This window comes from Lissotriton vulgaris, chromosome 3_1 (genome assembly GCF_964263255.1).
Source record: "Lissotriton vulgaris chromosome 3_1, aLisVul1.2, whole genome shotgun sequence".
Classification (NCBI taxonomy): Eukaryota; Metazoa; Chordata; class Amphibia; order Caudata; family Salamandridae; genus Lissotriton; species Lissotriton vulgaris.
This window is the reverse complement of record NC_141689.1, coordinates 1,437,867,133-1,437,939,221: the sequence shown is the minus strand read 5'-3', so window position 1 is coordinate 1,437,939,221 and position 72,089 is coordinate 1,437,867,133.

Sequence of the window (72,089 nt, the reverse complement as noted above, 5' to 3'; positions counted from 1 at the left end):
TATAGGTGTACTATATCAAAGGGTCACTGCACTTAAAACCTATAAGTCACCTCTATAACAGGCCTTTACGCTTTACAATCCTGAAGGCAGGGTGCTTGGTTCTAAGTGAGAGGGTGCCCCTGCATAAGCAGGACACCCTTGCAGCCTACGCAGTCCATTTTCCCGGGTTGTCAGTGTAGCAGCCATAGACTCCTATAGAGGGGAATTATGTGACCGCATGATGACCAACTCTAAAATGGCTGAAACAAACCCTATCGTGTTTGGTGTGAAACATGTTGGAATCATACCACCACACTGGTAACTGGTGTGGGAGGTATGATTTCACCCCTCAGAAGCGTACTTTGCGGGGCTCCTGGTGGTCCCACTACCAGTCTTCTAGTCCCAGACAGCACGGAATGGTTGGTACCGACCAGAGACACATTTCTGCCCTCCTGCTGCTGAGCCAAGCTCAAGCAGGGGAATGCAGTGAGATGTGATTACCTCCCAGACAGGATTTAGTGTTTTGGGGCTGGGCGGGTGTGCTTGCCAGTGACTGAAAGTCTGCATGAGGGGGACAGTTTGTGTCCGTGTGTATAGTCCAGTTCTAACCAACCCTGGGAGCCATAGGCTGGCGCTCTGGTACGAAACTGGACAAAGGACATGAGAGTAACCTTCCACCTGTCCAGACCCTCCCCTGGGAGGGACCCCTGAATCCTTCCAACCCTCTCCTGTGGGTATCATCTGTGCCTGTGCACCATACAGGATCCATGCAGGACCTGTGGAGCATCCAAGACACCTGAAGATTATCTCCCTTGGAGTGAAGGAGTCACTCACCTGCATTCGCAGGCACTGCAACACTGCTTACCAGTCTTCTGTTCCCAAGCTCCTACGGGCTCTAAAGGGTCCAGCAACACAGGAGGTAGTTTCCTACGTCCTTGGAGGCCCGAGCTGCCCCCTCATCAAGTTTAAGGTCAGAATCCCTCGTGGGGGGTTGCAATACCTGAACCCCTGTGCACCGTGTACTTTTGCAACTGCAAGTGCTTGTTGGCAATTCTGCAACAAATGCAATTGGCTCCCTGTAGCCCCAACCTCTGGCTAATTCTGCTGCAAAGATCTTCAACCACCTCACACTGAGTGCTCTGTGACATGCTGTTTTGCAAAGGTGTTCGAGGTCCTTTTGCAACTCCTCTGCCTCCGGCCTGTGGCTCTAATTTAGGGTCATCTTTGTTTTCCTTGGGCTCCCCTGATTGCTTGGGGCCTTCCCTGACTCATTGTGTGTGGTGAGTCTCCTGAACCCTGCTGGTCCAAATGCACACTTCCTTGACCTTCTGTGTGGGTTGACGTTGCCAAGGCTTGTGATGCTTCTGCCGGACACCGACCCCTCAGCACTCAATATCCTTCGTGGGACAGCTTGTATCCAGCTCCTTGTCATCCTCAATGTCATATAAAAGGTAATGTGGGAGGTAGCCTTCTTTTGGAAAAGGGATGGGTATAGATATTTGCACAGAAAACAAACTTCCCTTTTCCTCTTGTTATAGATGGAAAAGATAGATATCTTCAGACCCAATTGTCTAACCAACATATATTATTTTGTAAACAAACTTTTACAAGGTCTAATCTTGCCAGGTTACCAAATTCACATAACAATTTGAGAACAGTGCCCCATATTTAAAAACAAAACAAGTTCAAAGGAATGTTCTATTTGCCTATTTTATTTATCAGCAAATTATTTTTTATCAAAAATTTAACACAATTCATTAAAAACAATTGATCGTCAATTTTCTTTAAAACTTACACTATGCATAATAAAATGTGATTTTTGCAATAAAAAAAAATTCATCCTCGACGTCGCCTGGTACCATCAGCTGCAGAGTCAAAGACCCTGTCAACTATCCTGAGGCACCGACATTGGTGGACATTCGTCTTCCGAGCCCCTGGTCACTCTCCAGTGACCCAGACTCTGTCTCCTCTGCTTTCAGGTACTCTTAAACAAGAATCCACATTTTTGATTGATTGATAACAAAGTTTATTTAGACAATAGTCTATAAACCATACATAGAACAATGGATCACACATAGTGATAAAATATTTAAAACCACAATTCATTTTACACATTTACAACACTTGTAAAACCATAAAACATAAAATTGGGATATTCTGTAATTTTAAACTCTCCCGCTCTCCTTTGTTGCCTCCACTACATATTCTCTTGTTGCTTTCAGAAATTTCCCCAACGCAATTGTAATATCCAAAAATGACATTTCTGTAAGGAGGTCAATGGCGTCAGCACGAGAGGTCACCTCATATTTTAAAAAAATCGGATGTAAAAAAGCTTTCTGAATTGCTAAAATCCATGTACAATCAAACAGTATATGTAAAATATCATTTCTTACTCCTAGACCACATTTACAAGTACCGTCCGGTTGGATCAGGGCCACTCTTATTTTTCTTTCAATCTTCCATGGATGCATTGGGTTAGATGGCGGGTTCCGACACCACTTCAGACCCATACACCCGGCTTCCGTGGGATAGGTGACTCAGGAACTTCAGTATCCACGAGTGGGGTGGCTCTCCAACTTCCGTCTTCCACAGAGTTTCTTCGTAGTCAACTGGGAAGGGTACTTAAACTCTAAATTTCATAACTGCAAAGTTCACATACACTTTTACGGAGGACGCAGTCGTGTTCTCACACTACAAACGCACTCCTTGGGGTCCCTATCTACTCATCTTGGGTGGTTCCTTCGGGTCTCAGCAATTCTACGTCTTCTCGATACTGTCTTGACTCGAGTCTTTGTTCTTATAGCACTTACTTAGTATATGGGTTTTTCCGCCCCAAACCACCCCCGGTGCCCACTGTGTTTTAGTGCTATTTACTTTTATTTATTTGCTGAAGTATTGTGTGCTTTGTGTCTATCTTCGTGTAGGAGATACTGCAACATACTAGATAGTGTTACATAATAAATACATATTTTTGTAACTACTTTGTTGTTTTCTTTTCATTTGATCTATACTATTTATTTATTTTATTTGTGGGTTTGTAACGCGCCGGAATCACACCCGAAGGTGTATCTCCGCGCAGTGCTGTGGGAGGAAACAGGTCTAAGCAAGCGCTAATACTGAAATAAGGTTGTCTTAAGACTTTTCCTGAAGGCTAGATGGCTAGAGCACTGTCTAAGGGAGAGGGGGAGGTTGTTCCACAGACGCGGACCCATAACAGAAAGAGCACGTCCTCCCTGTCTGGTCTTGTTATGTCGGGGAATCTGTAGTAACAGCTGGTTACTGGACCGTAAATTACGAGGGGGGTGATGATGAACAAATTTTTCGGCCAGATAGAGCGGCCCTAAGTTATGGAGACTCTTGTGCACCACACAGCAGGTCTTAAATTCCACCCGTCTCCGGATAAGATTCTATTCTGGTAAAACAAGCTGCTTTACACTCCTTGAATATATATATATATATATTTAGAACAACAAGGGTACCCCAAACAAGTCAGCATAGGACCTCGGGGAGTATACTTTAAGAAACAACAGTGGTCCCATGCACAATGAATTCACGAGAACAATGAATACAGACACAATCGATTCTGTATTAATATGACTTGTCCAGCCGGACAGAGGTCTCAATGTTTTTACTCAACAAGGTTTAAACAAGGAATTTTCTTCGACAATTTCACGTGGTGGGGCAAAAGCCTGTACCCTACTTAAGCACATACAGTTTAGTACATTCGAAGATAGCACCCATAGAGGTTCCCCTCACTTGTTGGTAGTACTGGTTGTCAAACAAAAATACATTTTGTGTCAGACAAATTTCGAGTAATTGTATAATGAAGAGTGTGGGTACCGTATGTGGGCAGGCCCTGCTGTTGAGTATACCCTCCATGACTATGAGTGAGTCTCTCTGGGGAATGTTAGTATAAAGAGACTCTACGTCCAAAGTACATAGAGTCTCTTTATTGGGGTCAAAGGGATGGTTCTCAATCAGGTTAATCATATACATACTGTCTTGAATAAAGCAGCAGGTACTGGGTACGAAGTCTTCTAGAAAAAAGTTGACATAATGACCCAGTGGCTCCAACACCGAGCTGCAACCGGATACAATGGGCCTTCCGGGCGCGGTATCTAGTCTCTTATGAATCTTGGGGAGGGTATAGATTACCGGCGTTCTAGGATTGATTACATTAAGGAAGTTGAGCTCATGTTTGCTCAAGAATCCGATGTCATGTGCCTCATGGGTAATTTGTTTAATCAATCTTTGAAGTTCTTTGCTGTGGTTGGTTGGTAGTTTACAATAGTGGTCCGTGTTAGAAAGCTGGCATAAAAGCTCAGTTTTATAGTCATCAATACTTTGCAGAACAATCCCACCGCCCTTGTCTGCTGGTTTAATGACAAGGCGGTTATTGTCGCGTAATGATGAGATAGCCATTTTCTCATCTAATGAGATATTGTAAGGGATGAACAGATGTGATTTAGCCAGATCTGCAGTTTCTTTGAGAATCACTTTCTCAAATGTGATTATCTCTTTGGGGATCATGTTAGATGAAGGAGAAAAAGTAGATGGGTATCTAAAGGGTGTGACAGCTACTCTCGGTTGGGGGGGGTTTTGATAAAAAAATGCTCGAAGTCTGATCTTTCTAAAGAAACCCAATAGTTCAGATTGGAGGTCAAGAAAGTTGGGGTAGGTGGTAGGGACGAACAATAATCCCTTACTGAGAATGGAAATCTCTTGACTAGAGAGGGTGTGGTCAGATAAGTTGAACAGAGTAATAGTCATGTTTGCACTATCAAGGTCAGTTACCACTGGTAGAACTTGTGCCTGGTCTGTCTCTCGCCTGGAGGGTTGTACCACCTTGGTTGTTGTTTTACTCGCCCCTCTTGGATGGTTCTGATCCGCCTCTCTCTAAAAAATGGGGATTGTGATTGCGTGTAGAGGTGCTGGCTCCCTCCCCAGAATCTGAGTTATCGGATGATTCACCTGAAGAATCAGTAAATCCTACAATGGTGTTTCTTCTATTGAACCGCCCCCAAGGCCTGGAGTTTGGTGGGTTATGGTTGAAATTTTGGTTAGTATAGAAGTCTTTTAGGAGATAGGGATATGCACGCTCTGGGGTGAAGGATTTGATGTCTTTTTTCACTTTAATGGATTTCCTACTTTGTTCAATGCGGTGGAATTCAAGTACTGTTTTTTCACTTTTTATTAGGAGTTTCTTTGCCTCAGGAACAGTATTGTCCTCATTAATTTGTTTCTCTATGTCCTTGATAATTTCCCCTAGTTTTTTTAATTTCTCAGTAGCTGTTTCAATACCTAAGACTAGCCAATGACGGGAACAAGTAGTTCCTATGTGACTAAACCCGGTGATGTACTTCGGGTTATCTGTAAACACTCCTGGGATATTCCTCACTTGCAAACCCAGGGGTATTGTATTATATCTCAAGGATTCAGTAAGCATCAATATCATTAATTCTAATCGGACAAATTTCTTTCTTTGTTTTTCTAAATCTTCTGAGAGATTGGAGCAAGCTGCCGTAGTATTGTCTTCTTGGTCCGTGAATAGTGAAGGACCTTCACAAATCTTTTTAATATACTCAACTGAGTATAATGGGGCTTGGTTTGACATATCAAGGTAACTATGTTCGTAGGAGGAAAGGAGGGGTTAGTGCAGATATGTACACAAAATGAACAGTGAGAAAGTGGGGAAGGAAGCACCCCACTTGTGAAAGTGGAATGCAGAAAGATTTGCCCTTGCAATCGTGCGATTGCGCAAATTATATTTAGAACAACAAGGATGCCCCAAGCAAGTCAGCACAGGACCTCGGGGAGCATACTTTAAGAAACAACAGTGGTCCCATGAACAATGAATTCACGAGAACATTGAATACAGACACAATCGATTCTGTATTAATATGACTTGTCCAACCGGACAGAGGTCTCAATGTTTTTACTCAACAAGGATTAAACAAGGAATTTCCTTTGACAATTTCACGTGGTGGGGCACAAGCCTGTTAAGCACATACAGTTTAGTACATTCGAAGAAGCAGTGAACAAGCACAGGGCTTTTTAGGCAAAAGCTTCAAGGTTCTAAAATAAGTTAGAACAAAGAATTTGGAATGCACCTTTACATCAACATAATACATGGTATAAACAGTGTATAAGGCACATAAAAGGTCGACGGTGTTTCGATCCCACTTTTAAGTCATGGGGATCATCATCAGGACATGAATTATGCCTAATTCAATCAAGCCTCTATTGCCTAGAAGATATTGAAGGAGAGAGAAAGTATTGGAAAGTATATAAAAACTAATTGTGAAGTTTGACTGACATTGTGGTGATAGGTGAAAAGGTGATGAAGAATTTAAAATTTAAAATCGGCATGCCATTTCTTAAAGGTGGAGCATGAAACGGAATGGTGGTATGATAAGGGTTGCAATCATAGTGGTCGTGTGGCATTGCCCAATCTAATTAATAGTGAATTATACGTAGTGGCAGCCAAGGAGCCCACCGTACATTCCGAAAGTTGACTCGAAGATAAGGCTATGGCGACGGCTTATGTGACTAGATGAAATGGATGAGTCATCGGCGAAGTGTACAGAGCGGCAATTACCAAGAATAGAGGATTTATCATTGCTGGTGGACTAAGTGAATCAATACAGTCCCCCGTGAGCGGGAAGCTGCAATAGTGGTGACCAAGTAACGTAGGGAAGGCCTTGTAGGGGAGTGCAGGCGGGCTACGTGAGAATTCGAATCACATCGTCGCAGAATTAAAATAAGTCATGCCGAAGGGGGGTGCAGAGGTGAGCGACAGGGGGTATGTGACATACGAATGCGTGGTCCAGGTGAATGATAAAACCAAGGTGGAAAACCGGCGCAGTGAGGGTCATGGTAGAGGAGGGGTTATGCATTTTAGTATTATCTTCCCTTAATTGAAGAAAGTGTTGCTGAGCTTCTTGTCGATGTACCATTAAAGTTTTCACAATTAGATCTAAGGATGAATCAGCTGTAGAAGCCGAGGGAGAGAAAAGGGATATAGCAGGTGTAGCCTCAGCAATAGGGGTAGCTGGGGAAACAAATGTATCTTTATCAGCCAATGTAATATGACCAGTAGGCGGTGTGATATCAGGCCCATCTATAGTTGTAGTTGCAGTAGAAGAAGCCTCCAGTAGATCTGTTGACGTCGCATTCCTTGAAGAGATCTTGCGAGTTCTTTGTATTATCTCCCTCTATGGGGCTAGTTCCCGACAAGCGCAAAGCCATGTTCTTGACACCCCCTTTAGCTTGCATCCACTTACGTAAGGGACTCTGGTCCCTAATAAGCTTCCCTCTGTTAGTTGTTGGGATCAATGTAGTAGATACAGCTGAAAGATTCGTAATTTTCCCTTTTTTTACCTTACTTTTTGCCTTCCCCCTTCCCTTTTTAATGCCCGAAATTTTGCTGGTGTTTACTTGCGTAGAATTGTGCTCTAAGTCTTCATCTACACCCTCTCTCTCCTCTCCCTCAAGTAGTTTCTCATATTCGTCATTAGAATTGTTTCCTTGTGTCTCTTCTAGTAATTCGACATTGCCGCTATCAGCTCCGCTTGCCACTAATGCAACATCCAATACCTGTACGTGTAAGATTTGAGGAGGCGGTGGGACAGTTGCAGTTTCTGAAGTTATCTCCAAATCGAGTTCCTCAGATTGTACTTTATTCACTTCTCCGCCATCAGCCCCTAACAGCACATTCAAACCCTCTCCACTGACTGCGGCAATCTCAAGTGTTTTAATAGTATCAGCCTCCCCCCTTGATACGTTGTTGCTATCTCCCTGTGTGGCCATATTGTTAGCAGCTTTAACAGTTTTATTACCCAACAAGTCCTTGTCTTTATCCTTAGTTTTTCTTTTTGTCGGGGTATTTTTATCTCTTGGGACCATAGGGGGAGGAGGGCGAGTAACTTGTTGCTTACCGCCTGGTTTCTCAGGAGAGTACGCTGTCAAACGTGGAATCTTTGCTACAGCTTCTTGTGTGACCGATTTAGTTGACAGCGCACCCCCCTCTTCAGTTACTTCCTCCAAGGGGGCGCCTCTCGCCGTTCTGTTAACCCGCGGCGCGTTCTTAGGAGCCATCCGCACCGCGTTCCGTCACTTCTTCCACGTCCTTGCGTCTCTGCAGCTCGGCGGCGGCTCGGTGGGGGATCTCTCGTAACTCAGACCCGGCCAATCAAGCCAGGCAGAACTAGTAGCTCCACACCGCACCGCAACACCGTAATCATCTCCGAGGGTCACGGCTCGCAGTTTCTATGTTTTGCAGATTCTCAAGCACCTTTCCTTTCTCAGCAAAGTATCATTGAGTTACAGATTCAATGAAACCAGGTCGACGGAACCGCCAGTATCTCGGAGTTCCGGGAGATCTTGCTGGAGCGTCCTCACTGCGGCATCCTCAATCCACCATTCGCCGATGACTCATTTGTTTCATTAGTCACATAAGCCGTCGCCATAGCCTTATCTTCGAGTCAACTTTCAGAATGTACGGTGGGCTCCTTGGCTGCCGCTACGTATAATTTGCTATTAATAAGATTGGGCACTGCCACACGACCACTATGATTGCAACCCTTATCATACCACCATTCCGTTTCATGCTCCACCTTTAAGAAATGGCATGCCGATTTTAAATTTTAAATTCTTCACCACCTTTTCACCTATCACCACAATGTCAGTCAAACTTCACAATTCGTTTTCATATACTTTCCAATACTTTCTCTCTCCTTTAATATCTTCTAGGCAATGAATGCTTGATTGAATTAGGCATAATTCATGTCCTGATGATGATCCCCATGACCTAAAAGTGGGGTCGAAACGCCGTCGACCATTTATGTGCCTTATACACTGTTTATACCATGTATTATGTTGATGTAAAGGTGCATTCCAAATTCTTTGTTCTAACTGTTATTTTAGTATCTTGAAGCTTTTGTCTAAAAAGCCCTGTTCTTGTTCACTGCTTCTTCGAATGTACTAAACTGTATGTGCTTAAGAAGGGTACAGGCTTGTGCCTCACCACGAGAAATTGTCGAAGGAAATTCCTTGTTTAATCCTTGTTGAGTAAAAACATTGAGACCTCTGTCCGGCTGGACAAGTCATATTAATACAGAATCGATTGTGTCTGTATTCATTGTTCTGGTGAATTCATTGTGCATGGGACCACTGTTGTTTCTTACACTCCTTGAAGACTTAGCCTGAAGGCTGTTCTCCACAGCTACCACTTGGAAAACTTTCTAAGGTTGTCCGAGACCTCTTAAATCACCATAAGAGGTGTCTGGACTGGTGCAAAGTGCCTACTTTAATTAGTGGATATCATATACCAGGACAGCTTCTCACACGTTTGCTTACAGTTTGGAATACAGCTGCCAGTGAACTTTGTTTCACAGTGGCGCCATTTTCACCTGAATATCTCTCTTTTTTAATTGCACAGTGACAGCCATTGACTGACTGCTGTGCATTACAGTGCATAAGTAAATTAATAAATTTACAAGCCATGCATAATTTTCCCATTGTGATTTACTCGCAATGTCAGAATATGTGTCACTAAGTTACATTTAATTTCAAATCTCTTTCGGTGTAGCCACAACATCTTAAATTTTTATTAGGTCCTTATTTTATGAGAATGATTTCACTAAGAGGAGTCGTCCAGGCTATCTATGAAAAAAAAACGTTGGCCCGGGGGCCATCCAGCTTGCACATAAGCTCACCACATAACCACAATGTTAATTTCTGTTATTCTTCCACAACCAGCATTATTATAGAGACGTGTCAAACAAAGGTGCAGCAGAACAGGCTAGGCTTAATGTTCACAACAAACCATGCATAATATGCTTATGTTATGCAGTTTATAAAAAATGGGGAACACCACCCACTCACAAATACGCACGATTATGCCATTTTGTCTGTGGTTTTTACTCAGTAGCATGTCTGAGGTCACCAGCACAAGCCAAGTGTTCCTAGGTGTCAACTGTGACACTCCAAGAAGTTTGACATTGGGGCGGAGGAGTAAAAGAAGTTTAGGTGTATTGTGGTGTTGTCCAGAGGGGGTGTTTTGTCCTTTTGGGTGGTTGTGTGGACTGTTAAGTGAAGTAGAGTGGGTGTTGAGTGGAGGGCCTTAATATAATCTGAAGTGTGGGCATGGTACCATGGTAGACACAGTGTCAAGTATGCATTTCATTCCCCTGACTATTTCACAGAGCACTTTAATTTACATCCTTTTTCTGGCACCCTTTCTGAGTGCATGTTTGATAGATTGCTGAATATTGTTTGCCTGTTTTGGGAAGTGTTGGATAGGGGATTGAGTTTCAAATGCATAATCAAATATGGATGGCAAGCATTGCTGCCCATGAGCATGGGATGTTGTGGAGAATATGAGAAATAGGTGCAGTTGTGCATGTGGTAACACGTAGCTATGCCTGAGTAGGGAGAAATGTTGTGCACACACTACTGTAGAATATTCAGTACAGACTAGAAGAGTAACATGTACTTCCTTAGCTCTGTTTGAAAGGAGACAACAGATCTCACTGTACCTACATTGTCGGTCTATTGAGGAAGATTTGACGGTTCAAGGTGTAAAAGGCTGATAGTATTTGAGGAAGGATGAGGATCCCGGTGCTATTGTCATAAATAATCATTTTGTGTTGTCCCAAATGTAATAATTTGAAAGAGATTGTCGTCAGGTTGATATCTGCAAGACACATAGCCCTATATTGATATTAATCCTCATTCCTTTCCTTATTATGAGCCGGAATCTTACCTGGGATGGGTCAGGTACTGGGATCTTCTGGGATCCCAAGTGATGTGTCGGTTAGTTAACCATGTAACATTAAAGGATTTGACCCAGGAGCAAGATATTGGAGATTGCCCTGTAGTTGGTAATGCTAGTTGGGTATCAGGAGGTATTTTTCAGGATGGGCTTAGGCTGTGCTCCTTTGAAGTGAAGTGGGACTATGCATTCTAGAGGTGCTGGTTGAAGAGAGAGATGAAAAGTTAGAAGGCACAGTTATAAAGCATTTGAATTCTGAGTATGGACAGGGATCTTAGTAGTACCCAGCTAGTCTGCTTGACTAATGTGATTTTTTAATGATTGACTCCAATATGGGAGTTTGTCCCAGGCGAGGAAATTCACTATTTGCTCTCTATGGATCACATACGGACAAACAATTCACACAAAAACCAAAACATTTGTACTAATCTAATTGACAAAAACTACTGCAGCTTGGCTACTGAAACGAGAGAAAGAGCACAGCAACCAAAAGTATGTTTTCATGTTAGCATTAATCATTTAACTGGTGCTCACATGAATATGTTTGCCGTCTGCCATTGTGTCCGGCGGTGGGTGCCCTTGGGTGTGTTCAGGCCGGTGGTGTGCCACGTGCTCTGGCGGGGCCTAGGGTAGGGTAGCGCAGGGTGTCCCAGGTGGTGCTCTGCGCTCATACCAGTCTTGCCTTTAGACTCTCAATGTGGTGGTTCCCCCTCCTTCTCCTTACTTGAATATTTTTTTTTCTCTCTTCCTTCCTTCCTCTAGCAATGCTTGCTGGGGACAGGCTCAGCTGTGAAAAGTTCTTATTTCGCGCGGGGGCAGGAGCGCGGAACAGGACACAGGGAGACCACGCCAGTCTACTGGTCGGAAGTGACGACCACGAGCGGCCGTCCCCTTTTCATTTAACCCCACATGCCACGCCTGGCCTGCAAATGAGGTGGAGATATAAACATTTGGCCACTAGACCGCACACTGCTACAGATCTGTATAGTGCAAATCCCATTCCTGTTGCATAAATTGTGTTGAAGCGTCTTTCTAGACGCTGAAGACTGCCAATAGCAATTTGTAGAAAGATTTTAAGTAATTGGTTGAGCAAATACTAATAGGAAGGTCATGCTCAGTGTCATGAAATATGATGTATAGAGAGAAGAGGTCCATGTTATCGCTGTCCCTGGAGCTAGTAAGTTCTTGTATTTGGACTTGGGAGGGTATAGTCAAAGGGCAGGTGATTCGAATGAGGCAAGGGAATGGCCACCCTTTAGTAATTAGATAGGTGAGTGTAGTTCTGGTGGGTGAACAGAAATTAAAATGCCATGATGCATGTCCAACCAAGTAAGTAGGCAACCCGTTGTTTCAGCTGTGAGCTTTTTAAGTAGTCTATTAAGGAGTGTGTTGACAGTATATCTAGTCTGTCAGAGCAGATAGAGAAGTCACAATGTAGAGTTATGTGTGATTATGTAACCTATTTAATCTGTTGCCATTTTTGTAGATTCAGGGCTGTTTAGGGCGATTGGAGTAGCAGACGAAATGAATATGTGATGACACTTAAAATGGAGCTTTGGAGAAGCTTTGGAGCAGGCATAATTTTCGATTTGAGGTGAAATTTACATTGTTTTTGACAGAGATGTGTTCATATGATCTCTTTTTCCGCTCTAGTTTATTCTGTTTTGAAAAATGATTTGATATTGATTACATATAGTTTCATGGATGACGGGAACACAATCAGTTGAGAGCTAGGCTTCTATTTGGAAGAGAAGGGTGAAGATGTTCTGCGAGAGAGAGAGAGGCGTTAAGAAGCATGCAGAATGGTCAATTTCTTCTTTCCTCTTGTGGAGGAGAATATAAGTGGGTGGCTTGTGCTAGTGGGCGAGTCTGTGTCCAAGAGGCTATGCTGGAAAGCTGTTGTGAGTATACTTGCTGATTAATATCAGTTGTCAGGGGGGGCGAGGCTTGGCGCGCGATGCTAATGGCAGCACTCGTGTGAGGCTCCGCTGAAGCTTCCGGAGGTGTAACGTTTACAGCTCGTCTTTTCCTGATGGACGGCTTTTCACCAGCGGCGGGACACTTCTGGATGTCAGCGCAAATGCTGAATCTCCGCTGAGATGCCCTGAGACAGAGAACTCTGCCGTAGTCAACAGCTGTGTTTCAGGTACCGGCGCGGCCGCCATTTTGTGACACCGCGCACTTCCAGCTCTCTCTGCTGCCACATGGGGTTTTCATTGTGACTGCCGCCACCTACCTCCTGGAACCTCCACATTTATTCATTTTTTGGCGGCCTGCAACTCTGACCCTCGCTTCAGTCTCGGCGTGAGAGGCTGCTACATCCCTGCTTCTTTCCGACCACCATTTTGCAAGGCTTCTGGTGTTCTCTCCCATTGTTTGCCGACATGACAGAGGAGTGCCTGAGTTAAGAGGCAGCTGCCTTCTCTTCGTAAGTCATTGTTGAGCATTGGCCACAAGTTATCTTCTAGCTGGGTGAATCCTACTTTGTTCCACAGTGAGACGACACGCTTTTGCCATGCCACTTAACCTGCCTCAGCCTCGCTGGATATAGAGGCGAGGGGAGCCACCACGATTTGCCCTTTGGCTCATCGCTTCAGAAATGAGGTGAAATATTGCCGCTCTATCGTTATTTTTCATCGCTACTTAATGCCTTCATCAATATTCTCCTGCTCTGTTCTGATGGTGGCGCGTGAATTTGTGCACCAATAACTACCGCTTCTTGTCCACCTGCCATTACCCATCGCTGTCTCTGATGCTGCGGATGTCGTGATGAGTGATGAATGTGACTCTACGCATGGTGGTCAGCTTTTACTTGGCGTCTTTATAGATTACGACACTGCCGTCTTCAGGAGTGCCTTTTTGAACTATTTATTTCATGGTAAACTGCACATATTTCTGCCTAGAAGCCATTACTCCTCTCCATTATGTGGTTTTCTGTGTTTCATTGTGCACGTTTACTTCTGGACATGCATCCAGTGCTGGAGTCCTTACCCTCTGCGTAATAACATAATTAGCACCTGTTGGTCTTGGACTCTTTCCTGTTAGTCGCTCATTTCCACCCTGTGCTTGACATTTTCAACAAGTGATTCTTCTCACCGACCTTATTGCCTTCCTCATCTCTTCAGAGGTTCTTTTTGCAGCTCTTGCATCCCTCCTTGTGTTGGAATCCATCCCGTTGTGCAGGCAGCGCGCGTTGCGTAGGTTGTTCCAGTCTCACCTGTTTCTAATTGGACGACTTAAATCTATGTCGTGCATACCTTCCAAAACTACAACAAAGGTGGCCTTTGTGAAAAACTCCAAAGTATTTTCAGCTTTTTCTAAATTAGAGGATTCTCTCACCTCGTCTGGCTCTGATACTGCCATGGAACCTCCTCAGTCAACATTGGGGAAAACTAACTCCAAGAGACTAAAAAAGGATCCTCCTTCGCCACTCAAGTCGTCCACACCTGTCTCAATAGAACTCTTGCTGGAAGAGATAAGATCTTTTTGCCCTTTTGTGGAGGAAATCGGGACCTTACGTCCCTTTCTGGAGAAAACCAATGTCAAGTTTCAGGCTCTTACGGACAACTGGTCACAAATTGAAACAAGAGTTTCTTCAGTCGAACAGTCCGTTGCCTCATTTCAGGAACTCACACCACGGTTTCCCATCTAACCTCACAGGTGGGTGCCCTCCAGAAGCAGGTGGAGGAGTTGGAAAATAGGAACAGGCGGAACAACCTCCGCATTTACGGCTTGGTGGAAGGTCTTGAGGGTTCGGACTCAATCACTTTCTTTAAGTCCTTCCTTCCTAAATTACTTCATCTGCCAGAAGGTACGACTCTTAACATTCAGCGTGCTCATCGACTGGGTCGCCTACCTACATCTGCTTCCATGTCACAATGACCAAGAGGTGTCATTCTTTATTTTCTGGAGTACACTGACCTTCTGAAGGTTCTCGCGGCCGCCAAGGCTTCTCCAAAATTAACATGGTCTGGCTCCTCTTCGCTCAGGACTACGCAAAGGCGACTGCCAATCGTCGGAAGGCTTTCCTAGGCATGAGAGATGTCCTTCGTTCCATGGGTGCTAGATATGGCTTGTACCATCCCTGCCTGTTTAAAGTCACCTACAATAACAAGACGACTACCTATGAAGATCCAGTGCGCCTGCAGAGCTTCATTAATGCACACAAGACTACCGCCATGGACTCTTCTGGGCCTTCCTCTTCTCATCCTGGCTGAGATGACGTCCTGCTTGTTCTTGTTCTTATGATGTCCATGGTTCAATCATGTTTTGCCTTTCTATTTCGTTTTGTTCTCTTGACTGTTACTCCCCTACAGTTGCATTGTTGTTGACTGCTCCCTGTTCTCCTTTGACTTATGTTTGTAATTTGTTCTCATGTTTCCCCTCTTTGTTTCCACAGGAACTCTTCCTCGTCTGATGATGTCTCCCTAGCTTCCTGCCCAGCCAACCCCGGATGTGTCGCCTTGCCTAGGTGGCCCCTTCCCCCCCCTGACTCTTTTTCGTCTTCTCTTTTTGTAGGTATGTTCTTTCCTTGTTTCCTCCTCTTATTCTGTTTCCTTTATTTCTTACCCTTCCTCTTGTGTTTCAGCTTCCATGTTTGTGCAGAAGCCATAACTTATTTTTTTAGGTTGTAGTTCTCTTCTTATTTTCTCTCTTCTTCCTTTAACATTCCTGAGCTTCTCTCTAGTTTTTACTTTGCTCTCTCCTTCTGCACACTCTTTCGCTCTCACCAATTCCTTCTTTCTTTCTTCATTCATCCTTATTCATGGGTCTTTATCTTACTTTTGCATACGATGCACTTTATAGATTATTGTTTATAGCATGTCATTGAACATAGTATCATGGAATTTTAAGGGTATTAACTCTCCAATTAAGCGTCAACGCATTTTATCACACCTTGCCAAATTGAATGTTGATGTGGCTTTTCTCCAGGAAACCCACCTATCCGACATAGAATCTGCAAAGCTTAAGAGAGGCTGGGTGGGTGAGGTCTTTTATTCACAAGGTGATGGTAACTGTAATGGTGTAGCAATCTTATGTCGTAGATCTCTCCCTCTTGCAATTATTTCCCAAGAATCGGATACTAATGGCAGATGGACACATGTCAGACTATCGCTCAGAGGTGTTCCAATCTCCCTCCTTAATGTCCATGCTCCCACTAATGGTGAACCTCTTTTTTGGGCTGAGTTCTCTCAATGTATTACTCAATTTATGGATGACAATTTTATCCTAGCTGGAGATTTTAATCATCCCCTGGATCCTTTTGTTGACAGGAATTCTGATGCCACTTATGTTCCCAATAAACCGCACAAACTTTTTACCCAAACCATCTCCCAACATAAGCTTCTTGACTCTTGGTGACTATGTAATCCGACCTTGCGGGAGTTTACTTTTTACTCTCCGTCTCACCGATCCCAGTCACGGATCGACTATATTCTTGTTTTTCATACCCTTGCTCAAACACTCACCACTGCTGAAATTGGTCCGATTTTGCTTTCGGATCATGCCCCTGTTGTAATCAGCGTTGATGTACTTCTTAAGATTTATGGGACCAAGAGGTGGCGCTTTAACAATACCCTCCTCTTGGATCCCAAATTCACTGCTTCCTTCACTGCCTTTTTTGACGAATTCTTCCTGTTCAATGATGCCCCTTCCATCCCGAAGCCCACCGCTTGGGATGCTTTTAAGGCAGCAGCACGCAAATTTATTATTAGCTATGTTGCAAAAAAGCGTAGGACTGCACGCCAATACACTAAAAATCTCCTCTGTGACATTAAGAGATTGGAACGTGTCTACTTCACCTTACATTCTAAAGATAGTCTGATAGCTCTTGTCGCTGCTAAGATGAAATTTAATGAGAAGTCTACGGAGGATGCCTCCTTATATTTGCTAAAGTCTAGTGCTAAGTTTTATGGTGGTAGGAATAAAGCTGGGAAAATCCTTGCCAATTATTTGAAGGTAAAGCACAACAAGCTGAACATTGAATCTATTTATGACACTAATTCTGACTTACAGCACAAGGACGCCGACATCCTTACTGAGTTCTCTCGCTTTTACAAAACCCTATACTCCTCTGAAACTCAACCCTCTATTCATTCTCTCACACATTTCTTCTCTACTATCCAAAAACCTGCACACTTCCCTCTTGATCTTTCTTCTTTGGAGAATGACAGCTCGAAAAAGGAATTGATCCACGCGCTCCAACATCTCAAACTTAATAAAGCCCCTGGACCAGATGGTTTTACCATTGAATTTTATCTCCACTTTTCCAACTTGTTGATTCCCAAACTACACTCTCTCCTTAACACCTTTGCTGTTCTAGGTAACTCCTCAGGAACCTTTTCCGATGCACACATTTGTTTAATACCCAAAGAAGGAAAGGATGTGAAGCATTGCAAGAATTACAGGCCCATCTCCCATGTCAACATTGACTACAAAATCTTTGCTAAGGCGTTGGCGATAAGGTTGGACCATTTACTTCCTGACCTCTTGGGCGAAGAGAAGTCTGGTTTTGTTAAGGGTAGGTACATCACTGACAATACCAGACCTTTATTCAATATATTGTCAAAGTCATCCCATCTCCAGCATTACCTTGCAGCGATCGCCCTAGATGCCGAGAAGGCGTTTGATAGGGTCGAATGGCCATATCTTTTCCATACTCTCGGTTGGTTTGGTTTTGGCCCTAAATTCATTTCCCTAGTTTCATTGTTGTATTCTCACCCACGGGCTGCGGTCTATGCGAACTGTCAGATTTCCTCTTACTTTGACCTTGGTAGAGGTGTTCGCCAAGGCTGCCTCCTTTCACCTTTCCTTTTCAATCTCGCTTTAGAGCCCTTTTTGTCCAAGCTTCGCCAGAATCCCGACATACCTGGTTTTCAGACTGCGGAATCTTCCATTAAACTTGCTGCTTATGCAGATGATATTTTACTCTTCATTTCTAATCCCACAGACTCCATTCCCGCTTTTCTCAATCTTGGGTTATAAGCTCAACAATGACAAATGTGAGATTCTACTCCTGACAAAATTCACCTTTAAACCTGATTTTAGTGCTTCCAACTTTGCCTGGAGTCCCTCCCATATTAAATAGTTGGGTTTGCACATCACCCCCTCTATTTCAGACACCATTTCCCTCTGTTTGAATAAGTGCTCTCAGAAAATATCTGACCTTACAGCTAGGTGGCATCCTCTCTATTTGTCTTGGTGGGGTTGTCTCGACACCATTAAGATGATGTTATCCCTCATAATTCTCTACACAATCTCTAATATCCCTATTTCCATCTCAGACAAATTCTTTAAGAAAATTAATTCTGTCCTGTCCTCTTTCTTATGGCATAACAAGAAACCCAGAATGTCCCTTGCCAGACTAATTCACCCAGCTTCTGAAGGTGGAGTCAATTTTCCGGACTTTCCAGCCTATCAAAAGGCCTTTTTGTTACATCAAGCTTCTTTTTGGTTTCAAGATCCCGCCTCCCCCTGTCCTTTGTGGACTAAGGTTGAGCGCCTGTTCCTTTCCCCATTCTCCTTTACTGAGTGTATCTCTTTCTCATGTAAACCCTCTTCGATTCCCACTCCTATTCACAAATTTACTGTCAAGCTCCTTTTATCCTCCAATCCTCCTCCCCCTGTGACTATTGCTGACTTTCTCTCGTCCGCCATTTGGCAGAACAAGTATCTTTTCATTCATAATAGACCCTTTTACTGGAAATCCTGGAGGACCAGAGGATTATTATGGATTTCGCAGTTATTCTCCAATTCAACCTTTCTGCCTTTTCACACTCTATGTTCCTCCTTTGATTTACCCTCGTCTTTTGCTCCCAAGTATCTCTTACTTAAAGCAGCGGTCATGGAGATCTACACACGACTCATGCAGACAGCACCCCCCTCCATTTCTCCTGACCCAGCTCTCCGGCTTCACTCTCTCCTACACACTACTCCTAAAGCTTCCATTATCTACAAACACCTTCATGCCCATACATCTATTAGACCTAAGTCTAAGGTAGAAGAGCAGTGGGAACGGGACCTCGCTACATCATGGCCAGTATCCCTGTGGGACAGGGTATGGACAAAGGTTTGTAAATCATCTAGAGTGGCGTCCTTGACGCAATCCTTGTTTTTCATCTACAACAGGCTGCATCATACCCCTTTTAACCTTAACAAGCAGTTCTCTAACGTTTCAGAAGCTCGTTGGTCTTGCTCCTTACCACACGCTACTCTGTTTCATATGCTATTTCTCTGTAAACATGTGCATGACTTTTGGTTGCAGGTTTAGGCTCAAATTAATGTAATTTTTCATACCTGTATTCCCCTATCCTACACTCATCTTTTATAGGGATCCTCTCTCCTTGCTGGGAGGGGACTGACCTACCTGTTCGCATTGTTGATTTGCTATTGGCTGTTGTGTTCCAACAGATTACCAGCAATTGGAAGACTTCTTCTAACATTTCTTTTAAAGCATGGTGGTACAATGTTTGTCATAATCACAGACTTGATACTGCTTTTGTGTTTCCTGCCCAATTGGCAGCCAAACGTGCAGACCTATGGCTCCCTGTTACAATGCATTTGGATAATTGTGTGACTCGTTCATTTCGCCTGAGACCTGCTCAGCAGGAGGTTCCCAAGCCCCCCTGATACCCTTTTCAGTTCCTTTATTTTTCTGCATCATTACCTACTATGTCATTATCCGCATTTGCTTCTGATGTACAATTATTGTATCTCTTTTAATCCTATTGCCCATGATAAGTCTGTTGTTATTTAATATCCTTGTGAAGTATATCCTGTTAATTTTTTTCTTCGTTTCCCCCTTCCCTTTCCCTTATTTCCCTCATTTCTCTTCCTTTATTCTGTACTGGTGCCTTATTTTATGATTAATAAAATTCTTCTTGAAACTGAAAAAATATCAGTTGTCAGTGTTTCCTAGTGTGGGTGAGCTTCTTTATGTGAGATGGTTATGCTTAGGTGTGAGGCCAGAGTCTGGCCCTATGAACATCCAAAAGTCAGATCAGTGGCCTTTTCACCTTGTTGTAACATTGCAAAGAGGACAGGCACTAACCCATCGGCATAATGTACATAGTGTAGTTACAATTTTAATGGATAAAAACATAATGACACACTGGACTCTGCAAGCCAGGATTGTCATTTGATTAGCTTTAAAAATTCACACAGGGTCAAGACTGATCAGAGCGTGATTTCTTTGCTGAGATGGACAATTGGGCTTTGATTTTTGCAGCATAAGTGAATACTGGTGTGAACTCACAAACAATTTGCATAGATGTGTCACTCCCCCTTATATGCACATCATCTGATGCCCCCAAGATGTGGACCATAGTTATGGGCTCTTTTGTTCATTATGACACATATAGCAAAATTGTACACGTCAAAGTATTCTGAAAGTTTAGAGCAAACTTTGTGTACTTTTTCAATAAATTTGCTTGCCATTGTAAGAATGTAAATGATGTTTTCTTTTTTAAATCTTACAGTTTATCTGCAAATTTGTCTCCAGTCAGAGCTGTCAAATTGTTGTATTACCATTTACAGAGCTCAGCTACAAAATATGAGTGTTCCCCTTATCAAATAATTGTTTGATATCATATGACTCTATCTTTCTTTTTCGCTACTTATGTCTACAGAGTCAAGGTCAGATTGATGGTGTGCAGGTGCTCTAACCTGAACTTTTGTTCCGTTCTTTAAAGCTCATAGTTTTCTTATCAATGTCTAAGTAATTAGTAATTGGGAATTTTAACTGAAGGTCTGAAATTAGGAGGGTAAGAATGCCGAGATGAATGGAAAGAGAGATCCCACAGTCTCTTGGCCTTGGTAGTACAGACTCAACAGAATATAATTTATTTCCCTTTTATGAAACCCATGCACAGTAGTAGGCTGAAACAGGAGCACCTGCAGAAGATGGGAGCATGAGAAAAGCTGCTAAAGCAAGAATGAATAAAAACAATATATCCCCTTCCCAAAAAATCCTAGCAGTTTCAAAAATAAAAAATAAATGTCTCAAAAGTACGATACCACATACCAAAAAATGTGTCTATTAACTGCTGATTTTGTTTCTTGCTCTGCAGATTGGTGCTTTTATTACCTATATTAAAAGTATTAAAAATTGGTCAGTAGAGAAATGGCTTTGGAGCTGATATGCAAATATGCTATCACAAGCCAATGTTGACAAGTATTCAGAGGCGGCTCATCCGCTAAGTGTCACCCCACTACTATTCAGCAGATAATAAAGGAAACAATAAATTGATAATAACGTAATGTTATTATAATTTTATTTTGTCCTCCTGCTGCGGCAGCTTTGCATGAGGGGGCTGAGTGGGGCTGCAGAGCAGGAGAGCAGTGGTGTGCCCACTCCTAAGTGCGCACGGACTGTTTGGTTGGTCCTGCAAACTTCCCTGTTCTCCATGCAGGCTGCATTACAGCCTGCTTGGAGAACATACCAACCCCTCCAGCCCCTGGCTGAGCACCGTGTCACGGCACTCAGACCAATCGCAATGCTGCATTGCAGCGTTTTGATTGGCTTAGGGAAGGGAGCCTGGCTGCCTGCTCCCTGTTCCTGGAGTCGGACGCAGGAGAGAAGGAGCAGAAACGTGGGACCCGGCGGCAAGGTATTATTTACATTTTTTATTTTTACATTGCCGCCCCCACACCTCGTGCTTGCCCACCATCCGCAGGCTGTGATGGCTGCCACTGCAAGTAATACGCAGATGTAGCTTCATCTGTGAATTTTCAATGGAGTACTACAAGCTACATGCCACTTACAACCACCTTGCCCACTTGACTAATGTGAGTATGACCTCCATTCCAGTTGGTAGCAATGGTGATCACACGTTTACAAGACAGTTCAGACTGCAGTAACCCTTCTATTGTTGTTACCTGCTTTGTGACGTGAATCTTTAACCTCAGAAGCTGATGCTCTCTGGTGATCTGACCTTAGTCACTTTAATGCACTGACCTCAGTCTCTGCGAAGTTAGAACCAAAGTCTCTTTTATGCTCTGGTCACAGTCTCCAAAATGTTCTGGCCTCAAGTCTCTTTCATGCTTGGATCTCAGGTTCAATGATTAATTTGATCTCGGTCTCTTTGGGTCACTAACCTTAGTCACCCCGAATTTAAAACCAAAGTCTCTCTCATCCCTTGATCTCAGTGTTTCTGATGCGCTCATCTTAGTCTTGTGGGTGCACTGACCTCAGTCTATTTTAAGCTAGGACCAAAGACTCTCCCATTCTCTGACCTCAGTCTCTCCAATTATCTGACCTAATTTTCTTCGAAGCACCAAGCGAGCACCATACTCTGACTTCAGTGTCTCTGATGGTGTGACCTTAGTATCTTCAGTGCACCAGCTCAGTCTCTCTAACGTTGGTCTCTGATGTTTCTGACCAGAGTCTTTGCTGTAGTCTGGGATGGAAGGCACAGCACATAGGGTGTTCTTGTATCGGCATTGCAAGGGGTCAATGTTTGGACAATATCCCTTTCATGCATACATATCGACATTCCTAATTCATGACAGAGTTGTGGGGAACTGGGTTCTTGTTCCAGTACCACCCACTTTGTACTTGGGTTTTGATGCAACTTTAACTGAGGTGTACTGGGTGCCTTCTAACCAGGTTACCAGTACCAATGTTCTTTCCCTAAAACTGAACCACAATTGGCTCAACTTTAGCAACACCTAGAAGAAACTGGTACCTAGTGTGGTAAATAAAATTACCGGGACTATTTTTCTATACAATAAATGACAATAAGGATAGCTCAATAAAATGAGAGGCAGAGTCCGTGATATCTGAGTCATACGGGCTTTAATTAAGTGGCTCGAGACACTGGACATCGGGTTCCATCACCACTAAGGTTCAGGAAGGGATATTCAACATTTTATTAACATCACACATTATATATAGTAAAACTGTATAATTGAAATGAATACAGTGGGCGTAACAAGTGAAAAGAGAAGAGATAAGAACACATGGGCGTAAAAGAAGGCGTGTACAGGGGCGTACACGGAGGTGTGTGCTGGAAGCGTCACAGAAGTATCATAGGTGGGTGGATGCATAAAGAAAGTTTGCAGGGTCAGCAGAAACCTCTACCATGGATGCGTGTGCAACTGAGCACGACGTGGTATTGACGTGTAACTGGGGAGAGCTGGGGGGCTTGACTTTAGCACTTGTAGAGGAGTCTTGGTGTCTGGGATGTCAGAACGACCTGCACCTATAGCATATCTGATATCTTGTGTTTGGAGGATGTGTTGTCTGAAGTTAAAGGTCTCTCGGGCAGAGGCCGTTCAATACTGAATGCTAGTGTGTGCATATGGTTCTTCATGCATGTACTGGGGCCATGGGCCTACCATGGTAACGGGTTCGGTAAATCACTTGCAAGGAGACAGGAAGAAAGGGCCCTTTGCTCTGCAGCCGGGAATATGTTTACCTATTTCACTAGACTGGAATGTGTTTTTGCGGAGGCTGAGCAGATAACTGTAGGCAAAATACCGTCTTGGCAGGCAGGCCAGGCCGAGCCAGGCACCGCTTGGCTGGGCAGGAAGTAAGGCAGAGGGTAGGGATGCATACCTAAACTGCAACTTTCAGAGACAGAAGAGACTTGGAGCCTCAATTAAGGGCCTGGCTCGACTGAGCCAGAAAAACGCGTAAAACGTGTGCTTTGCAATATTTAAAAGTGCACCATGTAAATGCATTGGAAACGTATGCTTTGAGGCTGAATTATCGTTTCGTTCATGGAGGGCCTGGTAGATGACATGTTAACGTTGGACGGAAATACAGAGGCATTATCATGGCGGACACGGGAAGGGAATTACATGACATACATGGGGCACGGGTGCATGTATAGGGTGCGAGTGGGGGTCACACTAACTACCTAAAAATTTCTATTTCCTCATTCCCTCCTTGGCCCCTACTGCGCCCTTTAGGATATATCTATTTTCATGAGACCATCTATCTGTTCGTATAACATCATTTGCTCGTCTTTCTTCATTCGGGAACGGGAACGTGAACTTGGACGGGGAATACAGGCTGTGACGCACATGCCGCAAATCGCTGGCCCACATTGCAGACAGAGACAACAACTGAATACTATAAGCAGTATTATTCCTAGGAATGACAGTACTTTCCATCCCCAGGCTGATATCACACTCCAGAGCCAACCGGACCATGTCCAGGTGCCTGGATTCTGGTGTATCTGGTGAGCTATCTTATGAAGCCTTCTTATTGCTTTATACACTGATGGTGCGTTATTAGGAATAAACACACAACAACTAGATCCGACCACTCTACAAGCTCCGCCCCTATCGGCCAGGATGACATCAAGGACAAGGCGGTTTTGAAGAACAACAAGTCTCATAGCAGACTGCTCTTCGGTCACGTTACCTAAGGCAGAAGTAGTCTCATTCACTACTGCTTCCAAAGTTCTGGTTAATTTGCGTATCAGTTTACTGTTTTGGACAGGACCTACAAAAAAAAAGAATCCTTTATTGAAGTCTGTATATTGCTCCCACGCTGTTTCGGTCTGATCGACAATCGGGGACTCGATCTCCCTTCTAGATCTTATATGTACAAGGTGTGAGTTTCGATGATAATCGGATGGGGCTAGAAAAACAGGTGGTAATAGGAATGCAATATAACATGTTCCATCCCAATCTAATGGCAGACGTACATAAGCTGTCTGACCACATATAAAATAGGAATGGCGGGAAGCTTTGAAAGTAGACTCTCCTTTATCACTGAATTCAACCACAGTATTACAATCACTGTGTCCTAGATGTACTGAACCATTCTTTCTAACGCATAATTCACCTTTCACTGGTAAAACTGTTATAAACGGCAAGTCCGAATTAGTCTCGGACTGAACGTTCAGAATCATGAGGTTAAGGGTAACATTTCCTAATCCATACACTTCATTTTCTAGATCGGTCCCTGTCCTTTGGGGAAGGCCGTCCTTGTCTGGGAAACATGCTTTATTCATAATTGTATTCAGGTTCCCCCATATCCAATTGTCTTGGGAAACTTTGGACTCACTGTCTAATGAGGACATTAAAGTAAACCATGCCCCGCACGAACCATTATGTGTAAACGGATAGGGAAAGAGGGGCAGAGCTCCCTTATATTTCTGATAGGGAGGGAGTCGGCCACATACCCAGCAATTCGTGACATTGCTGGTCTGAGGAGAATGGTGTAACATACGGATAAAAGTGTTGTTGCGCAGTGCTAGACTATAGGACAATTCGTGTGGTGGCAGGTCACTGAAAGTGTGCTCTATAGTGTCATTAAAAGAAGTATGTACATGTGAGCCAAGAGGAGGAAAGAAAACATGTAACGTCCAGCTTATACATATGATCGTAATACTCAGAAAAAACATAAAAAGCAATGTAACTATACATCTACTACGTAGATTTTTACAGTATTTCATTTTCTTGACTTTCCGTCTATCTCTCTCACTATTTGGGTCTATCTTATACATGTCAGAAACCTGTCTAACCGCTTCACCCGAGGGGGACTTAAACAATTAAACGCTGTCTGACTTACTAGACCTTAACTTAGTTTTATACTCCTGTTGCGGAGTTTTCTCTAACAGAGGGAGTTTAGAGTCGGTATCAGAATCAGGGCAGTCCTTGGGAAAAGTCTCTGGACACAGTCCATGAAAACGCTTGATGTGGCTGGAATGGAGCCAGCCTTTCCTTCCCTCTACTTTCACCGCGGTCCTCGTGGTCATCAACACCAGTTTCGGTTCCCTCCACCTGGGCTCCAGAGGGCTTGAGCGATCGAAGTTCCTTATGCAAACATAATCACCCGGGACGATTTCATGCGGTTTCACTTGGGTGTTGTCCGGGAAAGCTGCCGCGACCTGTGAACGACAAGAGAGTAGTGCAGACATCAAGGAAGCCAGGTAATCTGTCAGCATATTACTATTGACATCAGTGATCTTACGCGGCATAGGCGTACCCCACATATTTGGTGGTCTGCCGAAGACTACCTCATAAGGAGATAGTCCGGTTCTAGAATGAGCTACCATACGCATGTAAAAGAGGGCAACCGGCAGGGCTACCATCCAATCTACACCTTTTTCTGCACAGACCTTCGCTAACCGTGTTTTCAGAGTCTGATTATGTCTCTCGACGAGACCAGCTGCTTCGGGGTGTCGTATGCAGTGGAATTTCCACTGGTACCCTAACAGGAGTGATACCTGTTTCATCAGTTCAGACAAGAATGGCTGTCCATTATCTGAGTACACGACACAGGGCAAGCCGTATCGCGGGAAAAATTCACGAACCAACTGCTTGGCAGTGGTTACAGCAGTGTAATCTGGGACTGGGTAAGCTTCTGTCCATCTGGATAGGGCACATACAACTACGAGGACATACTTGAATCCTCGGCATCTGTCCATCTGGATATAATCCATCTGGAGGACTTCAAAAGGATGGTCAGGAGGATGAAATCCACCTTGTTCCACGGGAATGCCCTTGCCTGGATTGAACTGACAACAGATCATGCAGGTACGCACTTTCTGTTTTGCTGCTGCACGTAAATGCTTGTTGAACCAAATATTCTGTATGCTATCTAGCATGGCTTTCTCTCCTAAGTGTGCTGGACTATGTGCTGTATTAATGATAACTTGAACCATAGAGTCGGGGAGAAACCATGTGGCTTTTCCCTTCGTCATCCATCCCTGATCTGTCTGGACCCCTCCTTGTTCTGTCCATTTCTTGATTTCGTCTGGAGTGGCATGTGTCTGTATGTCGAGTACATCTTGTGTGGGATCCCTGACTGTCATGCAATGCGTCAGTGGAGTTACTTCAGTCTTTGTCGTGTTAGTCGGTATGTCTGTATGAGTCTGAGCTGTAAGCTTAGCTGTTCGATCTGCCAGGTCGTTACCCTGGGAAATGGTGTCAGTAACTTTAGTTTGTGCTTTGCACTTCATGATGGCAATGGCTGAAGGCAAGTGTATTGCTTCTAACAGAGCTTGAATGAGGGGACCATGCTGGATCTTGGCTCCATGGGAGGTCAAAAAACCTCTCTCTTGCCAAAGAACACCGAAGTCGTGAACGACTCCGAATGCGTACTGTGAATCTGTGTATATATTTACTTTCAGGTTCTTGGCTCGTATGCAGGCTTGGGTCAGAGCGATGAGCTCTGCTGCTTGGGCAGACAATGTGTCAACACGATGTGATTCTATGACTTCAATTTCAGTGGTCACTGCATATGCGGCCACTAACTCTCCTGTACTTGTTCTCATGCATGAACCATCCACATAGAGTGTCAGGTCTGGATCGGGCAATGCAATGTCTGTCAAGTCTTGTCTTGGTTTCGTAATTGTGTTAATGACTTCCACACAGTCATGTGGTGTAGGATCAGTTGTGCTCGAGGGTAACAGTGTAGCAGGGTTTAATATATTGCAACGTCTGATCTCTATGTGTGGCTGAAACAGTGTCAATTCATATCCTGTCAGTCGTGCTATGGTCAAGTGCTGAGTCTCTGTCCTGTTTAAGAGAACTTCCACGGAGTGTGGAACCTGTACTGTCAGGGGATGTCCTAATACTATGGAGTCGCTTTGTCTGATAGCTAGAGCTGTTGCTGCAACTGATTTCAGGCACACAGGCAGAGCCTGGGCTACTGGATCCAATGTACTAGAAAAATAAGCACAAGGCTTGTGTTTTCCTGCTTGATCTTGTGTTAGAACAGATAATGCTGTGCCATCGCGTTCAGTGACAAAAAGTGTAAAAGGTTTGCTGTAACATGGTGTCGCTAAAACTGGTGCTTGACATAAGGCTTTCTTCAGTTCATCAAAAGCTTGTGTATGTTCCTGAGTCCAAGGGAGGACAGTCGAAGTCGCTGCCTCCTGTGTTGTCAACTGTATGAGTGGTTTGGCTAGATATGCATACTGGGGAATCCATTGTCTACAGTAAGAAGTGAGGCCAATGAAGGCCCGTACTTCCTTTTGTGTCTTGGGCTGTGGAAGATGTGCAATTAACTGAATGCGGTCTGGTGTCAACTGTCTACCCCTCTTGGACAGCAAGTGTCCAAGGTAAACCACTTGCTGGGCACAGAATTGTAGCTTCGAAGGGGACACTTTATGCCCCTTTTCGGCCAGAAAATACAAGACTGTCAGTGATGCACGTTCACAGTCACGTTCTGTTCGTGTGGTAATCAATAGATCGTCAACATACTGGAGTAGGGCAGTGTCAGTAGGCATGTGAATACTGTCTAGTTGTCGTTTCAGTGCTTGGCTGTAAATACTAGGGCTTTCTGTGAACCCTTGAGGAGCACGTGCAAATTTGAAGCTTCGGCCATTTAAACAGAATCCGAAAAGATACTGGCTTTCCGGATGAATGGAGACACTAAAGAAGGCGTTCTTGAGATCGATTACAGTGAAGAACGCAGCTTCGGAATCAATGGTAGTCAATAAAGAAGAAATGTCTGGGACCACTGGGTACTGGGGTATTATGCATTTGTTTAATTCTCGAAGGTCAATCACCAGTCTGTAGACCGGTGGTGCATTAGGGTCAGTTCGTTTAAGAATCGGGATGATTGGAGAATTACACACATTGGAGTCAGTTTCTACAACCACTCCTTGTGCAATGAGTTCGTCAATAATTTTCAGTAAGGCTGCTACAGCCTCAGGTGGTAACTTGTATTGTCGGATTCGGGGCAGTACAACTCCTTGTTTGAGAGTAACACGGTATGGTGTAATGTGCATACAACCTACATCAGTTGGACCTTGCGCCCATAAATCCTGTGGTACATTCTGTAATCTTGGATCAAAATCTCTCAACACATAATGTCCTTTAAAATCACGTAAAAACAATCTCACTCCTTCCGGAGAACAACAAATCACTGCTCCTAGTGCTTTCAACGTTTTTATACCAAGCAAGTTTTCTGGACATGATTTCGTAAGTAACAAGTCTGTAGTACGAGACAATGGACCAACTTCTAGGGAAACTGGCTTTGACACTTCGTTAACAATAGGCTTTCCTGAAAATCCCAGGGAAACATTTTGTGAGCCTGAGAGGGGTGCCCCTGGAACCTCGTCATGACTGATGGTAGTTCTGCTCGCCCCTGTGTCAATCAAAAACTTTCTGTCTTTCCCTAATACCTGACTATGTACATAGGGACCCTCTTGATTTACAGGAACCTCGATAAGGGGCAAGCCAACCTCCCTCTCTAGGCTGTTTCATGAGTACTGCTGATAATCTGGGTAGTCTGACTGAGCATACTGGTACATTTGTTGCGTGACATGTTGTGTGGCAGCAATGGGTTGGGGTTGGGGTACAGCTACTGTCTGTTGTGCGTTCTGTGGAGGTTGCGTGTTCTGCGGAATAGTTTGTGAAACATGTTCTTGTCTAGGTGGACGCGGTCTTTCTTTCGTCTTGCCTGTAGCTATATTGTGTCTCAGAACGGCACATTCGTTTATATAATGACCTGGCTGTTTACAATAATTGCAGTTCCCTTTAACAGGAGCTGCAGAATGACCGGGCGGTGCCGTACCCCTCTTCTGACTATCAGCTGGGACAGACTGAGCAACTAATACTTTCATTTTCGTGTCTTTTATACGTCTCTGTTCGTGTTCGTGTTCTTCTCTAATTCGGTTCTGGTGGTACTGTAACATTTGTAGCATTTGGGAAGGGCTATTTGCTTGCCATGTACTCTCGACTTTCAGTACTTTATTTTTAACTTGTGGTAAGGAATTCTCTACTAATTTGGTCACAAAAAGATGTGGGTATGATTCACTACTTGTCTTGAGGCCTCTACTAATAATGAAACATTTCTCGAATCTGGAATAAAAATCACTAGTGTCTTCGTCTTGTTTTTGTTTGCAGGCTGAGATAGCATCCCAGTCTTCCATTTTAGTAGCTAGTAATCTTGGCAAAACCTGTACTAATAATTCTGGTAATGCTTTAGCTTTTTCCCCAAGACCAGTACCAGGGACTCGTGTATTGTCTTCGTTTTCTAATTCTGCCCAATCAATCTTTTTCTCTCCCACCTCCCACTCTTTTTCTTTAAGTTTTTCGTAAATCCCTGCAGGCAACAGAACTTTTAACATTTTAATGATATCGGGATACGTATACTCCCCCATGCGGAGCATATCCTTTAATTCACAGTGAAACCCTGCTGGATCTTTATCGTGACAGGGTACTAATTTTTTCATTTCCAATAATTCTTTTTTCGTTAAGGGGGTGTAAACAAATACTCGTTCAAGCTCACCATCTGTTGTCCGAACGGGATGAACTTCTCGTAAGGGATTCTGTCTGTCTATGTAAAAGGTTTTCCTTACTCGGGGTGGAACGGGAACAAAATGTGGAGTCAGGAAAGTCCTGTATTTGTGTCGCTGTTCTAGAATGATATTAATTAAATCGGTACCTAAGCCTCTCCATCTACCTAGGAGTAACTCTTCCAATATATTATATAGGGGACCTGGATCAGAATGCTGACTTTCATACAGTGTAATAAGATGTTGAATCATGTACATACCAGCTAATCGCTGTTCGTCTGGGGAAAGATTCAAAAATGTTTGCGCTACTACGTCATCTTTATATACGCTGGTATTGCCAGCCCATTGTACTGCTGACCGGGCTAGTTCCTGTTCATGCATGGTACTAAGTTCACTGTAACCTATTCGTTGTTTCAGTACTTTATCAGTGGCCTGGAATAGATGCTCAAGAGAACATTGTTCTGGTATGGGAGAAAGAAAACGTTTCTTGCATTCTGGGCGTATGGGTTTGTCAAAGGGTCTTGCCCTACCTACGTACGCTATTCTAGTTGGGTTCTCAGTTTTTATATCATCGTCTTCTAAGACTTCATCCTCTTTCTCAGTTTCGTTCTCGTCGGCCTGTGCCAAGGCCTTTTCTTTCTCACGTATGTCAAGAATTTCCTTACGGATTTTCCTGTACATTGACTCCACACTAGTTTGTTTATCATGCTTTCCGACCGCTATGTTATCACTCCAATTTAACATACGTTTAGTTACTTCTCTGTTTGGTTGATCTTGTTCCCTAATCAAACAATTTATCAAGAACTGTAAAATCATGCGTTGAGTTTCCACCTTTCTGTGTGCCATGGCCTCATGTATGCTTTCTGGTCCCTCCCCCGTTCTAATGAAATGATATATCTTGTCTAATTTCTCTCTCATGCCTGGTAAAGTGATCAAATAATTTGCAACGCGCCTTAATCGTAGTGAGTGTAAGACCAATGAATCCTCACCCGGTACCGGATCATATATACAATCAGTAAGGTTCTTTCTAAGATTTGCGTATGTTGCCTTTGGCGTTTGTTCCAGTGCTAAGTCTCGTAATGATATTCGTTTTACTTGAGGAGGGGTGGAAAAACCTCCTGCCGCGGCTCCTAGATGTGAGCCGCCGGGGCTTGCAGGATGCACTGGCACTGGTAATATTAGTGCTGGTAGAGTAGGTGTAGGTAATGTAGGTTGGTCCTGGGTTGCAGGCGGATTAAAAGGATTGCCAGGACCAGTGGCAGGAGAAACAGTGGGGGGAATCGTGTCATTAACAGGGTTGTGAGGATGAATATTTGGAGGAGGATTTGTATTTACATACTCTGGGACAGTGTCATCTAAGTAAGAAGAAAGAAAAATTTCCGCTGCGGTCTGTTTGTGACGAAGTTTAGTCGGGACCAATGGTGGCGGTAAATTACTGAGTACTTCCGGGGTCGCCTTAGGCAGGCCCTCGGTAAGAACGGGATACATGCCTTTAATAAGGGCATTTCTTTGTCTGTCTAATTGTTATGCTTTAACTCGTTCACCTTCTTCTAGTAGTTCTCTTTCTTTAGCTTTTTCGGATTCTCCTCTACTTCTCTCTGCTTTCTTGATTTCTTTCTCTGTTCTTCTATGCGCTTCTTTACGCCATAATTCTATGGCATCTTTCTGGGATTGTCTGGCTTTCTTTTTCCAAAGTGCTTCCTCTACTCTCATGATGCATTCAGCATCCCATGTCCCTGAAACAGACCATCTATATTTCTCTTCCAGATCATTGGTGTAGTCAACCCATAAGTCTAAGTACAATATGGCATCTAAGCCATGTTTATGGTACATAAAATGACCGGGAGTGTCCCTAGGCGGGACGGGAACTGCTTCTTCGAGTATCCCTTTCCTGGTTCCTATCTGACGTAATTTCGAGAACAGCGGCATGTTTGAACTTTCTTGAACATGAACACAATAAACACAGTAATGAATTGCAAACAATCATTCATACCACGACATAAAACATATTAAAACATTTCGGCCAGATACTACCTGGTACATAGAAAAACACAATTCTGAAAATCTCGAGAGACTATACTAGAATACTGAATTACTGGATGCACTGCTAAAACAGCACAGTCATACCGGTCCCATAAAGAGACACGTCATACCGTATCCACCTAAGTGAACACGTCTGGACCGGATCTGTGTACCCAGACCCGTCTTGACCGGGCACAAATCAATGAACCCGTCTATATGCGTTCCCAACAACGGTACTCACCGGGAAGCAGAACGGAAGGCCTCGGAAACTCGATACTGGACTGGACTGGACTGCTACGGCGTCTGGCTGCTACTACGCATGCGCTTCGGAACAGGTGGGCCTCCAGATACCTCGGACCTTGCTCTCTCGGCTTTGGCTCTGGTCGGGACTCTCCGCATTCCTCACCACCTCGTCTGGATGCCGGATCGCAGTCTCCGTCTCCTCCGTGGGCCTGAGGGAGATAGCAGGAAAACCCGCAGGTGTGCCCAGGAGTCCGTCACGGCTGTAGAAGGGGTCAGGGGCCTGCGTTACATCGCCGGCGCGTGGGGAAGGGGAGGAGTTCCTATTCGGGCGCCAGATTATGTGGTAAATAAAATTACAGGGACTATTTTTCTATACATTAAATGACATGGAGCTACAGGTGAATAGAACGGTGGCGACCTGTTGGGGTGTCATCAAGACCCTGAAAAGGATTGTACACTATCTGTCCCCACAGGCGCGGAAACAGGTGGTGATTGCCCTTGTTGGCTCAAGGCTCGACTACTGTAACGCAGTGTACGCCGGGGCCAACAAGGGCTTGCTCCAGCGTCTACAGGTCATACAGAACGCGGCAGCGCGGTTTGCTCTCGCTTTGCCCTGGTTATCTTCTATGACCCTAGCGAGGAAGAACCTCCACTGGCTCCCCATCCCGTCAAGGATCATTTTCAAACTCCTTTGCCTTACCTATAAGGCTCTAACTGCAGGCTCGGCTGATGCCCTTGGTTCATTACTTATCAGATATGTTCCGAGTAGATGTTTACGTTCCAGCGAGCAACACCAACTGGTAATCCCCAGAGCCAAGAAGGCCAGATGGGGGTCCAAAGCTTTTTCCATATTGGCACCTCTTACTTGGAACTCACTCCCCCTCGAAATCAAACGACTTCCTTCCCTTGACCTCTTTAGGAAGTCATTGAAAACCTGGCTCTTTATTAAGGCATACCAGTAGGTTCTGTTTCTGTCTGCTATCAGCTTTATATTTTGGTTTAGGCGCCTTGACGCCCACTGGGCATAGCTGCGCGTTACAAATAATATTTCATTCATTCATTCACAATAAGGATAGCTCAATAAAATGAGAGGCAGAGTCCGTGATATCTGAGTCATACGGGCTTTAATTAACTGGCTTGAGACACTGGACATCGGGTTCCATCACCACTAAGGTTCAGGAAGGGATATTCAACATTTTATTAACATCACACATTATATATAGTAAAACTGTATAATTGAAATTAATACAGTAGGCGTAACAAGTGAAAAGAGAAGAGATAAGAACACATGGGCGTAAAAGAAGGCGTGTACAGGGGCGTACATGGAGGTGTGTGCTGGAAGCGTCACAGAAGTGTCATAGGTGGGTGGATGCAAAGAGAAAGTTTGCAGGGTCAGCAGAAACCTTTACCATGGATGCGTGTGCAACTGAGCATGACGTGGTATTGACGTGTAACTGCAGAGAGCTGGGGGGCTTGACTTTAGCACTAGTAGAGGAGTCTTGGTGTCTGGGATGTCAGAACGACCTGCACCTATAGCATATCTGATATCTTGTGTTTGGAGGATGTGTTGTCTGAAGTTAAAGGTCTCTCGGGCAGAGGCCGTTCAATACTGAATGCTAGTGTGTGCATATGGTTCTTCATGCATGTACGGGGGCCATGGGCCTACCATGGTAACGGGTTCGGTAAATCACTTGCAAGGAGACAGGAAGAAAGGGCCCTTTGCTCTGCAGCCGGGAATATGTTTACCTATTTCACTAGACTGGAATGTGTTTTTGCGGAGGCTGAGCAGATAACTGTAGGCAAAATACCGTCTTGGCAGGCAGGCCAGGCCGAGCCGGGCACCGCTTGGCTGGGCAGGAAGTAAGGCAGAGGGTAGGGATGCATACCTAAACTGCAACTTTCAGAGACAGAAGAGACTCGGAGCCTCAATTAAGGGCCTGGCTCGACTGAGCCAGAAAAACGCGTAAAACGTGTGCTTTGCAATATTTAAAAGTGCACCATGTAAATGCATTGGAAACGTATGCTTTGAGGCTGAATTATCGTTTCGTTCATGGAGGGCCTGGTAGATGACATGTTAACGTTGGACGGAAATACAGAGGCATTATCATGGCGGACACAGGAAGGGAATTACATGACATACATGGGGCACGGGTGCATGTATAGGGTGCGAGTGGGGGTCACACTGACTACCTAAAAATTTCTATTTCCTCATTAGAGCACTGGGACTAAAAAGAGTCCACTGGGGCTGCAGCACAAATCGTGCCACCCCGGAGACCCGTCGCCAAAACTATGCAAGCTGCCATTTCAGGCTGCATGTCTTTGTGCAGAGAAAACTGAAGAGTCAACATGGCACACATTCCTGTGAGTCGTGCCCCCATACACTGCATGAGGTATAGGTAAGTCACCGATACAGCAGGACATGAGGGAAAAGTAGATAGGTTAGGACGTGCATGCCCATTCTGCCAGCACCACTGCTAAGGTGGGGCATGCTAGATTGACCCCACTTTTCAATTCCCTCCATCTTGGTTTGAGGGGGAATTAGCCAATTAGGGTCAGGGTGGTGCCCCTTCCCAAAGGAAGTGGTCACTTAAAGGGTGTAGACACCCTAAAGGTAGGTAGCCCATTGGCTACTACCTGTCTCTCTTTCTAATGTCCTTTAAATTAGTATTTAGGTGGCATCCTGGACCGATCTGGCTGGAGCAGGCCCCGGGCATTTTCCCAGTTGGCCTGAAGGGGGGAGCCAGTTTTGGACCTGTGGGGATTGGTTTTGATGCTGGGGCCAGTTGTGCAGCACTGCTGCAATATCGCCCACTTGTAACAAAAGCCTGAGTGGTGCAGCGGGAGCGGTTCTACTCACTAGCCCCCCCGCTGTCATGGCCGAACGAGCAGATACAAAACTGCATTACCCAAACAGTGGACAATGTCACCAATGTTCACTATATGATAAATTTCAATAATTGTAAACCACAATTTTTGAATTTTCTTGAAGGTTTTTTGTTTTTGAATTTTCTTCAAATTTCATTTGTCAAATTAATAATAACAGACCCTCCAGGAGGAACTCAGACTTTCTTTTGAAACCGGCTCGCTTCTGAGAAAGACCCCTGTATAACCATTGGTGATAAGATGGTACTTTCATTTAAATATATGGAAATAAATGATTCATCATTAAGTTGGACATATATGAACATATGTAGCCATGTATGATGGCTACATGTTAAAGTTAAATGTTAAAGTTAAAAATTGAATTAGACCATCATTTGTTGTAGAATATCGAGAGTAATCAGTTTGAAATTACATAACTGATTCTTTTTCTGATTTTTTCAATAAATTGTAACTGTAGTCTTTTGACCAATTGGATATTAATATCTATGTATAATGTTTTAAACATGAGTAGGATTTCATGAAATAAATGGTGCAATCATTATGATGTAACTTGTTAAAAACGGGGAGATCAAAAATAACTAGTTGCTTGTTATCAGATGTCCCGCCACGATTCTAGGCTGATCGGGCGGGTGTACAAAGGATGCTATTACATACATTGTTCATTAATTGTCACTAAAACAAAGCTACAGCTAAGAGAAAGACCCCTGTATAACCATTGGTGATAAGATGGTACTTTCATTTAAATATATGGAAATAAATGATTCATCATTAATTTGGACATATATGAACATATGTAGGCATGTATGATAAATAATGTTGAGTCTCGCTTAATGTGCTAGCATTTTGACTCCTAAAAAACCATGTCTAATAAAGTTTTGGGCAAGACAATGATAACCTGCTGCAGGAGGTGTCTCGCGAGTACTGAACGCGACAATTAGGATCTGATAGTTCTCCCGCTCAGACCGTTGGTTCTTTTACATAATCTAATGAACGATACAAGTTCATGATTTGCAGCAGCAATACGAACGATTCAATGAGCATATCATATTATAAGCGTGGCAACGAGATAATCTTTGTAACATAAGCGAATTGGATGCAATTTGAATTCACATAGTCCAATTGTGGAAGGCTGTAAGATAACATACTCGAAAAAACGATACAAGTAAAAATAAATGCCTGTATTATCAAGGTAATCGTAAGAAAGTGCACTCCAAGATGGCCGCTGCATTTTCCGTAAAAAGACATGGTTCATTAAAGTCGGACCATCCTGTTTGTCCCATTTCGATCTCCAAACTGTGAGATAAAACCACCCGGTATTACAAGCCGTACTTCTTGCTTTGACTGGAATTGTGGTGACCATTAGAGGCGCTTTGAAGTTTGTCGCTAGGTAAGAGAATTGACACGTATGAATCATGGAGTGGTGAGACACGTTTTTTGCAGTGCTCACTCATTTTTTTTAAAGTTTATCCCTTTTTGTTGCAGGCTCATTCAGTAAATCCCTTTGAATAATTGGAAGATAAGTCGTTCAAACTCATAAAGCAGGTATTGCACACTCTTTCTGTTTGTGCCCACAATTGTTAAGTGTACCTACTTTTTAAGTGAGGAAACAGACACCGAGACTATTTTGTCTGTTTCAGATTTAAACTACAGACCTCTACCTTTCATAAAGCACTGGATGTGAAGTAGACAAAGCGGATTTCACAGGTATAAATCATTGATATACACATGTGCTACGTCTACGTAATACCGTAATTAAGAAGCATTTCTAAATTAAGATAATCGTTCTACAACTTAGATTAAAACAGAGTCGTATATGAAACCCATTTAGGTATAGAGACATTGTTTTTGGTAGATAGACCGCTTAGCAGCTGCACTGCTGTTTGATTATATCTACGGATTTGGTTAATCAGATACAACATGCGTTTATGTATATGCTTGGTCTTTTGATTTAGGCCATGTGCCAACATTGAAGCTGTGCATGAACCTAATTTTCCTACAGTTCCTGTAGTACGGATCATTCGAACTCAGGTAAAAATCGAGTCTGAATGTAACAACCAGTAGATATGCTGTCTATTGATGCAATAGCAACCAGTGAAATGTGGTAATATGGCAAACTATAGAACCGAATAGCTCTTGTACACATTGAATATTACGCCAACAGACTATACATCTATATGGCAACAATTATGGCTTAATGCACATATTAACGAGGATACGTTGTCAGTAGACTAAGTGATGTGCGCACAAGTGTACTTTATTTATAATTGTGTCAATCTACGGTCACAATCACTTGTAAATGCCGTCCCGTTCGCTTGCAATGTCTTATATACAGGAGCCTCTGAGCTGCCGTCACAGTTAGAGTAAACACAATTGCAGTAATATTGATATAATCTATTAATACAGGGATGAACTGAGACATGCAACCTCTTTCATATATATGTTTTACAGCCTTCTGAACTGATTGAATAAAGTTCCGCAGCCTTCTGTACCTATTGAATAAAGCATCAAGGACGCTAATCGGTAATATTAAGGCCGCCCCTGAAACAACATTGAAGGTACACAAATTTATGAAGGTATATTTCCCTGTAGGGAGTGTAAAGATAGATGTTAGCACAATCACAGGCTCTGCAGGTGATTATCTTTGATGTTGGTACAGTGAAGTAACCTATATTGATTTTCTTCGCAAAATTGCAGGGTTGCTTAACAAGTTAAGAAATTTGATATAATCCTGCTGTGTTACTCCGCAATTAATGGAGGTTGAATATAATTAGGTATGTGCAATAATGTAACCCAGAGCATGTAAACTTGCTGTATGAAACAATGTAATTTAAAGCACATGTGCTACGTCTACGTAATACCGTAATTAAGAAGCATTTCTAAATTAAGATAATCGTTCTACAACTTAGATTAAAACAGAGTCGTATATGAAACCCATTTAGGTATAGAGACATTGTTTTTGGTAGATAGACCGCTTAGCGGCTGCACTGCTGTTTGATGATATCTACGGATTTGGTTAATCAGATACAACATGCGTTTATGTATATGCTTGGTCTTTTGATTTAGGCCATGTGCCAACATTGAAGCTGTGCATGAACCTAATTTTCCTACAGTTCCTGTAGTACGGATCATTCGAACTCAGGTAAAAATCGAGTCTGAATGTAACAACCAGTAGATATGCTGTCTATTGATGCAATAGCAACCAGTGAAATGTGGTAATATGGCAAACTATAGAACCGAATAGCTCTTGTACACATTGAATATTACGCCAACAGACTATACATCTATATGGCAACAATTATGGCTTAATGCACATATTAACGAGGATAGGTTGTCAGTAGACTAAGTGATGTGCGCACAAGTGTACTTTATGTATAATTGTGTCAATCTACGGTCACAATCACTTGTAAATGCCGTCCCGTTCGCTTGCAATGTCCTATATACAGGAGCCTCTGAGCTGCCGTCACAGTTAGAGTAAACACAATTGCAGTAATATTGATATAATCTATTAATACAGGGATGAACTGAGACATGCAACCTCTTTCATATATATGTTTTACAGCCTTCTGAACTGATTGAATAAAGTTCCGCAGCCGTCTGTACCTATTGAATAAAGCATCAAGGACGCTAATCGGTAATATTAAGGCCGCCCCTGAAACAACATTGAAGGTACACAAATTTATGAAGGTATATTTCCCTGTAGGGAGTGTAAAGATAGATGTTAGCACAATCACAGGCTCTGCAGGTGATTATCTTTGATGTTGGTACAGTGAAGTAACCTATATTGATTTTCTTCGCAAAATTGCAGGGTTGCTTAACAAGTTAAGAAATTTGATATAATCCTGCTGTGTTACTCCGCAATTAATGGAGGTTGAATATAATTAGGTATGTGCAATAATGTAACCCAGAGCATGTAAACTTGCTGTATGACACAATGTAATTTAAAGCATGTAAACCAGAATAATACAAGGTTGTTATCATTTGTTAAGATTGTAAATTAATTCAGGGTGTAATATGTATAATGTTAAGTTCCATGAGATGGACAAAATATAGAATGTTTTTTAATTATAACTCTATATTATTTTTAGGGTCTTCAGAAAATATTATTTGTCCTGAAGATGGTCTCATCGATCCATCAATAGAGACCGAAACGTCGACTCACGCTTTTTCTTATCTGATTGTTAGTCCAATTGTAGGAAAGAAGAAAAGCGTATAGAACTGTTTCAAAGAAGTGTTTTGATCCATTCTTATGATATATGCTTCTTGTAACGTTGTTATTTATTCTGTACCCTTTTTAATTTCTACAGTGTATTAAATACAAACTTTTTCATATACACCCGCACTATTTTTCTTCATTCTGATCACATATGGTGACTTATCTAGAATAATTGATTAATTATTGTTACATTTTTGTACCATTGACCTAAATTGTGACGGTCACTAAACAGAATTATCCGCCGCTGTGCTGTGAATCAGTATAAACGAAATCCCTTGAAGGTATCTTCACCCTATCATATTTATTGCCCGAACCCTCAAGGGTATATTGGGTTGCTCGCTTTTTTGTTATCATCCCTTTAGAACTAGACAGTTTGAGAGTCAAGACCCACAGGAGCACAGAAGTACTCGTGTTACCTCACCCAGGGAAGCCGGGTGCATAGGTGTCTTTTCGTGTCGGGTTTCGTCGTCGTTTTCTATGGCAGGCTGCAGAAAAGTACTGCAGGCGTCCAAGTGTAAAGTGTCCGGATGGATCCAAGGGTGGATCGGAGATCTGAAGAACCTGAAAGCAGAGGGGATGTAGTCTGGGTCACTAGTCCGTGGCCAGGAAGGCGATGAGCAGATGCCCACCGATGTCGGGTGATTTCAGGTGCGAAAGGTGAAGTTCGACTCTTCAGCCATGAGGACCAGGAGGTGTCAGTGACAATCAGGAGCTCAATTTGAGCGGTCCCACATTGGATGTTAAGTGCTGCAGTTTGGGTATCCAGGTTGGACCCAACAAGCATTGGCAAGAGCAACCCATGCAGAATGCAAAGATTGGCTTCGGAGCAGACCAGCAAGGTCTGAGGGACTCACCCTTTGGAGGGGAGTCAGGGCACGTCTGGAGCCACCAGGGGAGCCCAATAAATAAAAGAGTTCACTTCGTGAGGACCCACCATTTGACGGACCAGGTATCGCAAAGGGGCCTCAAGCAGAAATACTAGAAGTGGGTCCACGGAACACTTGTGGAGTGTAGGCCCACAATCTTCGGTGCAGATGATGCTCAGGTCTTGGACTATAAGTAGCCCAATGCCCAACTTCGGGAAAGCTCGTGAAATAGGTGCACTAGCAAATATGCACATGTCCAGGAGTTCCAGTTCCATGTCTCTCGTGATGGCTGTGGGTCTCAGCTTTGCTGTAATCTTGGGTCAGCCTCGGAGATATCTGGAAGTCCATGTCCTGTGTCACAAATCCTTTGGGATCCGGCAGGAGCCTTGGAAATGCAGACTGGCAAGATGCTTCTTTGGTGCCTGTTTGAACAGGGGAGTCACTCCTTGACCCCAAGGGAGATTCTTCCGCCTTCTAGTCGAAATAGAATGTCGAAGTTCCAGGATATATGTTGCAGAGTTTCGTCCAGGTATAATACTAAGTTTAGGAGTTGGACTTACTCTAGGGTCCCACCTATGGGAGGACCCGTGGTGGGGGTGGTTACACCCCTTCCCCTTTGTCCAGTTTCGTGCCAGAGCAGGGGATGTGTGCCCCTGCAACCGGTTTGAACTGGGGTATGTACAGTGACACCAAGTGTGCCCCCAGCACTGTCTGAAAAGCATTCACTGAATGCACCCACCCAGCCCCAATACACTAAAGCCTGTCTGGGGAGGTGGTTTCACCTCCCTGTGACAGGAAACCTATTGTCCAGGCCTCCCCTGCTGGAGTTTCGTCCAGAAGCAGGAGGTTAGACTTGTGTCTGTGGCTGCAGCATCCATTTTGTGATGCTGGGGCTCTTTTAAACTATTACTGGTCAGGTAAGTGTGTACATGTCTTCTTCATCTAGAAGGGAGGAATTCTACCCCCAATGCCAGGACTGGCGGGAGGGGGGGGGTAGGATTCCAAAGTGTTTGATGCCACACACGACATGTTTTGATGCAGCCATTCCAAAGTTAGCATTTACTGCGAGGTTATAATGCACTTAAGAGTATATGGTATGGCTGTATCACAGAACAGCCTCAGTGAATAGATTCTGAAAGCTGCAGAGGGGCTCAGCTCAAGCTTGGGCACCCTCTCACACAAAACCAAGCACTCTGCCTTCAGGATTGTTAAGACCTGCCATAGGAGTGACTTAGAGGTTTATAAGTGTCTGTCAGTAAAAGGTAGATATAGGTTACCTATATCTTAGTAAGGAGTGCAAGCACCACCTTACCCAGGCTACAGTAGCAGACCTGTGGTGCCATTTTGAAAGGCTTCCCAGGGGTGGCATAATACATGCTTCAGCCTGTGGTAGGCCTCTGGGGTACCTATGCCCTTGGTACCTAAGGTACCATCTAGTAGGGACTCACAAGGATAATCCAGTAACCAATTTGGAGTGTACCTAAAGTACATGCAATCTATTTAGAGAGGAAGCAGCTAGGCTGGGGTCCTGAATAGCAGGGCCCCAGCCAGACTCAATTCGAAAAACAGTGAAACACCAGCAAAAAGTGGGGGTAACCATACTAAGCAGATCCTACTCTCATACAATCACAGCAACCCTGCTGCAGAAAATTGGCGCCAAACACTGCCTGCTGCCTTAAGGACTAGACAATCATGGTGTGCTGTCTCATCCTGCAACTGTGAGACCTCCAAGAATCCTGTAGCTCCTCCAGCCTCTACAAATCAACATAGAACTCCCTTGGAGTAAATGTACTACTCCCCTGCAATCTGCAGGCACCGAAACTGCGAAGTCAGGATTGCCAACTTGCTGCTACCCGGCGATTGTGACGCAGCACTCAAACCAAAAGTGGTACATCAACTCTGGAGGATCAGATCTGTCTCCCCACCATGTTTGGAGATGCCATTATTTACTGGAGCCATTCCACACCAATAACTGGGGGCACGGAGAGATAAAGAGTCCATTTCGGACTTCAACTGCCCAGGAAGCAAGCATCCATTGCGTGACGTTGAGACCCATGAGAACCACTTCGGGAGTGGCCCGCCTGTCCCGAAATCATCCCTCCAAGCTGCCCGCTCCTGACTGCGAGGACATCTTGGCGCGCCGCCCGGCTGACATATCTGCTCTGCATCTGGCCCGACCGGCCTTGGTAATGATGATCCAGCTGTGCTCCCGTGGCCCTGAGGCCCTTGTGATCTGCTCCTTGAGGTGGGTCCCCTCGGACTTGCCTTTAAGTCCCTTTTTGTAGTATGTTTTCAAGTGGCGCCCTCCTTTGTAGTGCACCAGCTACCAATGACCTCAGCACCCTTCTCCCTGCCGAATCCGGGACGCTCTCAAGAGTCCACTGGAGGGGCATTAGGCCTTGCTACCTACTTAAATTCTGAAGATGAACCTTAAAATCTAACTGTGTGATTTTATAAGCATTTTTCTCTTTGCTCCCATTGACTTTAATGGTGCGTAAATGAGCACAAAAGTGAATAATTTTGTGAACTGGAGAAATTCATAACTTAAAAAGTACTTAATGTAGATCAAAGTTCTTTTTACATAAAAATTTGTGTTTTTTTATAAATTGGTCTCATATTTTTTTTCTTGAGTGTGTGTCTCATTTATTGCCTCTGTTAGTGCAACAAATACTTAGCACTACTCTCTGATAACACTAAAAGCTCACCTACACTACCACAAATAGCGCGTTAGTATTATCTATTTTTGCCTCTGTATACCAATCTGGGTCTCACTGGACTCTCTGCACAGTATACTTCATTTTAGTGCACTGTACAGGGAGCCAGCATCCTTTAAGAGTGTAAAGCAGTGCTTCTAAACCACTTCAGCTCTTTTTAATCTCTAAACAGCATTCCATCATTTTTTGCTTTGCTGTGCTATTCCAGAATAACACCAGTATCAGACACCCATTCGCACTACTAGGCCATGTTGACATTGCAGGAAATAGCAAGCAGGTCCAAGAGGTGTGCCCAGAAATTGACCCCTTGATTGCTGTTTTAGAGACTCAGGCTGCACCTTACCAACGAATCTGAGTGGGCTAGAACAATTCAGTGGTTATTTGTTATCTTCTAGATAAGCAACAGGGCAAGACATTTGGCTGATTTTACTCTTTTGGCTTGGTGTGAGATAGTTTTGGAAAATGTTTGTTTTCTTCTTTCATAGATCAAATGCTTTTATACATTTTGGAATGCTGCTCTGTGGAAGCATAAATAAAAGGCAAATACTTAAAGCTTGTCTCTATCTTTTTATGTGAGGGCTAGCATTTAAGACAGCTTTGGCTGTCTTGTTAGACTACTTTTTCCCTAACCAATAATATACACAGAAAGAGAGGCTTTTGGTAAGCAGGCTTCATCCATTGATCTGTTAAATTGTCATTCACATTATACTTGCATCAGTTACACAGATGTGACGCTTTCAACAGTGCAGCATTTACAGTGACATCAGAGCCCAGGGGTCTGAAGATCCCACTGAACCATGGTTAACACAATATGTTGCTATTCAGTCTGCAGTCAGTGGGCCCAGTCAGTGGGCTGACCTGCCCTAGGTACATTTGCACCCTTGCTATGCTATTGCCAACACCGCATACAACAATGGGGAGTGGGTCAGACCACTTTACCCATTGGCTTCCCTCACTTTGAGTAACTGAAAAAGCCTGTGCACATTTTACACATCCACAGAACATATTTCCTTTCTCTGAAGTTTTATAGATGTTCCAAAGTGTGTATTTTTTATACTAACTTTAAATAGTGCCTGTGAGAAACTGGCCTGGTATATGATGTACACTTATGTAAGTGGACACCCTGCACTAGTCCCGACAACCCTTGCGGTGACTTAGGAGGTCTTAGACAACTATAGAAAGCTCTCTAGGCGGTAGCTGTGGGGAGAAGCCTTCAGGTTTAGTCCAGAAGGGGTGTGAAGCAGCTTGTTTTACCAGAAGGCAATCTTATAGGTATAAATTAATTGAAAAAGAACCACATTTGAATTTTGAATTTTAACATATTTATAGAGCGCGCTTATACCGGGACGGTTTCATGGCGCTAGGCAGCGGTGAACCAGTGGAGACAGAGGCGGAGGCTAGACTGCTAGGGATCTGGAGAACAGGAAGGTCTTGAAATGTTTACGGAATTCCACATAGGAAGTAGAAGCTCTGAGGGCAAAAGGGAGAGCGTTCCAAAATGATGGAGCTAGGACCGCGAATCTCGTCCCCCCGGACCTCTTCTTCCTAAAGCGGGGAATTGTCAAGAGGGCCTGGTGAGAGGAGCGGAGCTCTCTGGCCGGAAGGTAAGGTGATATGGCATCACAAAGGAAGACAGGGGCAGTCCCTGACCTAGCCTGATAAGTCATGCAGCCCAACTTGAAGAGAGCCCTCTCCTTCACCGGTAACCAGTGCAGAGATTGCAACAGAGGGGTGACGTGGTGAAATTTAGGTATTTATAAAAATATGTATTCATTATATAATACTCTCTAACACGTTTAGATATCTCCTACCCCGAGATATGCACAATGCACGCAATACTTTGAATAGAAATCACGTACGTAGCACAGAATACACAATTAACCCCAGTGGGGACAAAACCATATATTAAGAAAGTGGTATAAGAACCACAACTCGTTTCAAGACAATGTCTAGAGGACGTACAAGTGCTGGGCCCCCAAGAAACCACCCAAGGTGAGTGACTAGGAACCCCACAGAGATCGTATGCAGTGTGGGAACACAACCACGTTCTCCATACAGATCAACGTGTAAGTCGCGGTTGCAATTTTGACTGAAAAGGACCCTTCCCAGTGGACCCTGAAGAAGCCCTATGGAAGACAGAAGATTCGAGAGCCACCCCACGCGTGGATACCCTAGAACCCATGTTACCTACGCCAGGGAAGCCGGGTGCATGGGTGCGAAGTGGTGCTGGAAACCGCAGTAGTTTCCAATGGAGGACTTCTAGAAAGTGCCACTGCTGGAGAAGAAGAAAGTGACCGGTGGAATCAGAAGGTGGATTCTAGTTCAGAGGTACCTGCAAGCAGAGGGGACAATGGTAATTTTTTTTTTTGCGATTCTTTAAGTGCGAGTTTTTGGGAATCGCAATTAGAGAATCGCAAAACGCAATGTAGGTAGGATTAGCAATTTTTTTTGCGAATCCCACTTATTCCTTATTTGCTAATCACAAATTGAGATTCGCAAATAAGGAATACCTTCTCATTCATTCCTATGGGCTAGAAGGCCCAAAGGAATGAATGGGAAGACATTCTCAATTTGCGAATCTCAATTAGAGAATCGCAAATTTAGAATGCAATTTCAGGGTTGTAAGGGTGTCAATAGAACACCCTTTTCCACCCCTCAAATTAACATGTGTGCACATGTGGCCCACATACATGCCCTAAGGGCATGTATGTGACCCACATGGCACTTTGAAAAATGCCAAAAAGTGCATTTTTCAAAGAAATCGTAAAATACCACTAACCTGAAGTTGGTGGTATTTTGCGATTCCTTAAGCCAAAATTTGCACAACTTGGGTGCTTCCTACATTGCATTAAAGGAATCGTAATTTTCGATTCCTTAAATGCAATAGCAAAATAAGGAATCGTAAATTTTGCGACTCCATGCAGAAGGATCCTACCTTCCTACACTTCTTATTAATTTTACACGTACTTCTTTAAAAAAAATAATGCACTAAATTGTCTGTGACATTTTAACATTGTAGGTGCCTTCCACTTTGAGTGCATGTTAGTTGCCAATTTATTCTTGTCTCCTTCAAAAATAATGATAATTACATGCTTGACATGACTGAAATGCTTGCTGTTGAAAATGCAACACTTGTGAAAGAGCTGCATCACTGAATGTTTTTTTAAATGCATACATTCTCTCTTTCTCTCTCTTTCTCACATGGACAAAGAGGGCAATTATCCAGGGCTCCCACTCTCCGAGTAGCCTCCTGGTAAGTTGAACAAAACAGTTAAAAGTCCTGCTGGACTGGTTATGGGCGCTTGGAAGAGGCTTAATCTGCATACTCCACCTACCCAAACTCATACCTGTCAACTTCCACTCACTTGGCAGCTGTCACCTTGTTTTTAATACCACACACCTTCCTAAAAATAACATACCTCCATAGACTACTTTGTAAACCTGAATCAAACACCTCTAAATAATGTTTTTCTTCTCCATTGACTTCACTGAATGAATGGATGAATGAAGGAACATTTCTAAAGCGTGTGGTTACCCGGGGGCATTCCAGCACTGTGGTGCCATTTATGCTTTGTGCAGATCAGGGGAAGAGAAAGATTTTCAGTTGTTTTCTAAAATTAAGATAGTTAGGGCCAGATGTAGGTAAATTTTATTTTCCGACCTCTTAAATACCGAGTCATACCGACTCGGTATTTCAGAGGTCGGAAAATAAAAGTACCGAGATGTAGGTAAATGCAGATGTGCAATTACCGATTCGGAAACAGTCGGTATTTTCCGATGCGGGAAATTCCGACCAGTTAATGCCCATTCATTCCTATGGGCTTTGAAGCCCATAGGATTGATTGGGCATTTACCGGTCGGTATTTACCACATCGGAAAATACCGACTGTCACAAGGGTGCAGGGGGTGTCACTTTGACACCCTCTGGCACCCCCAAAAGAGGCTCGGGTGCCATGTGGCAGGCATACCTGCCCTAAGGGCAGGTCTGCCTGTCATATGGCATAGGTGTGCATGCACACATGTGCATGCACACCAGAAACGGTATTTTACCATCAAGTAGTATTTGATGGTAAAATACCGATTTTGTACTGCTTGTGGGACTCAGAAGAGTCCCACCTACATACCAATTTACCGGAATCCGTAATGATACCGACTCGGTATTTTACATACTCGGTAAATTTACTTATCGGTAAATTTACAGAGTCTGTAAAATACAGGGACCTACATGTCAAATTGCTCTTACCGGATCGGTAACGGCCGAATTCGGCCGTTACCACCCGGTAAACGCCTACCTACATCTGGCCCTTAGACTCGGAGAATATATGGTAGGGAAGGTTGTTCCAGAGCCAGGCCGCGTTATATGTGAACAATCTGCCTGCACTTCGTGATTAATTGATTTTAGGAACTGAGATTAAACCCTTATTGTCGGATCTCCAGGCTCTGTTGAGCCTGTAGTGTTGAATCCAGGGACAAATCAAGAGCAAGCCTTTTCCGGAGAGTGCTTTGTGTGTAATGCACAGTGCCTTGCCTTGGATTCTTCCCTGAATAGGGAGCCAAAGCAAGGTAGCAAGAGAGGGTTTTGCTGAGAGGCGTCTGGGGATATTCAGAAGCCTGCAGAACGCACTATTCTGTACTGTTTGCAGTCTTTTGGTAGTGGCCTGGGGGCTCCCAGGTAGACAGCGTTAGCATAGTCCAGTTGTGACAAAATGAGAGCCTGGACTAGCAAGCGTCTAGCAGCAAATGGTAACTGGGGGAGTATCCTTCTGATGATTCTTAGAAGGCCATCGCAACTGGCTGAGACTTTACATGCTTGTTCCTTCAAATCAAGGTTGCAGTAAAGCCAGACCCCTAAGCTTTTAATCTGTTTTTTTGGAGCAGGGGTTAAACCTAAGCAGCCAGGCCAAAGAAGGTATATATTCGAGGGGGCGGAGTTCCCCAGGAGCATGAGTTCAGACTTTGCTCCATTAAGTTTTAAGAATGAATTGTTCATCCAATTGAATACCTTTTCCAGGCAGGAGGCTAAATCGGGACCAAATTGGTTGTGTTGTTTCAGGTAGATGACTAGCTGGGTATTGTCGGTATATGTGACGATCTTTATACCAAATGGGCGTACAATTTCTGCCAGCGAGCTCATGTATATATTGTAGATAGTGGGGCTTAGGGAGGATCCCTGTTTGACCCCACATGTCAGGGGTATTTGATTCCAGACCCGGGGACAGATTTACAAGCCCCTTGCGCCACTTTTGTGTCACTTTTCCCATATTAAAAGTGTTGCAAAAGTGGCGCAAGGGGGTTGTAAATCTGCCTCCCAGTTTTTAGGGAAGGACTGTAGCCATTGTAATGCTAATCCAGTCACTCCCACCTCCCTAAGCTTTTGGATCATCAGATGGTGATTAACCGTATCGAAGGCTGCACTAAGGTCTTGCAGATTCAGGGCTGTTCAGCCTCCGTTATCAAGAATCTTCCTAGTTTCCTCTACAAGGGCAAGAAGAGCAGTCTCGTGCCCTGCTGGGGTCTAAATCCTGTCTGAGTGGGATGGAGGTAATTATTGTTTTCTAGGAAGGCCGAGAGAATCGAGTTAGTATGCTTCTCAGCTAATTTTCTTAATCTAGGCAGCAGGTAGATGGGCCGATAGTTTGCCCATTCTTCAGGGTCAAGTTTTTTTTTTTTTAGAAGTGCTTTGACCCTGGCGTGTTTCCATAGGGATGGCACAATCCCTGTCTTGAGTGATGTGTTTACACATCAAGTATAACTGGCGACACAACCTCCGTGATCTGATTAAGAATGATGGGGGGAGCAGGATCTGTGGGGGAACCCGATTTTAACTCTCTACGGAACCGTTGTAGAGTGGTGAGATTGAGAGGGGGGAATTCTTCCAGCGGGACCTGTGCTTTTGAGATCGAAATATCTGTTGATGAAAAAGTTTATTGACCTATGGTTTGGGGAAAGGACTTGTAAATGGTTTGTATTTTTTCAGAAATTAATTCTGCTATTTGATTGCGCCGATGTTGGACATTGTCAAAGGTGGTGGGGGGCTGGGGTGTGTGAGACGGTATTTAGCAATCTTGAACTTTTTAAATGGGGAGTTTGCAGCTAATGTAATTTTTTCTTGGTAGTAGAGAACTTCGGCATTTTTTATTTCAGTTTTATAAATTGTAATAGCTTCTCTATATTTAGCTTTCCTGGAGGCGGAAAAATCCTTCCTCCAGCTTCCTTCATTTTTTTTACATAGCTGTTTCAGTTCGCGTAGTTTCTGGGAGTACCAGGGATTTTTTTTAGCCTCCCACTTTTTCTGAAATCTCTTTCCTTGGGAGGACTCGATTAAGTGATGACTCAAGCCAGTTAATAAAATTGCCATTCGCAACAATGAGGTTTGAGAGAGATAATGGGATGGTGTCTTTTAGATTACTTATCCAATAATCTAAGGGGAGCTTAGATCATTTGTGAGCCAGTTTAGTGGTTCTGGCAGCTGGTGAAATGGAGTCAGGTAGTACCCAAGTGAAAGGAAGTAGAAAGTGGTCTGACCAAGGTAAAGGAACAGAATTCCCAACCCAAAGGCAGTGGTGGCTCCTCTACAGGGGCGTTTGGGCGCCGCCCTCCTGCTTTCTCGCCGTGCGAGAAGGCAGAAACATAAATGGTAATAACTACCATTTGTTTCTGCCTTCTCGCACAGTGAGAAAGCAGACGTTCCTGGTTGGGGTGGGTGGTCCTGCTCGAGGGCAGGTGGAGTGGCACTGAGGCCGCCCAAACACTCAATATGAGCAACAGTGGGCACCCCACTCCCCCCTGCCCTCGAGCAACACCGCCCACTTTCCCTGTTCTCTATGTATGCTGCAGCATACATAGAGAAAATGACCTGGGTGGGGCGCGACCTCACCAATCTCAACCCTGCCATTGAAACATTGTGATTGGTGGAGGGGAGAGAGGCTGCCTTCCTGATGATGAGCGCTGCAGCCAGGAATGCAATGCAGGATGGCGGGAGTCAGGAGTCTCGGGACTTAACGAAAAGCGGGGCAGTACGTTTTACTTTTATTTCATATATATATATATATTTTTATTTTATTTTTTCAATTAAACCTCTCCCGCCTCCCCCCATCCCATCCGCTGTGCGACAACCCCATTTCCATCCCCCCAAACCCGCCCGCCCGTAATGCCAGCCGTGACTGCCCACACACACAAACCACAATAACAATGGGGGATGTTAATTATGCTGGGCAGGTAGAGGGGCCCTATGTCGCCGGACGTCTGTTGCTTTGAGCTCCCAGCTCCACTGCCTCGTGCTCTGCGCTGGGTTTTATCTGACCCATTCCGACTGGACTCGTCTGTAGGGTGTCAGTTGAGGTCCTGGCTGGGGGTGTCAAGGGGCTGTAAAGCCTAGAGGGCCTCGGGGGTTCACTCTCTCTTCCTTACCCATGGACACCCCCAGGACCTCCAGAGGTAAAATGGGGCCCATATTGGAGCCAGGCTGACCTCCAGTTCGTCACCAGATGGAAGCATAAATCAGATGGAAACATTGCAAGTGGGTTTGTCTAGTTTTTATTTATGCCGATCTTAGACACCTTTTACGGGACACCATGCTAACATGCAGAGAGCGGTTGTGAAAGTTAAACAAGGTTTTTCTAACTAAATACGACCAGACTTTCCATTTTAGTAATTGGCCGAGCATACACGCACGACAGCTCTAACCCATGTGCGCGGATTAATAAAAATTGCCTGTCTGAGGCGACAGCCGCATCATCGAGCCCGAGTGCCCATAACCACCTCGAACACCCATATTGTGGGACGGTTAGCGGGCAACCGTCAGTAGACATCCCGTGCTGGAGGATGTATGACGTTACAACGCATAATTTTACAACGCATACCTTTACAACGCATTGTTTACAACGCAACATCCTTTACAACGCATTCCATTACAACGCATGCCATTACAACACATTTTTAAAAACTACTTTTACAACGCATTCCATTACAACGCATAGTACCTTTACAACGCATACCATTACAACGCATACCATTACATTGCATGTATGGTAAGTATTGGATAGTGTAGGGGTAAAAATTACTATTCTAACCCCAGGGGGATGCAACAGTAGGGTAAGTGTTGGATAGTGTAAGGGTACTATGTGTTGTGATGGTAAGTGTTGTAATGGTATGCGTTGTAATGACTGTGTTGTAATGACATGCGTTGTAGTGGTATGCATTGTAGTGTCATGCGTTTTAATGGTTGCGTTGTAATGGCATACGTTGTAATGGATGTTGCGTTGTAAAAGTTTTGTTGTAATAATAGTGCGTTGTAAAAGTTGTGTTGTAAAGGTTGTTTCCCATGCTGGACATCCCCCCGCACCTCCAGCCCCTTATTTTGCCAGGAGTGAGTCCTAAAAGTTGAAGAGAACTAAAGCAGCAGAAGTGGTGCGTGCCACTCCAAAGAGAGCTCAGCTGAGTCAACTGAAAGGTGGCAGCTTGCACCATTCCTGCATGCAGGGTGCCCTAGCAAACTTACCGGTGAGAACAACTGCTGCTTTCCTCTGTCAGGAAACATGTTCCCAGCTTGAGAGCTGTGCTACAATAATGACCATCCCCCCACCAGCCGCCACTGCCCAAAGGCTATGTATATTTGAAAAAATAGGGTCAAGCAATTGGCCTTTCGTGTGTGTGGGACCATCCACTTTTTGAATGAGTTGGAACGTTGACAGTTCGTCAGTAAGTTCCAGCGTGGATGGGGATTGGGCACCATCAAAGATCATGTTAAAATCTCCCAGATTTGTAAAGTTGGAGGAAGAACTGGCAAATTTTGCCACTAGATTGGGAAGGTCTCTGTGAAAATGAGCATGGGGGACTGGGGGGTGGTAGACTAAGATCCCTGAAAAGGTATGAGTGGGTGATAGGCTGATTACAAAGGTCATTCTTTCACAATTAGGAATGGGATTTATCGTAATCCGGCATATAAAATCATCTTTATAAATTATAGCTAAATCGCCTCCATGGCCTAGATTTCATTCAAGCCTCTGAAATACATAATTCAGGGGAGGGGCTTGGACAATGGCAGAGTCCATCTCTCTATTTAACCAGTGTAGAAATGTAGAAACGTTATTGTTTGATTAATAAAAATCATTACAATGGTAAATATGCATCAATGATTATAAAAACATGTATCGATATTGCTAAAGTATTTACGCATGGTGCAAGAGACACGAATTTTATCTCAGTGCTGTGTTTTAGCTTAAACATTTTTTTTCTTTAAGAATCTTCCTAGGAGCGTCCATTTAGTCTGTTTGTATCATCACAGTGAATTAAAAAATAAAGTTCATCTATAAATAATTAAAAAGGACCTAGCAATCTATCTTTGTTAGTAAAATATATACTTCATCTAGGCAATACAATTTCATAACGAGCAATTAGACAACAGTTGGGGGCCATGGTTGGCCCTTCTGGTTTAACATCTGCTAAAGCCACAGAACAAGACCCTAGTCATTAAGAATTCGTGATTAATACCACTGGCAGCGCAGTTCCATTGATATGGTGAAGTCCCTACATATGATGGTTTAAATGTTCCTGGGGCACACAAGACGGCAAGGAATAATCTGCGTAAAAAAGGCCATGGTCAACTGCTGTTTAGTGGAGCAGAGGACTTAATCCTCCCTTTTGTGGTTGACCATTGTTTGCTTGCCGTCTCTCTCTGATTTTAAATCTTCTTGCTGCTCTTGTCATAAACTTGGTGAACCGGATATTGAGCAGTGAATTGTCCGGATTCATTGATGGAAGGATAGCTTGTCGGCCCGTGCAAATGCCAAGTTTATTCAATTCGCTCTTAGACAAGATCTTTTAGTCATCGAGTAATATAGGACAAAGACATGCCACATGCTCCATTGTTTCCTTGGCACTCCCGCACACCCTGCACATTACGTTGGTATTTACGCATTGCCAGCTCGGCAAGTGATACAAGAATGGCCATTCGCCCATTCTGAGGGCCATTAATCTTTTTTTCTACAGCACTGAGTAAGTGCATGACAGATATGGGGCCATAATCCCTGGCTTGAACCATGATGCTCCTGCAGCCCCGGTCCACCGCAAGCGCTAGGCTTGATTGAGTGGAGGGCGCAGGGAGGCACCTTCTTCCGGCTTCCCAGCCGAGGCAGGCACCCATTGGCCGAGCGGGTAGAGGCGGAGCTGAGTAAGAGCCCGTCCTCTACTTAAACCTGATGCCACCTATGACGCGCAGCGATGACGCGCAGCGTCCGCGCCAAAGCCGCGCCGAAGACCCGCCAAAGACCTGCCCGTCTGTGCCCGTCCGTGACAGTACGGGGCACGGGGCACGAACCTATGCCCTATCCAATCCGCATAATAGAGGTATGACTGCAGAGCACCTTAAATCTATGCGCCCCAAACTCCACAAAGATTGCGCTGTACTACTGCCCACGCTTACCGGATGCCCCCATGCGGTAATTGCAGTTTTTCTCTCAACAATCTTCAGCCCTATCCTGATCCCCAAGTCAATAACCCAAAATGTAAACCATACGTAAATTCTGATAACCAAGAATTCTCTTTTTGCAGCGTAAACTGTAGATCTTTGCCACAACATAAGTTAGATATATTTAACTTCCTACTCGAATACAAACCCTGCGCCCTCTTTTTAACCGAAACATGGGTGCACGAAAGCTCTGGCCCTGACATAGCAACCGCTCTCCCCTCCGATTATGCCATAGTCAGGAGAGACCGTGTTGGTCAAACTGGCGGAGGAATTGCTATCATTTTCAACAGAAAATTTACTTGCACATTAGAACCCGCCCTCATCCCTTACTGTGAAGCTGCTTTTTTTAAAATGACCCTTAACCATAACTTCACAGCTTCTGGCATCTTAATATATAGACCTCCGGGGAACGCCAGCACATGGGCCGCTTACCTGGCTAACTTCATTACACCTTTTTATCTCGCCTCAAAAAATTTCACTCTCCTAGGAGACTTAAATATGCACTTCGATGACCCCACTAATACGGCTTGCACTAACTTATTGGACGACCTAACAGCTTTGAACATATCTCTACTAAACTCGGGTCCGACTCACAAAGCAGGGCATCTGTTAGATCCCATCCTTTCAAACATTCCTGAACTGAAGTGGACAAACACATCTCCAATTTGTTGGTCAGACCACCATCTTATCTATTTTAGCCTTAAATTACCCACATCTAAACCTAATAACGCCTGGCCTGTCTCTGTTTTCAGAAACTGGAAACAGCTTGATATTGGTTTCCTCAACAGAACTCTTGCCCAGAATCCTCCAGCCCCAGCCTCCGACATAGAAAGCATTGCTCTAGCCACACACTCATGGGTGGAAAATGCTGTCAACAGTTGCCTCCCTCCATCTAAAGTTAAAAATAACACTCACCGCCCCCCAGCCCCATGGTTTACGGAGCCTTTAAAAATACAAAAATACAAATGCAAAGCCCTTGAAAGAAAATGGCGGAAAGACTACGCCCACGAACACAAAGTAACATACCACAAAGCCAGGAACGAATATCACTCAGCCTGCACAAGAGCACGAGCACTTTATGTGGTAAATACCATAAACTCAGCGCACAACAAGGCGAAAACGCTTTTCAATACAGTCAAAGACCTCGCAGGAGAAAAAACGACTGCACCAGCCCAGCCGCTGGATAAAAAACAATGCCAAGACCTCGCCCACTTCTTTTGTGAAAAAATTTAAACAATCATCTCAGGTATAAAAAGTAAACTCCCTACTCATATCCCTGAAGAAGACACCCCCCCAGTGTAAGTGTTATTAACACTCTTTAACACTGGCCAGCCATTACCCTGGAATCACTCAATTCCATTCTTAGAACCGTCAAATCAGGCTCCCCCCGTGATCCAATACCTGCCTCTGTTCTTAAGCAATTGGACACTCCCTCTCTGACCATCATTGCGGACACTTTAAACTCCTCACTTCAGCTTTCCGCAGTTCCCTCACTCTGGAAACACGCCATGGTCAGCCCACTCTTAAAAAAACCGACAGCCAACCCTGAACTTTTAGCAAATTATCGGCCCATCTCCCTTCTCCCAATTTTTTCAAAATTACTGGAACGACACGTTCATACTACCCTTACTCTTTTCACTGAAGAGAACTCTCTCCTTCACTCATCACAGTCCGGCTTCAGAGCAGGTTTCTCTACGGAAACAGCCTTACTAGGAGTTACCGAAAACATAAGAAAACTCCTAGACGACGGCCAGACAGTCGCACTCATTTTGTTAGATTTGAGTGCAGCCTTCGATACCATCTCCCACTCCAAACTTCTGGCCACCTTAGAGAGAATCGGTATCCGTGGTGATGCACTAAAATGGATTGCGTCTTTCCTGTCACACAGAACCTTCCAAATTACATCCCCTATAGCTTGCTCAGAGTCAGTAAATGCCCTTCACGGAGTACCACAGGGCTCTATCTTGAGCCCTTTGTTCTTTATTTAAACCTCAGACCCCTAGCTGACATAGCTGATAAATCAGGGCTAACTCTGATGACATACGCTGATGATTCCCAAATCATCTTCTCCCTATCAGAAGCAAGCCCACTGGCCCCATCTTGTCTCAAACAAGGCCTCCAAAATATCTTCAGCTGGATGTCAGCAAACCAGCTGAAGTTAAATGGAGACAAGACCGAGGTCCTTCTTCTGGGGAAAAACAAAAACTTGTGGAATCCCTCTCACTGGCCTTCCGAACTCGGCTCCATCCCTACTCCGGCCACTCACGTGAGAAATCTCGGTGTTATCATTGATAACACCCTCTCAATGAAACAACAGGCAAACAAAGTGGTCGGCCTTTGTTTCACGATCATGAAATGGCTGAGAAAGATCCTATGGATGTTGCCCCTTGCCACCCAGAAGACCGTAGTCAATGCACTCATAACATCCCGGCTTGACTACGGCAACATTCTTTACCTGGGTTCCAACCAAGCCGTCACCAAACGCCTGCAACTTGCCCAAAATGCGGCCGCAAGACTGCTTTGCAACATCCCCAAAAATCCAGTGTGTCTAAACATCTAATTGACCTTCATTGGCTCAGGGTGGAAAACCGCATTAGGTTCAAAGCCCTGAGCTACATGTTCAAAATCAAATCTGGCACCGCACCAAAGTATCTACTATCTCTTGCAACCCCCTACCTTCCATCTAGAGAACTGCGCTCCCAGACCTCGGCACTATTTGCAACCCCGAGATTCAAACTAGCAAGAATGGGAGGGAGATCATTCTCGGTACTAGGGCCCACTCTTTGGAACAAGCTTCCGCTTCACATTCGTAAGGAAGACAACTATGCCAGATTTAGAAAGAACCTGAAGACCTGGCTCTTCCACAAATAATTCTTCCATTTATCAATTTTCTACTACTTTTGTCCGATCTGTCATCGGCGCCGGGAAACCCTTATTGGGTAGCTGTGCGCCATACAAATTAAAAAAAAAAAAATAAATAAATAAATAAATTTTCCAGACGTGCTTATGTTGGACCAGTTGGGCTCTGTCTGAATGAAAGGACCAAAGGCGGATGTTCCTTTTGATGTGGATTTTGAGTGCCTGCTGCGGTGGTTTCGAGCTCCAGATTTCTTCTGAGTTCAGGAGTTTTAGGGAGTCTTGTAGATAACACCAAAATGATCTACCAAGTTGACCAGCTGAGATTTCCTGCCACAGGAGGGCTTCCAGGCTTCCTTTTCTGGAGGCACGCAACTTATTACACAGCCTGATGAATGCTCCAGCCCCTACTGCTTGATGGTCTTGGAGGCCAAACTCGAGACGTATTTCAGCACGGGATGAAGATTTCAGAAGGCTCAAAACTTGTTTGAATATTCTTGTTGTTATTTTATTCACAAGGCTGTTGTCCTTCCCCTGCATGATCTCCTGGCTGTAGGTGAGGAAGTTGATGATGTTTGCCCTCATAACAGTTATGAGTGGGGTCAGGCTTGACCCAGACAGTTGATCTGGCAAAGGTCTTAAATGCCACCTGGATTGTCAAAGCTTTGGCTTCTACCTCATCTCTATGTTTAGAGAATGAGCCCCTTCTATCCATGTGGACCCCCAGGTACTTATATGAGATGGCTTTATCAACACTTTTACCGTTGTATAGCCAACTGCCGCCTCGGTATTTCCATTTCTATTTAACCATGTCTCTGTTAAAAATAAAATATCTGGGTTCTTCTCCTCTAGGAGCAAGTACATTTCAGTAGAGTGTTTAAGAAGTGAGCGGCAATTGAGTGAAAACATTGTTGTCTTTTTTTTGGGGGTGTCTACAGGGGATGAAGAGTGGGATGAAGTTTAAAACTACAATGTGTGCATTGCATGGTGGTGCTGTCTAGCAACATAGTCTGAGACCACTTATTTCCCACTTTTCTTCTAAGATGGTGGAGTTGCTCCATGTTATAGGAGCACCTCTACCTCACAGAACCGGCAGGGGTTCCTGCCCCTGGCCCCGGTTGGGCGCAGACAGGTGCAGACGGGCTTGCTGTAGGCGCGCCCACTGAGCGCGTCTGCTGCGAGGTCGCGTCATCAGCAATTTTATGGAGCCGAGTGTTCATGTCAGCGTCAAAGACTAGAGTGCTTACTTGCCAATAGTTTGTGTAACCCCCAGAGCTATAACACAGCTCTTACGTACAGTGCATGAAATACAGTTTTTTAAAAGAATCTCTAAAACATTAGTGAAAACTATCAAGTATACTAAAATCAAGAAGTGTCCTTCGGACACAAGTAGATTCTGCCCTGTCACCTCTCGAGAATGGCAGAAAAGGAGCCACTGCACGGTCGCGTCATCAGCAATTTTATGAAGCCGAGTGTTTGCATCAGCGTCAAAGACTAGAGTGCTGACTTGCCAATAGTTTGGGTTATCCCCCCCCAACCTCCGGAGCTATAACACAGCTCGTACATACAGTGCATGAAATACAGTTTTCAAAAGAATCTCTAAATCATTAGTGAAAACTATCAAGTATATTAAAATCAAGAAGTTTCCTTAGGACACAAGTAGATACTGCCCTGTCACCACTCGAGAATGGCAGAAAAGGTGCTGGTTCACTGGAATCAACCTCTTAAACTTCTGGCCTCGCCTTCACTTGAAATTGAACTTGTTGACAGTTTTAAAACATTAACCTTTGCACTCTACGGCAGTTGGTAGCAATTGAAGAAAAAAAGATTATTTCTTTCTCCTTATTGCACCTCACCTCTTTTACCTCTCTCACTCTCTATCTCCACTCTCTATCAATAAGACTCTCATATCTATAAATCTCTAATTCTTTAACCCCTCTCTACCTCAACCCTTTTTTACTGCTCCCTTTCTCTACATCTCACATCTCTATTTCCATCTCACTTCTATATATCTCTTCACCTTTCTTTGAATGCTATTACTTTTTAATGCTCCCCGCTCCTAATCTACCTTACAGTACCTCACAACTCTTTACCTCACCTCTCACTAACCCATTCTTCTCTGTACTTCACATTTCTCACGCTTTCTCTTCCTCTGTGTGTCACCCCTCAATTTACCTCATCATTCACTCCCTACCTAATCTTTCTACTTCATACTCTCTCTTTTTACCTCTGTTCCCTCTACTTCACTTCTCCCACTACCTTACTCCTTTCACCCCGTTGTTCTCTATCCATACCTCATGTGTATCTTTGATCTCTCTGTGCCTCCTCTATTTCAGCTCACCCACTCTACCTCTCCTGCATATTACCCTATTTTAACTTTTCTCTACCTTTCTCTCTATCTTTCTACCTAACAGCTCTATCTCTACCTCACTCTCTCTATCAATGTATCAACCTTAACTCTATTTCGCTACCTCATCTGTACCTCTACTTCATCTTTTTTTTCATGCTGCTCTAGATGATTCTTTCCAACCTTCATCCTTTTTTGTCTACCTTTCTGTCTCCCTTGCTACTGTTTACCTGGCCCATTTTTTTTACCTCTTCCCATTTTTTTTTCACTACCTCATCCCTCCAACTTTACCTTTCTCTTCAAGCCGCTATGGCAGAGGAGCATCACTCCACTGCTTTCAATCAGGGCGAGAAGAGGCAACATAACATGATAATAACTGAAAGTTATTATCATGTTATGGTTCCTTTGCGAGCGGGAGAGTGGGTGGGGGGGGATCTGCTCATGGAGCAGGGCAGGGGTGGGGTGGTTGGCATACTCAAGTGCGCAATTACTGTTTGGTCGGCCCTCTCGGGCCTCCCAAGGCAGTCATTCCCACTTCCCTGTTCTTCATGTAGGCTGCAATACATCCTGAATGGAGAACATGCCCAACCCTATAGCCCCTGGCTGAGCGCCGTGTCACAGCACTCAGACCAATCACAATGCTTCATTGGAGTGTTGTGATTTGCTTAGGGTTGGGAGCCTGGCTGCCTGCTTCCTGTTCCTCGAAGTGGACTCAGGAGAGCAGTTGGACAGAAGACGCAGGACCCAGCATTCAGGTAAGTTTTTTAATTTTGTATTTCTAAACCCTGCACCCTCTGCGTGACACCCCCCTGCAACCTCCCCACGACACTCCCCGTGACCCCAGTGGCCCCGCCCCACACCTGTGAGCCATGACAGTCGCCCCTGCTTCAAGCCATCTCTTTTTATTTTTTTTATTTTTTTTATTTATAGCTTCACAGCAGCAAGATTACACAAAACCATGTACAATATGCAATGAATAACAATAAGAAGATGAAATGATACACGTATACACATAAGTACATAAATGATGCATCACCCCTCAACATAATCACGAAAGGCACCCCAAATGCTTTTACCAATCTGACGTTTCTTAGGACCTTTAACAGAAAATAGTCCCCATTCTAGCTTACATAAATTATACATTTTTGCCCTCCATACCTCGAATACTGGGGGATCTTTCTGTAGCCACTCACTAGCTATACATAGGCGAGCGACAGTCAGAAAAAAAGATCAACTGTCGATGTAAGTGTAATGTATTCGAGATGGTACTTTCAGGCAGCTTCCCTATTAACATCATGGCAGGTGTAATTATCAAGCGAGAATTCATAACCAAGGACAAAAACTTTTCTATGTCTGTTAGGAATCTACACAGTTTATCACAACTAAAAAAAATATGTATACTATCCGCACTATCATCCCCACAACGGAAACACTTTCCATCAAACCCAGCACCCCACTTAGCCATCCGTGCGGGGGTATAATATAAATCAAATAAAGACTTAAAAAATTGAACTTTTAGGTTCGCTGACATTAATGTTTCCTTGGATAGTGCAATGAGTTTCTCAACCACAATGTCTGTTTCTCCTAACTTCCTAAACCATTTAATCGTATATTTATCCAAGTCATCTGGTCTATCGGCTAAAAGTAACAGATATATAACTCCAATTTTAGATTGTCGTCTGACCATCTCTATAAGAAAATGAGGTATCGTTTTTACATTAGACTGAAATAAAAAATCCCTAATTTGTAAAGATTTTAAAAACTGCACTTTAGGTACACAATATTGCAAAACTAACTCATCAAAAGATTTTCATACCCCATCAACAGAGTAACAATCCCCTAAGTTCCTAATACCCCTTTTTCTCCAGGCTAAAGCTATATTATCCCCAAATATGCGAGGTAAAATCTTCAGTGCATATAAGGGTGTATAATATGACATTTTCCCCATTGTAATCGGCATGTGTAGTCATTTCCACGTTTGAAATAGCTACCATCCACTTCTGTAAATAAACACTGTTTAGCAATGGAACCCATAAGGATTTCAAAAATTGTGGGTGCGGTAGCTCTATTAACAGCACCTTCCCCAGTAATTAACACTCGAATTTTTAACAAAAAACATGTATAAAAGTATAACGCAAAATCCGGAACCGCTAAACCCCCCCTCTCGATAGGTAGCATCATAAATCGCATCGTGTGTCTAGGCCTACCCTTACTCCAAATACATTTCCCACAAATAGATCGAAGATTTTGTAATCTATTGTTTGTGATTTCCAAAGGTAACAAACGAAATAGATAAAGAGCCTTGGGTAAGACCTTCATTTTAATAATATTACAACGTCCTATTAATGTAAAATATAGTCGCCCCTACCTATCCAAAGAGTCTTTAACGTTGCGGATCCATAGGTTTCAATTTACTTCCATTACTTCAGACATAGAGGTTCTAATTTGAATACCCAAGTATGTCACCTCTTTAACTACCCGCTCATCTATCCAAGTAATATTATCCGAGCACAAAATTTGCATTTTAGAAACGTTTAGCTTGTACCCAGTAATCGATCCAAATTCTATAGCTAGCCGCTCAATCTCCTCTATCGCAAGAGAGGGGTCCACAGTAGTCACAGCTATGTCGTCTGCGTAGGCGAAAACAGAAAATTGATAATCATAAACCGAGAATGGGGGAATACGAGCATTGTTAGACAGTTGTTCTATAAAAGGATTTATATAAAGGGCAAATAAAAGGGGAGAACAGGGTCAGCCTTGACCAGTGCCCGGAGTTATAGATACCGCCTCTGATAACAAACCCATGGCAGAAATTTTAGCAGAGGGGGTTTCGTACAAGGCTTGCAAAGCTATAATAAATTTATCTCCAAAACCGCTTCGATCCATCAATTGCCACAAATAGCCCCATTCAACACTGCCGAACACTTTCTCAGCATCCAATACTATCAGCGCTAAATCCCTCTTTTGTGTACCGGCGATATCGAATAGTGTTACAACTTTATTAACGTGTTCAGTAGTTCCACATTGAGGGATGAAACCATGTTGGTTTTAAAGAGACCAGGGAGGTGATAACTGTGGATAACCGATTAGCTAAGATTTTGGAATACATTTTATTATTACAATTTAATAAGGAAATTGGGCGATATGATCCCACCAACTCCGGAGGTTTGCCCTTTTTGCAAAACACTACAATTGTGGCTTCTGACCAAGATTTAGGTGAATGCCCCATCTGTGCCAATCGGAACACTTTTTGCATCTCTTCAATCCATCAATTAGGTGGAAAAACGTCCTGTACACCTCTACAGGGATCCTGTCGGGTCCTGCCGCTTTCCCCCTGGCCAAGCCTTTAACTACCCTTTCTAATTCCATCCTAGAAATCGGGGTGTCTAGTTGCTCTGCCACTAAAGGAAGTAATCGCACCAGTACCTCCCACAAAAGTACGCTTTCATCCCCAATCAACCCTCCCTGGTGGCTATAAAGAGTAGAATAAACCTGGTGAAAAATAGAAAGTATTTGTTGAGGATCAGAGTGCAATACGCCATTTTGATCCTTCAGGGCCTGAATCATTCATGCTAATTCCTTCATACGGAGTCGTACGGCCAACTGCCTTCCAATAGTCTCCCCAAATTCATGAATTTGCTGTTTCGATGTTAAAAATTTCCTAGCATTCTCCTCACTCCAGAACCCCAGGACCGTCGCACATTTTTAAGCCACATTATTCACTAATCCAGAAACATTTTTCTCACCTAAGGCAATCCCTATAGTTAAAGCGCCTTCTGCCTCTCTCAAAGCCTCATAATGTCGAGCAAACTCCAACTTGCGCTTCTTCTGTTGATATAAACTAAATCTGAGAACTTCCCCTCGAAAACAAGCCTTAAAGATATCCCATATAGTGACAAATTATTATTTAAAAAGAAGTCCTTAATCCAATAACCCATATGCTCTTTAAATTCTTCATTTGAGTAAAGTTTCTGGTCAAAAGAAAAAGAGTTATATGGAGGCCTCCCCCTAGGTAAGGATAATTCTAAAACAATAGGATCTTGATCCGATGAGATCCTCGGGTGCACCTGAATAGACGCACCAGTTAGAAGCAAAGTAGGTGTAAAAAAAAATCCAACCTTAGTAAGTTTTTGTGTGGGTGTGAATAAAAAGTAAAGCCCATATCGTGTTCCCTTAATTTGCCCCACACATCCACTAACCCATAATCACAAGCGAAATCATAAAGTGCTTTAAAGACTTTTGGTTTTCGTCCATCATATTTCTGGGGGCCCTCTTGTAAAGCCTGATTAGTCAAATTAATGTTAATGTCCCCACAGATCACCAAGGGGTATGGCCATGTAGCTAATTCAGTATTTAATTCAATAAAAATCCCAGGGTCATCCAGATTAGACCCATAAACAGTACAGAGCATGATTTTATTACCATCAAACCCGCATTTGGCTGTAGCCCACCAACCATGTTTATCTGCCAAAATCCGGCCAGTAGTGGCAAAATTACCTCTAGCCATAATAGCTACACCACGAGTCATACCTAATTGACCTGAGGCAACTATTAATGAGTAGCCCAATTCTTTCATCGTCTTTCGCTTGGCCCAGGTGTGTCTCCTGTATACAAAGTAAATCGGTCTGGATCTGTCGTAATTCCGCTGCCACTTTCTGTCGCTTTAGCCAGTTATTAAGGTCTGACACATTTAAAGACATATTTTTATTCCATCACCTAGCATTGTTAAGATAATGTATAAATCCTTCACATACAAAAAGTGCCGACCTGAAAAAAAACTAAGCTAACTGCTAACTGGTACTAGAATTTTGTCTTTTTCTGTTGCATAAAATTTAAGCATTTACTTGCCACTGTGAGATTTTTTCACTTTTTACCCCACCTAAGTGCTACCCATCCCCCAAAAACCCCTACCCCCCTCACTCTTTCCTACCCTAGAGATCCTCCTCCCTCTACCCACCCTCGAACCCCCTCCCCCCACCAACTTTTAAAGAGGCTTTAGGACTCATCGACCTGTAGATGCGAGCTCACCATCAGCCCCCTGCCTTTGCCTGTGGGTCTAAAAACCCAACTACTACTTCAACAAGAAGAAAGAGAATAAGGAGAGAAAACAAAAAAACAATACGCTTGGCGAACGTGCAACTACTCAGATCTATACAGACTACATCAAGCTTAAATATTCTTTAGCCGGGCCAATACAGGTAAAGAAGCGAGTGCGTTCTTTATGAATTACTTTCAACTTAGTAGGAACCATTAAAAACGCTTGAGCCCCTTTAGATTAAAATTCCGGAATCAACTGTCGATACTGCCAACGGAGCTCTACTGAGCGTTGACATAGATCTGGACACACAAAAAACTCAAAATCGCCCCGCTTCTTTTCTTGTCAGGCCGTTCCCTCTGGAAGATTTCCTCTCAGGCAAGGAAACTATTAAAGGATACCAACATGGCTCTTGTTCTTAAATCTTGCTGGCCTGGTCTCGCTCGAATAGTAATTGGGAATCAGTGTACCCGCTCTAACTCCCTATCCCAATCCCACTCCGTCACCTCGGGGAAGGTTTTTTAAACATATCTCTGATAAAACCTCGAGGACCTGCCCCTCCTTCCCTTCCGGTATCTGAAGAACCCGCAAATTATTTCTGCGAGACCGATCTTCCATGTCAGCCAATTTTCACATAGTGTCCTCCTTAGTTGCCATATGTAAATCAATAGTAGTCTTATGTTGAGATAGTTCATCCTCTAAAGTGGATATACTCGCTTCTGCCTCAATAAATCTGGATAAGAATTCAGCATGAGATTTCACCAAGCGTCTAACTGAATTCTGTAGCTTCCGGTGTGAGTTTTGGACTCTTTGACTCTCTTCTCGAGGTTCGTCTCGGTGTGACATAGTGGAGCGGTAGATCAAGGCTAAGGAAATTTCCTCTCCCTCTTCTCCCTCTGCCCCTGCCCCTGCCTCCGACGACTTGCCCCGCTGAGTCAAGAGTTTTGCTGTAGTTCCTTTCTTTCCCTTCATTTCAAGTTTCCTAACAGTATGCAATTGACCTTCTTCCTGCTCTTCCATATCCAAACAACTATGGTCTCTTCCATCCCCCATATTTAGCTGAGCTGAATATTGTCCTGTGAGGTCCTCACAAGATGAGAGCGACTGTTCTGACTGTTCTGACAAAGAGAAAAAGTCTGCTGAGTCAGTTTCTGATGCCATTATATGTTGTTCTTGGCCTCCTAAGTTAACCTCAGGGCTGGGGTATTCACTGCACATAATGTCTTGACTAGCTGCACTTAAAGCATTATCCACTACTTCCCCTCCATTTGGTATATCAATTATGTTTTCCTCCATTGATACAGATGCCAAATTCAGCTGACTATTCGCCATATTAATATTACAGGGCTCCTCTAGCTCGTTAAGCCACCTCTTTTTCAATTTATATATTTTTCAGCTTCTTCCCCTGGTGTACCCCATTCTTCTCTCTCTCTGTACTTCCATTTCCATATCAAAAGCTTTCTCTTACTTCTTTACATAATTACAAATGCCGTACATATCCCTGTACCTCTATTTCTCCACCTATTCTTTCTATTTTTATCATATGTACATGTTTCTAGCTACTGCAACATTCTCTCTTTACTCCTCTTCCATTTCCACCTCCCCTATCTCTCTACCTTATCTCTATCTCTACCTCTTTCCTTTCTCCTCTCTCGCTCTCCTTCACACTTTTACTATATCACTCTCTTTACCTCTCCATCTTTCTCATGTCTTTAGCTGCATCCCATTTCCCGTAGTCACTGGAACTAGTGGCCACTTTCTAGCCAGGGACATGTATACGAATTGAAAAAGGAGAAGAGAACAAATCTGTGGAAACTAATTTAGCATAAAATGAGTAGATTTCATCCAAAAGAATCATGGAAGTTGTTAGAATGTTGTTTGATTTTCACTGTTGAAGCAAGAACATCAGGTGTGAAAAGGATTTATTTATGACTAGCTTACCCGACGCGCATTGCTTCGATCTCTGTAGAAATGAAATTTAAGGAAACTTGTTATGATAAAATTCAATTTACATTGTATCATTTTTATTGAAACTTATTCATTTTAATATAGAAAATTTTTAAAGTGTTGTTTTAATTCTGTTTATTTATTCGAGTGCTTGTGGATACACTGTATTTTTTGTTTTTCCGTCTGGTGCGTACACAAATAAATCAGAAGGTTTTTCGACGCGTGAGCTGGCCACATACAGTTGTCCATGTGAGAAGCACAGATTCTCCAAATGTAGTCCACACACTTGCAGCGATTGTCCTTGTGCTTTGTTGATTGTCATTGCAAAAGCGAGTCGCACCGTAAACTGTAAACTTTCAGTATTGGAAAGATTATGAGGGCCCTGGGGGGCCAGGGGGCCGATATTTAACAAATGTTTCTTTTTTTTTTGTTGCCAGAAACCTTCACAGGAGTGTACTCAACAACTTCCCAAAGTTTCATGGTGATCGGATGAATGGTATAGTAATGCATAAAGGACAAACTGACATACTTTCGTTTTAATATATATAAACTAGCTTACCCGTCGCACGTTGCTGCGATCTCAGAAAAAAGGAAATTTAAGGAAACTTGTTATGATAACATTTAATTTACATTGTGTCATTTTTATTGAAACTTATTCATTTTAATATGGAAAAATTTTAAAGTGTTGTTTTAATTTTGTTTATTTATTCGAGAGCTTGTGGATACATGGTATTTTTTGTTTTTCCGTCTGGTGCGTACACAAATAAATTAGAAGGTTTTCCGCGCTGGCCACATACAGTTGTCCATATGAGAAGCACGGATTCTCCAAATCTAGTCCACACACTTGCAGCGATTGTCCTTGTGCTTTGTTGATGGTCATTGCAAAAGCGAGTCGCACTGGAAACTGTAAACGTTCAGTATTGGAAAGATTATGAGGGCCCTGGGAGGCCTGGGGGCTGATATTTAACAAACGCGGAGTGTACTCAACAACTTTAAACAATTTTTTTGTTTTTCCAGAAACCTTCGCGGGAATGTACTCAACAACTTCCCAAAGTTTCATGGCGATCGGATGAATAGACAAACAGACATACTTTCGTTTTTTATATATATAGATTACCAATACCAGGCAATTGATGCTTCTATTTTAAGCTGCCTGTTCATTGGTCATTATTTTATCCATCAGTCCACTAAGCATCCAGCATATTACCTTTATCATATCTTTCTTGCAATGGAAGGAACAGGATTGCTAGACACCGAGGTACAAAACCATCTTGGGTCTCAAACACTGCAACTATAAAGATTTGAAGGCTTTGCAACTTCCAAATGGTGTTTTGCAATGTACTAAACCCTTTTGAGTTCAGTGGGCGGGGGCGTTAAAAGGAGGTTTTCCCATATTTGCTATTCCAAATCATATACATCAATGGTTTTATACTGCAATTGTGGTAGCAAATCACAGAAAAGTCATTAACACCACAAAGGAGTTGATAACTGATTTACACAGATCAAAATGAGCCTGTGGCTCTTTGGGAATCATGGAGGGCTGCCTTGTTTAAAGTCTTGTGAGTTTGAGATGACGGACCCTTTAGTTTCCTGATGGACTCCGTAGAACAGTGATATAAGTGTGAGGGTCATAGATTCATGACATAAAATGTTCCGTTAACGGTTACACACTGAGCAATAAAGATGTGAAATACCAAGCTTAGTGTGTGGCATGATCATTTACAAGTATTTGGGCTGGGGTTGGATGCTACAACTGGTGACGAGATAGGAGATATGCAATCCACTTCTACCCCACAGGATGTAACTATGCTGAGATCCTTTCTTGGTGTGGCTAGTTACTGTTCAAGGTATATAAAATAATTTGACACTGTAAGTACCCCATTGAGTGACTTCACAAAATAAAATGTCCCATTTAAATGGTCAAGTGAATGTGAACAAAGCTTCACGAAAATCAAACATGCAATTGAGAGCGCAGTTGAAATTTCTTACTTTGATCCAAAATTGCAGACAGAGGTTGTTGCGAGCCCAGTGCAGTTAGGTGCCATCCTTGCACAGCACACTGAACATCCTAATGCCTCAAGACACATTGTGGCTTATGCTAGCTGAAGTTTGTCAACAACAGAATATGCTTATTCACTACCCGAAAAAGAAAGTCTTGCTATAGTGTGGGCTGTGGCCTGTGGGCTTTGTTAATGTGTTCCTGTATGGAAAATATTTAAAAGTCGTCACTGACCACCAATCATTGCTCACCATTTTTTGAAATCCTAAAGCCAAGAGATGCCCCCCTCTCATTGAGAGGTGGGGGTTGTGATTGCAGGAGTATGATTATATGATTGAGCATTTTCCAGGAGAAGATCAAAACCCTGCTAACTACTTCTCACGTGTGCCAATAGTGTCATGGCAATACTTCTGAAGCAGCTGATGCCTATGTTAAATTCATTGTGAAGTACAGCCCCACTGCTGCCATATCAGTAAAACAAATCATTGCTGCCAGGACTACTAGGAATTTGCTAATACTCAAAGACCTTACTACACACCAATCATGGCAAACACATACTTGACTTCTTCATGATGGCCTTGAATACCAGAAATTCAAAAATGTTAAAGAAGTAGGCTGGGTGGTGAACTTCGCTCCGTTTGCGGAGTTTGCTGAATTTTCTGCACTCCGCACCCCTGGAGTACGAGTGCAGAAAACTCCGCTTCGCAATGTGCAGTGGAGTTTTTTCCCTACTCGCGAACTGTACATTTTCGATCGCGAGCGGTGAGTTTGTGAGCGAGAGCTGCCGCTCGGGTAGAATTTCTACCTGAGCAGCAGGAATGCCAGCACAAACTGCAGTTTGCACTGCACTCCGCCACTCGCAGAACTTCGCAGAGTTTTTATGTAACTGTGCGGAGTTCAGCGTAGCAAAAGTCCGAGAACTACGTCCAGGCCTGAAAAGAAGAACTTTCAGTTACTTCAGAAGGCATCATCTTACAAGGGCTGAGAATTGTCATGCCTAAGATTCTGAGACAACCAGTTATTTAATTGGCCCATGAGGGGCACCGTGTGATTGTTGCAATGAAATAAGCTTTACAGCATCGAGTGTAGTTTCCCAGTTTTTATGCTGTGGTAAGCATCACTTAGTTTCACTGTACTCTCCTTCCCTGGGTACCATTTCAAGTTATACCTGAGGTCAACATTTAGTATTTTTTATATCTACTTATATACGTTTTCTTTTGTTTTATCTATCTTCTTATGTTTTGTTCAAAGGGGAAGGGGATATGTTATGATGAGGCTACTTTGGCATGGTTTCTATTCCTACATTTGCACATGTTCTATTCATAAGTCTGGCTTAGATTGTAAGGCAGAGGAATTTAAAAATGGTCAGTTGATACTGACACCGCGGAAAGGACTGACACCAGGTGTGTCTCAAATAAAGCGTATGGGAATGGGGTGCCGTGGCATCTTTTCTTTGCAACACCAGTCTTGAATAAAGAGTTGAGAAAGAGTTAAAGGCCTGTCATTTGTGCAACTGTTTTTCTAAGACAACCCCACATCCGTTACACATGCCTGATCGCCCAAAGCATGCATGGGGGAAGAGTTCAATGGACATCATTTACTAGTAATTGTTAACAAATATTCTCATTTGTTATGGAGTATTCCCCTCCGCCAAGGTCTAAATTAGACCCTCAGTAAGGGAACCCCAGCTGCCCTAGACACTGGAGAGCAATTATCACAATCAGCGATGCACTCAACCAGCAGAACACAAACTGATTTGAGAACCAACTGACAGTTGTGGATGGCATTGGTTCTGGCTCATAGAAGGAACCCCAGAGGTCCTACTGTACTAAGTGACAGCATATCTGCGAATGTTATCGAATAAACATTTTGCACCAACAACCAAAGTTGAGTCGCTGCTGTGTTCAAAAAGCTAAAACATGACTGCCTGTACAGCCTGATAGCTGTTGATGAAGTATAGAAAGACACACAGTTGACCGTTATGACGCATATGCCCTTACTACCAGTACCACACATATGCCCTTACAATTCATACCTTTACAATGTTAATTAGTTGGAAAGGCATGTGTGGTAAAGGCATATGCATTGTAAAATAACACGTGGTAAAGGCTATGCGTAGTAATGGTCCGCGCATTGTAACAAACGTGTGGTAAGACTATGCGAGGTAACAGCCACGTTGTAATGGCTGTTTCCCATTGGAGAGGAGACCTACTGGCCTTGCCAAAGCTTATTGGTTTTGAAAATCTGATGCTCTCATGGAAAAGACTAACAAGTATTGATACAGTTTCATAGGTGCATAGCGCTGTGGCCTTCTCCAGTATTAATTTGCCTCTGTATGGTAGTTTCTATAGATTGCTTTTTGTTCTAAATATTTTATTATTTTTAGTGCTAGAGTGAAACAGAATGCATACAATACATGCATACATACATGAGGCCAAAAAGAATAGAGTTGTGATAGATTACATGTGTTAATATCCTTCACAGCCTTGCACAAAGGGGGGAGTGGATAAACATAATTAAATGTAAACATCTTGGTAAGCAAAACATTATAGTGCACAACACTAAGGGCAACAAGTACCCCTTTCAAATATTGCATGTGTAGGAAAGTAGTATCTGCTTCTTATTGTTACCCCCACTTTTTGCTAAATGTGATACTGTTTTTCACTAGTCTGACTGGGATCCTGCTAATCAGGACCCCAGTCTATCTGCTTTCTCCCTAAACTGTTATCTTAGGTTCTTAGGTACACTCTGGATTGGATACTGTAGTATCCTTGTCAGTCCCTAGTATATGGTACCCATGTACCCAGGGCATAAGTACCCCAGAGGTCTCCCATGGGCTGCAGCATGTATTATGCCACCCATGAGAGATGATTAAAAATGAAACTACTGGTCTGCCATTGCAGCCTGTGTAAGTCAGTGCATGCACCACTTATCTAAGATATAGGTTTACTATATCTAAGGGTCACTACACTTAAAACCTATAAGTCACCTCTATAACAGGCCTTTACAATCCTGAAAGCAGGGTGCTTAGTTCTAAGTGAGAGGGTGGCACTGCATGAGCAGGACACCCCTGCAGCCTAAGGAGTCCATTATCCGGGGCTGTTAGTGAGGCAGCCATTTACGACATATAGAGTGGCATTATGCGACCGCATGATGACTAACTCTTGAAAGGCTGAAACAAACCCTATTGTGTTTAGTATCAAACATGCTGGAATCATACCCTCACACTGATTACCGGTGTTGGAGGTATGATTCCACCCATCAGAAGCGAGCTTCGTTGGGTCCCTGGTGTTCACAGTACTAGCCTTCCAGTCCTGGGCAGCAAAAAATGGTTGCTGCCGACTAGAGACACATTTCTGCCCTCCTGCTGCTTAGCCAAGCTTGAGCAGGGGACAGCAGAACAATAGGCATCCTGTCACAGGGAGGTGTGACATCTCCCGGACAGGATTTAGTGTATTAGAGCTTGGTGGGTGCGCTTGCCAGCGACCGAAAGTCTGCATAAGGGGCACATTTGGTGTGCCTGTGCATAGTCCAGTTAAAACCAGTCCTAGGAGCCGTTGGCTCCTGCTCTGGCACAAAACTGGACACAGGACATGGGAGTAACCTCCTCACTGTGCAGAACCTCCCCTGGGAGGGTCCCCTGAATCTGTCCAACCCTCTCCCGTGGGTAAAAAAGGGCTTACCTAGCTGTAGGACCCTAGACCATTGACAAGATTCTGAACAAGAAACCACTGAACTTCAACCGTCTGGACACTCTGGACTTCGGTGGAAAAAGATTGGGCCTGACTTTGTCTCCCTCTCAGTCTGAAGCACTGTCAGTGCCCGTGCACCATACAGGATCCATGCAGGACCTGTGGAGCATCAAGGAAAACCAAACATATGTCCCTTGGCGTGAAGGAGTCATGTGCCTGCCTCTGCAGCTTGTTTCTGGTCCAGGGAAGACATGGCTTGGCAGTTCGGGCTGTCTGTTCCCATCAGGCACAGGGTCAGACTGATTTGCATATAGCCATGTCTGAACTGGGGTGGCAGAGTGGGCTAAAGAACGGTAATGGATTAAACCCAGATCTTTTGACTGGGTGTGAGTGTTTGATTGATTCAGATGCTCCGTCCATCACCACCCCCTTTTGTGTCACGTGCCTGCATTCGCAAACACCACAACACTAATGTCCGATCTGCTGACCCTGAGCTCCTACTGACCTTGAAGGCTTCAGCAACACAGAGGTGAGTTTCAATATCTGCTAAGGTCCAAGCTGCCCTCCCACCAAGTTTGAGGTCAGACTCAATCGTGGGGGCTGCAATACCCGAGCCCCTTTACACTGCGTACATTTGCAAGTACATATGCTTGTTAGCGTTTTCTGAACAAGTGCATTGGGCTCTGAATAGCCCCAACCTCTGGCACCATTGCCTACAAGGAACTCCAGCCTCCTTTCACCAAGTGCACCGTGGGCTGTTGTTTGATGGAATCGCTTGAGGTCCACTCACAACTCCTGTTGTAGTGAAGTTCCTAAATTCCCAATAGGCTCTCCGCATTGGAATAA